Source organism: Cyprinus carpio, chromosome A9 (assembly GCF_018340385.1).
Source record: "Cyprinus carpio isolate SPL01 chromosome A9, ASM1834038v1, whole genome shotgun sequence".
Taxonomy (NCBI): Eukaryota; Metazoa; Chordata; class Actinopteri; order Cypriniformes; family Cyprinidae; genus Cyprinus; species Cyprinus carpio.
Genome location: NC_056580.1, coordinates 9467605 through 9539693, shown reverse-complemented (window position 1 = coordinate 9539693; position 72089 = coordinate 9467605). Strand labels below are relative to the sequence as shown.

Sequence of the window (72089 nt, the reverse complement as noted above, 5' to 3'; positions counted from 1 at the left end):
ACTGTACTTTCAATGATGAGTTAAGGCTACCTGTATGAACTTGAGGGGAACTGACTTCATATATCCACATATTTTATTCTGGGGCCATTGTATATAAACACACTTTCTTTGTCAGATAACTCTTGTGAAGATGTTTGCACAGTATCACAAAGACCTTCGAGAGTGGGAGGAGGAGACAGAGAGACAGAAATATGAGTTTACTATCAGTGAGAAAGACCTGATACAGACAAACCAACTGGATAAACACACTCAGGTTATGGATAAATGCACACATTTAAGTCTTTAACGCTGACAAATATTCTTTCACAATTTATTCACTGTATCAAAACATCATTTTAAAAAGATAATTGACCTCCTCAGGAAAGTGCAGTGTTTGAACAGAAAACTGGCACAAGAAAATATAAGGTAAACAACACCAGAAAAATGACAAATGAGTCTTATTTACAAGTTATGTAATGTGTTCAAATTTTGGGTTTAATTTACATGGTAGCAGTCAGCTGAAGCAGTGTATATGTGTACATTATATTTAAAAATGAGACACCAATATTTTGTTCCCCATGTGGCAGACTCTTCCACCCATCTGTAGCAGTGATCAAGCTGTGAGCGGTCACTCAGTGAGACCCAGTTGGGCTGAACACCGGGCTCCACAGCAGTCAGGTCAGGAAATGAGAAGAGGTCCCGAGCCTCCCCATCCCGCAATACTCCACTTGTACTCCACTTGTAACCCAATGGTGATGAAAATGTTGCAAAACCTAATGACAGAAGCTTTCTTGGGTGAGCTGGTGCTGATGACACAACCCCGAATCATTGCACCTCCACCATCTTCTTCCAGGTCACATCTTCATTTTATTTTGATCTCACTTTATCTTAGTCAGTTTTTTTTAATTACTTTTTTTCACCATAACCTTTTTTTTTAATAAGAAATGCACCCAAGTGGCATTGACACTTCGTTGAAGAGGTATTAGCCAGGACTTTACTTTTTAATTTTATGCATGTGTAGGAAAAACAGCCTTGGTTCCAACAGACAGTACAGGGCCGAATCAAATGAGAACAGGGAGCAGATGCACCCCCTAGTGACCACCCCAAGCCTCTACATGTCTACTCAAGCCATAGTCTCAAACCTGGAGCCTGAGCAGCAATAAACCGTACTGCACTATTAACTTAACACTCAGTATCTGTATGACATGCCTGAGACTGATTCGTATTAAACTGTTTTTAAAAATGACAAACCCTCCCATCACCAGCAGCTGGATCTTCTAGACTAAAGCTGACATAGCTCAACACATTGTCTTGGATCTAAACAAAGTGGAAAGTTAAAAGTCTGAGAGTTCCTTGAATTCTGAAGCAATCTATTAAGAATTTTATAGAACTACAGTAGTAATTTCTACATATAGACATAAATGTATGTATTTTAAATAAGGCAGCTCCAGATGTAGTGTTTTTGTTTTTGTTTGTGCTGACTGTCTTGAATTTGGTTAGTCCCAAGGGAATTTAAACAGTGCAGTCACATGGCCAGAGACGCCCATTATCAAGTTAAGGACACCGTCTGTGAGAAATAACTTCAGCACAAATTTCTGTCCTAGTGCATGGAGGATGGTGGCTCTGCTATAAGGAACAATAACTATGAGTATGACATACTGAATTTTAGCTCATTTTAGGGAAAAAAAAAAACTTTGTTGCTTTAAATGGGCATCTTTTATTCTGGTTGCTGTCCTATTCATGGAACTACTGAGGAGAAAGATTGCATATTAAGGTAAGTGGCAAAATGTTGGTGTTTTTTTCTAAACAATGTAAACATATACAACTTTTTTTCTTGTGCGTACAATTAATAAAAGATGGATTTATTATGAACAAAAAATATTACAACAAGAGAGTGGATTTTTTTTTAAGATAGAAAAGGTTAATACAGGTTTTGAGAATTTAAAAAGGAAATAATAATTGTTGAATATTCTACAGTATGTTTGTAAAAATAACAAATATCACCAATATTAAATTTGTTATTCATCACTAGAATCTTTAATAATATTATATCCAGATGTATTTGTGAAATATAGTTTAATAAAGTCTTTGAATATAGTGTTGCCTCCATCAGTGTGACAGCCGTGGCTCATGAGCTGCAGGAAAGCAGATCTGGACCTGAGAAGGAGGAGAGGGCCTGGAGCAGCACTCAAACCTCCATCTCCACTACTGAGGGGGAATCAGATGCTGAATTACACGCATTCATCAAGATGAGGAACAAAGTGGACAAAGATACTGAGGTGAGGAACAAATACGCATGCACTCGGAGATACAATTCTTAAATTGTTTGTGACTAGCTTTTGTTAATTTCATTGATTTCCTTCTGCTTCGTGCTTTAGAGAATATGTGACTTAGACTTTTTTGTATTGGACTTTGGCTATGAGTAAATACATCAGAATTTAGGCTGATGTAATTTGCCAATTTTCTCAAATTGAATTCAGCTCAACTGTAGCAGAAAGACAAGTGATGAAGAGTTCACTTCAGACACAAACCTAAGGTGATCTTGTCATTTTAACTGTAAACCACAGTCATATGATTAGAGCAGAAATTCTTGCCCTGTATTAATCTTAGGTCTTGTCTTTTAAATAAAATGCAATGTTTGTGATTTTAACAATCTCATCTTGTTCATGTTTCCCATATGTCATTGTCCCCTTCATACAGTAGCTTTAGCTTGTGGACAGATGGAAGAGCACATGGTCTCTAATGCACTTATGAACTTGTTAGAATCAACCGATGGTAACCCAGTAGTGATGTTTTGCCATCCAGAAAGCTCTTCAGAGGTTTCTTTGTGTCTTGCACTTCCACTATTTGTGTGTGTGTGTGTGTGTGGGTGTGTGTGTGTTAGGAATGGGAAAAACTGAATTATGATATCCACGCTCTGAGGTGTGCTCGTAGAGAAGTTTGTACACGTTGGAAGAAGATCTTGCTTCAGCTGGGTGAGGTGGACTATAATTATATTTAAATTATTTTATTAATGTATTATTTGTATATAGGTGTATGTTTTGTTTTTTATGTTCTTGAAAAACTGAAATGAATACTTGTTTTTTTAGCATGGATGCAATAAATGAACCAAAGTGATAGTAAATACATTTATAATGTTACAAAAGATTTCTGTTTCAAATAAATGCTGTTCTTTTTTATCTTTTATATTTTATTTTATATATCAAAGAATCCTGAACAAATATTAGTTTCCACAAAAATATTCAGCAGCACAGATTTCTGAAGGATCATGTGACACTGAAGACTGAAGAAATGGCTGCTGAAAATTTGGCTTGCCATCACAAGAATAAATTACATGAAAACTTGTAATAATATTTCGCAATATTGCCATTTTACTGTATTTTTGATCAAATAAATGCAAAATGGTGTTCATAAGAAACCTTACCAATCTTTCTGCCCCCAAATCTCTGAACGTGTTTTATTTATTTTTATTTTTAGATATTTTTCATTTATATCACATTTGTTTTCTGGCTGAGTTTTATTTTTTCTTATTTTTTTCAGCTCTTGTCTGGGCTTACAAGAACACTGTTCATTTTATCTTTAAAAATGTCAGTTATTTATGCTTAAATGTACAATGCACAATGCCAGTTGACATAATAGCAATAGCATACCAAGTCAAACGTGACCCTTATTTGCCCATATAAGTGGAGTGTGAACATGTCTTTGTGTCTGAAGAAGTGCAGTCATGTACGTAAATGTACATGTATGTTATTGATCCAGGTTACCAGAGGGAGGCAGACTCCTTACTGACAGTGAACAGACGGACCGTTCTGAATGACTGGGACAATGTGGAGAAGGCCAGAGAACTCCTGCGCATAGTATCTGAGGAGACGGGCCTCTTCCCCCGTGGACTCAGAAACAGTGAAAGATATGTCTTTGTCATGGTAAATTAATGTCTGCATGATAAATAACAGTCCTCAGTCCAACAGCCTCAATATTGTACTGTACTGTATGTGTACATTAAATGGATTCATCATGATAAATGTGTAATGTAAAAGGTAGAGTTTTCTACATGATTATATTTTACTCGATCAAGGATGCGCTGATTTTGGAATAATGAGCATTTTGATTGATATGATCATTTTCTAGGATCGACTGGTGTCTTTGGACAGTGCTGAAGACTTTATGCGGCTGGCCAAAGAGAAATATCCAAGAATTGAGTCTTGAGATGGAAAGAAACTTCTAAGTTTGGACTCGTTTGCTCTCTTTGATGCTTCTTCTGCAACTATTTTTATCAATAAAATTGATGTTTGGCGTTGCAGGAGCGGCACTGTTATAAAAGGAAGTTAAATTAGAATTAGAATAATGGGGTGATAACTTGTTGTTATGAGTGCAATAATTCCAAATGACTGTCCAATAAAATAAAAAATTAAATCTCTCCTTTTTGCCTAGTTTAGGGTGACCAAACATGCCATTTTCCCAGGACACGTCCTGGCCAGGATTTCTATATTGCCTAAAATAAAAAGTTTTGGCTTTGTTTGTGCTGCAAAGACCAGTTGTTGTATGACAAAGTACCGTGAGAGCTCTAGAGAGCAGGCAGCTTCTTGTGCTTCTGAATCACTCTCACGGTACTTTGATGTCATACGACGATCGGTATGCTCAGTGCTGCTTCAAGTCCAACACTAATATATACACATATTTGCATCGGTTTGACCGTTCTCTGTAGATCCCACCTTCTCACGCTCCACGATTGGTTGATTACGTACAATGTCTGCATGTTATTGAGCATTAAACCTTCATTAAGCATGAAACCAAAGCCAAAACCTGGAATATAGAAATCCTGGCCAGGACGTGTCCTGGGAAAATGGCACGTTTGGTCACCCTAGCCTAGTTCATCTAGGCACGCCTTCCCTGTACACAACATTTATAATTCATTGTAAAGGTCTATTTGTTTTAGTGTATATTTTGCAAACAGATCAGTGAAGAACGTTGTGCCTCATGTAGGGTTGGTTTGAAGCTTCCAGTGTGCACATATAAATAAAACAACAGCAAAACACATAATAATACAAATAAATAAAACAAAGACAGAATAAGACAGAATAGCCAAAGGTCCACTTTCCTGCAGGGTTTAGCTCAAACACTAAATCAGTCACACCTGAGCAAGATAATCAAGGTCTTCAGGATCACTACACATTTGCAGGTAGGGGCGTTTAATAAAGGTTGGAGCTAATTTCTGCAGGAAAGTGGATCTCGAGGTCCAGAGTTGAGGACCCCTGACGTAGGTAGATGGTAGTCTAAGCTAGGGGTGTCCAATCCTGTTCCTGGATGGCCGGTGTCCCGCAGGGTTCAGCTCTGACCCCAGTTAAACACATCTCAACCAGCTAATCAAGGTTCTAGGCATATTGGAAACCTCCAGGCAGGTGTGTTGAGGCAAGTTGGAGCTAAACTGTGCAGGACACTGGCCCTCTAGGATTGAGTTTGGACACCCCTGGTCTAAGCAAATTAAGAATTTCTAAATGAGAATTACTGAATGCACTTTTAAAATAACTTAATTCGAATAATTTATTTTAACTAAAACTACAAGTCTTACTTTATTATCAGTTACATGTTAATGTGAATAGAGTATCCCCTTTTGAGAGTTTATGTATTTGATTAGATTCGCCAGCAGAGGTCAGTATAACCAGTTTATTTGAAAATACTCTCTCTCTCTCTCTCTCTCTCTCTCTCTCTCTCTCAGGAGTAGTCCAGCATGAGCTCACTAAACATCTAAAGAGATGATATATCCCATGATGAAGATTGACTACAGTGTATTTCGTAACTCTCTCTACTTGATGCATGCATGTCTGTTTAATATCCTTCTATCAGATAATAAGTGAGTGTGGTCATAGTTTCGAGAAGGGTCTGGCTGCAGACTTGCACTTGCACTCTCAGACACTTGCGCTTCCGCTAGTGACATCACTAACAGTCTTTTTTTATTTTGTTCTATTTGTTGATTACTTTTTGTTTGAATCTCTCAACATTTTACAACAGCAGCCAGGTGTTGAAGACAAGAAAAAAGAAACTAAATTACGAAGTCACTTGCAATTGCCACTTGCACTCTCAGCTACCTGCGACGTCACTTGCAATCGACACAAATCATGTGTGTTGCCAATGGAGACAAGAAGCTGTGGTAATTAAACAATTAAAACTAATTTAGTACTATAACGTACAGCATCCTGCAAGAAAAAGACAAGACCCGCAAATCCGCGGCCACAGAACAGCAGAAAATGAACGGGATGCAAAAAGTCTCTCGTTAAGTGTTTAATTTCCTCCCGTAGAAAAAACAAACACTTAATATGGCTTAATGTATTAAGATAGGCCTACATAAAGTGAAATTAAAAGATCACATTCAATATATAGTTATTATTTAATTTACTACAAGGCAAGCAGATGGCCATAAACACAATGCCGCAAACTTTCACTTGTCCTCCAATACAGCAAATACGCTTAATGTGGCATAATAATGGACTATAAAGACAATTCAGGAGCCTATATGTCTTTCTGTTGACTTAAAGTATATACAGACCAACAAATATGCATTATGAAATGCATTAAGTGATATTAAAAGCATCAATGCGTTATGCATTGAAGTTAAACATTTTCCTCCCATAGAAAATCATTATAAATAAAACACGTAATGTAGCTTAATGGACAAAGACAGTGATATAAAAGAGTTGTAGACAGTTATTCTATATGGAAAAATGCTTAATGCGAAACTTTGCATATTGCATTTATTTTGGGCTCACCTGCTTGCCTGTACACATTAGTTATGCATATTTTAATTATTATAATTATTTTTTTTCACTTTTAGGATAATGAAGAGGAGCATATTGAGTTTGGTCTTTATCATCTTAGTCTATTATTACGCCACATTATGCTGTGTTTTGTGCATGTTTTGCCATGTTTTATAAATTATTCATTATATTAATAAACTATATTGAATTTGATATTTTAATAGCATCTTAATACATTAAGCCATATTATGTTTTCTACAGGAGGAAAACGGTTAATAAGAGACTGCGCACTGCATTCATATTCTGCTGTTTTGTGGCCGTGGATTTGTGGGCCTTATCTTTTTCTCGCAGGACCCCTGTATGTTACGGTACTAAATTAGTTTTAATCGTTTAATCACCACAGCATCTTGTCTCCATTGGCAAACACGCACGATTTGTGTCAACTGCAAGTGACGTCGCAGGTAGCTGAGAGTGCAAGTGGCGATTCCAAGCGACTTTGTAAATTTAGTTTATTTTTTCTTGTCTTCAACACCTGGCTGCTGTTGTAAAATGTTGAGAGATCCAAACAAAAAATAATAATTAAATAGAACAAAATATAAAATAAAGACTGCAAGTGATGTCACTAGCGGAAGCGCAAGTGTCTGAGAGTGCAAGTGCAAGTCTGCAGCCAGACCCTCTTGATAGTTTCAGCTGTGCACGTTGACCTATATATTGTTGTCTACTGGGCCTGATCTGAGGGGCCAGAAACAGATGTGGAGAAGAGGAAGAGAGAGATTGAGAAAGCAGTGTGATGAGGGGGCTTTATTATAAATCTTCTGAGTTTTCAGGCTTGCCTCTCTCTTATTGCTGAAGGCCAGCAGAAACACCTTTTTCTGATTTTACGTGTGTGTGTCTGTTCATGTCGGTGTGGATGTGTGTGATAGTCCTGGCTTTGTTTTCACATCCCTCTAGCAATTGCTGGAAATGTTCACCCATGACCAAAGAAAGGACAGGGTCCGACACTACAGTTTGCATCATCTCAGGGTCTGTCTAAGAAATATTCTCCAGCTGTGTTGCTTAAGTTTCTATGGCTGTATCCTTGAGCTGCACAAGAAATCTTATACTTTTTCCAGTTGCCTTGATCCTGTTGGATTTAATGCATGCCAACAGATAAAGTTTGTCCCACTATGGGACTGTGATGAAAAATTGGTGCTTTAGAGCAGTTGTAGTAGGTGTAGCGTAAGCTCCGGTGGGAATTTGCTAGTCTTGTGAGAACCAAGTTTTGTTTACAGCAAAGGAAAACCAGTCTCCTCTTGGCTTATATTGAAATCCTCTGATATTGACAAATCATCATTTTGTACTCTGCGCTTCCGTGCTCGTCACTTCTCACCGTAGCTTACGTTATGCCGACATCATTCGCTGGAACGCCACTCTCTCATGAACGCACGTATGACAGTTAGTGGAAGCTAGAGATTACAGTTTATGAAGTTTAAAATGTGGATATTTTTCTTACACAAACATCAATTCAATTTAAAAGGGCTTTAATAACCCCCCAGAGCTGTGTGGAGCACCTTTTATGATGGATGGATGTAGTTTTTAGGGCTTCAAAATCTTAACCCCCATTCACTGCCATTATAAAGCTTGGAAGACAGCCAAAATGGAATGTATGCAAATCTGGCCTTAGATTTTGACATTACCCTGCATCTCACACACCTCAGGGCATGACCAATGTGTTTAATTTGCTGAAGTGTAATTTTGCTTTACAATAATTAATGGCACTATATTTTTTCACACACAGGTTTACATTTGAAGGGTGTGATACTTAACAGTAATGCACTCTATGTAATAGCCCAGTCCATTGTCATCGCACAGACATTTGGTTAAATGTATTTTGTCTGGGCAGCACATAAATCATGTTAAATTTACAATATACTTTGCCGCTTCCTTGCTAAACAATGCAAGGGTCAGGTCACCAGACTGAGGTAGGATAACCAGCTTTAAATCAATGCAGTTGACTCCTGAGCTGTGTCCTTATCTATAGCCTTGCTCTACTCTGCTTTATTTCACTGCAAAACACTCCACAACCTAAACTGACCTCTTTGGCCAAGTCTGCATGCTCACACTACCCCCTCAAGAAAAGTTAGACTTATTTGGGTCAGTTGACGTAGTCCACAAATGAAACACATCATGCGCTGTTCGCTTGAGACTGGACCATACTGAATCTAAAATTTTGCACATAAGCATACTGGCATTGATTTGTCCAGTGTTTTTTTTTTTTCATTTCCGATGCCATTCACTGATTTAAACAGTTTGGTTAAAGCAGCTTTGAGGGGTAACAGTCTCTTTGGAGCAGAGCAGATTTCCAGATGTGCTTGGAGGGTGAAATGTGCAGTTATGTCATAAGCGCTCGGAGGGAGAGAGGTGAGCAGAGAGATTTGTTTAAGAGAGAGGCCCTCTGAATGGAAATAAACATTCAGAAGAGAAAGCTTTACTCCCGTTTGCATTCAGCATGGTATGTGCCTGAGACAAGTGTCAGGTCTGAGTTGTAATGTGTCTGTAGTGACTTTAATGTGTCTGCGGACCCCTGGAAAACCCGTCTTAAGAAGGCAAAGGTTGAGCAGAAAATTTCTGAATTAAAAACAGAAATATCATTACAAAACTGTGGTAAGCAATATTGTACTCAACAGTGATCTTTATAAAAAAAATAAAAGTAATAGTAATTGCATTTATAATGTAACAGAATATTTCTATTTCAAATAAATGCTGTTCTTTTGAATGCACTGTTCATCAAACATAGAAATGCATCACAAATTTAATTTTTTTTTAAAAAAATGTAAATTGTACTAAAATTTCACACTATCACTGTTTTTGCTTATACCTTGGTGAGCAAAAGAGAAACATTTTTACTGTCTTCCAACTTTTGGTGTAGTTTCCTCATTAATTGTCTCCAATTGGATTTTAAGCTTTGAACCAAACCAGTAAGCTCACCATAAATCACAACATTTTGTAAAAACAAAAAAAGGCAAGATACAATACAACATTCTATTACAATTTTAAAATGCACGTTATAGAGATATATTCCAAAATATTCAAATATGCAAGAAAACATTGCATATAGTATACTGTGGAAACTGGTTCCATTATGTAATTCACAATACTTTTTGAAGGTAAGGGAATTAATAAATAGTCTGGCCTTGGTTGAAAAAAGTTTGATAAATCCTGATCTATTCTATGTTTAATCTGACTGTGTCAGTTGCCCTGCAAAAATAATGCTCAGTTGATTGTGTGTATGTTCCCATGGAAAACTGGCTCTCACCAAAAATGACTCTGTGATCTTAAAATACCAAACCATCCGGTATAACAATAACATCATGCTGACAGCATAAGAAAAAGTGTGCAGAAAGAAAGACTGAAATTCAGACTTCCACGTAACAGGAAAAAAAGAAGAACGTCTAATTACCTATGAATGTAGACACACACAAAACAAAAGCATACATTTAACTTTGTGCCTTTTTTGTGTCAATGCTAAAGTTATTTTTATTTTTTACATTTTTTTTTTTTTGAAATGATGGTGATGATGATGTAAATTGCATTTTGGAATTTTGTAATGAATATTTATATTTGCCGTATGCCATTTCATTCATTCATTTATTCAATTATGTGGAAATGTTTGACAATTTGGACATTTATATGAATAAATTATGTGACCTAATTTCATAACATTTTTCATAGCATAGCATTTTATATATCCTAGGACCTAAATACACACAATTGAACAATATTTTCACACTAACATTAATAGGGTCAAAATTGTAGGTGGTGGTGGAAATGACATGCCAGTTGTTAATAAATGTTTTAATGCCATTTTTCTATATAAAGAAAATACATTTTAATGAAAAAAAAAATGAAACACTGAGAACACAAAAGTGCCCAAAATTGAAGAAACACCCAGATATCACAGACATATACACAGCTGAATTCACTTATGAGTGAACGCCCAGGGCTGGCAGGCTGGTGGAGGTCGGCCATAGAGGAGCTCAGTGTGGTGGATATAAGGCTATAATTGAGCAGGGATCTCCCTTTTCATGACATGATTTATTCACGCACATTAAAGCATTTGCATGGTGCAGTCAGATAATTACTGAACTCAGCAAGACACTTTAGTGCATCCTTAACAGGAACGCCCCACAGATTTCTGCTGCTATCAAAGGATAACAAACTTCTGTTTTATGATGAAGTGAACACATTTAATCGAATGAGTTATTGCCAGTATTTATTCTGTTAGAGTATCTATATAAATGATCTATGACTTTTTGCTTCACATTTCTAAAAGCAAGTATCATTACTTTGGTTTTGGACTTGATAGAGAATAATTATGGCTTCTGTATTTTACTGGAAGTGAAGATGGTTGCATCTTTCAGCGAGATCTAATCTGTTTGCTGTGTCCTTTCACCTGAGGGCATGTGTTGGGACAGACAGAAGCACCCATTGAGAAAGTTGCTCCATGACGGTTACCTGTTGATTTTTATCTTATAGACGACTCTATATTACCTTGAGCCGTCAGACAGTGACTCATTCACCCACATCACCATCCTGAGGCTCAAGAAAAAAAAAAAAAAACTCCATCGACCCCACAGAAAAAATCACTGAAAACATTCTCAAGAGTTGACCTGTGTCTGATATACACTATAGCCTATATCAAGGGTTCCCAAACTTTTAAGTCTAATAGTAAGCTATAGGAGGTATATAGGCAAAAGGATACACTTAAAAATATTTTAGACCCTGTTTCTGAGAATCTGAGAAGCAAAAAAAGTCTCAATTTACTCTCCATTTAATCTTGTTGTATTGGAGAAAGCATAATTGTCAATTATGATTCAAAAGATATCTTATTTGGGATTTTTCCTTCCTACCCTCCACATGTTCACATTCCACACTGTCCAGACATTCAAAGACCATTGGTTCTCTCCAAACTGTTGTATCCATCTTCTTAACTCTCACTTTATCCATTACTTAAAATGCCCGCTACACACATTACCATATAAACTCTTACCACTGGTTTGCTAAAATAGTCTTTGACTCAGGTCACAATGACATCAGGGGGAAAACACATAACTGTGACCGTCCTTGTAACCATGGCTACAGCCATACCCTTCCTTGGTCCTGTGAGAGACATTCTGGTCTAATGGGACCGGTGAGATGCTTAGAGAGCCTGCAGAGCTCTATGGTTAAAACGCAACCACATTTGAGGAGTATCTCAGACTTTAGCCAAGCAATGTACCCACAGCTAAACAAAGTTTGATCTATAAATATCAGTGGAAGTGAGACAAACATGCTGAGCCAAGATTCCCCATCAAGCAGCACTGAGTGTCTGTGGGTGTGTGTCAGTGTATTTTGTACAGACACACCCATGTTGCTAAGGCTTCAGTAGTTGATGAAGGGGTAGTATGTAGTCAAAAGGGCATGTGTAAAAAGAAGATTCCTAACATTCAAAATGTAATGGTATGATGGTGGCGGCAGTTTAATTTTATAGATTGGCTTCACTCTGTCTGGAGTCAGTCTACAAGATCTGAATTTTCCTTAATGGAATTGTTCACTAAAAAACAATTCTGTAATCACTTACTCACCCTCATGTCAATCCAAATTCATGGCTTTCTTTTCTTTTGTGGGACACAAGACTGATCCTCACTCTTTTCCATGCATTACAGTGAAGCTTGGAGCATCCAAACAATACCAAAATTTAAGTTTTTTTCTCTGAAAATCTTGACATTCACCCTAGCTCTTCTTGCCACATTTTTGAATATTCATGAGAGAAGTAGTGATGACTCAGATCTTTTCAATGAGCAACTTCACAAAACTTATCTGAATGATTTGTTCACAAATTGAGTTCAACCTAGTGATCTATTCCCAGTGGTTAATAGACTATTATCAGTGAATAATGGTGAAAAAAATGACAGATTTTGGGGCAACTATCCACTTTATTTGCAACATGGAAGCTGTTTTCTGTGAATGTGCTAAAATACATCAAGTATTAATAAATAGCTCATGTAGAAAATAATATAACAATGAAGAATGTGAAGCCAGAGAAATGAATAAGCTACTTTTACTCTAAATCTGACTCCACAGTCACTGAGCCAAAACTTTCCTCATAAAGTACAAACGTCTGTCTTTTGAATTTGTTTTTTTTTTTTTTTTTTTTTTTTTACATTTTGCAAAGAATTTCCCAAAGTCTGCAAAATGTCCATGACTAAAGTCAATAATCCCTGTACTAAGGTTTTTTTCCCCCTCCCACACACACATACACAGCTGCCATAGGATCATGATGAACTTCTCTTTATCTCGGAATTCATCTCTGCCATGCCTTTTTCTCCCACTATCCAAACTCCTTACTTTAACTTCAAGTTAAACCCTTTATAGTCCTCTGTTTGCTGCTGCTTCTCTAATTCCCACTTTCCTTTCAGTTTCCTTGTCTCTTTTCATTTGCCCTTCTCACACCTTTTTACTAGTTTATGTCTCTGTTTTTTTCTTTTTTTCGCCCCCGTCCCGCCCCCCTCTGTAGACGAGCAGGGCCTATACTTGCATTTCATTCATCACAGTAATCGATTAAAGAGACGAGGTCGCCCTCCTCTGTGCCAGCAATCAGGCCTTCATGTTTTATATTTCATCATTTGTTAGGCAAACCCGCTGCTTCCCTTTCTGGGTTTACAGACTACACTTACACTCTCCAAAAATATTTATGTGCATGACATCAGCTTTTTGCTCTCCAGCACACATTATGTGAGACGCTGTGGGGCAGAATACAGAATATCCTGTGTAGAGACACACAAACCTCAGAAGAGGCAAACCAGGGGTGGGAAATCATAGAAACTCTATAAATAATAAAGGCAGTCAGTGACGGCCATGTCTGCATACATGTGTAAGACATTTTGTATGGCTTTGTGTGTGTGTTGTACTTCATTAAGGGGGTCTGCATGGTTTAGGGAAATGTAAGACATTTTGTATGGCTTTGTGTGTGTGTTGTACTTCATTAAGGGGGTCTGCATGGTTTACTTCACACTCCACGGCTCTTTGGTCTGCCCCAGAATTCATGTGAGTGATGTAAACAGTTGTGATGTGCAACAAATTGAAGACATGGTCCTCCGTGGTGTAAAAACAGTTTGTTCTCCCAGGATCCCTTTTATGGAGAAACACCTCACATTCTTAGGGTCAGTGATATGCAATTAATCCTTAGTGGTGTTGCCAAGAAACTCAAACAGGTTTGGAACAACTTGAGGATGAGTAAATGATGATAATTGAACTTTTTGGGGGAAATATCTGTTTGAGTAAAGAATTAAAAATAATTAAGAATTAATTAGAGGAAACAAGACACTGTATGTATGAAATGCATTTATTTTGGATTAAATTAATAGACAAGACAAAAAATTTGTGTCATGCCATTGACGCAGGAGCCACAAAGTGTAGTTCAGCCTGATGGAAATTTAACAAAATAAAAAGAGAAACTTTTTTTTTCATAATATTATTTAACTTCCCATTGTAACTTTCCATGCATGCTATTTTGACAAAGTTGAAGGTCACAAGCTCCAAAGAGACAAATCCATGACCTTCCAGAGGTCCATGCTTTCCATGCTATAGGTCCTTTACAAAGGAAAAGTGTATGGTGATTGAGGGGGTGTTGAAGATGGACATGAGGGACTGTTAGTTTCCTGTCTGTTCACCATGGACTGAGTCACAAAGAGCTTGTTATCACTCTGCAGCTTATCCTCTTTCCCCCTCTGAAAGCAGCCACTACACAAATATGCTTCAGCATCAGCTAATATTACCCATATCAGGCCAGTAAATGTTCAAGTGGTCTTCTTACAGTACTGTATATTATTTTTTAGCCGGTCACCAGATAACACCAAGTGCTTACGTTTTGCCAAATGTGGAAAAGCCACAGAGGTTACAGAGGTCTGGTGGACTTCCTGTCCTAATCTCCCATGGTGAATCTTGTTCTTGAAGATGCAGTGTGTGCACTATGTCAAAGATGTCTTTTTATTTATGTTCTTGTTTTGGATGTAATGTAACTCCCAGACTTTGCTTATTGCTTTGTAGCCCCAAAAATATACAAAACGTTGTATCACGTCCCATTTAAAAAATGATAAATTGCATTGGAGAGTCTTTGCACAGTCTCAATTGAGCCTTTTCTGAATCCCAAAGACAAACCACTGGATTAAAAATTCTACATATCCTTGTTTTTAGAGGAGACGAGCCATACTATCCAGCATAAATCACAGCCTCCCTCATCTCTATAGTCCATTGCACATAAATCTCATACATTACTGCGGAAAGTTACCTGGGGTCATATGATGAAGTTCTGTTGCATGTCACATCACTAACTAGCTCTAACAATGGCTCTATTGACTGGTGCAGATTTCATGTAGGACTCTTAAATGCTAAAGCGCGAACAGGTTGGCTTTAAAGGAGTGTCCAGATGCTAATTTATCACATAAGTGTGTTGACCTTTGTTCTTTGCTCAACTTCCCATTGGGGGTGGAAACAACATGGCTTTGTCAGGCAAGTCAAGGTCAGAGGACATACTAAGGAGAGAAAGAACCTGAGAGAAAGAGAGAGAGAGCGATTCCTGCTTCTCAGTAGGGTCACTTATGTCTTAACATGTAGCAACTTGTCCCAAGTTGAATTGACTTTAAACATCTGTAATTACAGCGTTCTCCAGGAAGGATATATGTGTGTTTCCGCTCTTTACATCACTCCCCTGAGAACCTCCTCATAGCTCATCTTACATAATTATGTATCTCTTTCAGCTTATACATCTGTTTTTTCTTTTCTTTTCTTTTTTAATTCTTCACTCTTTGCACAACCTTCTACATTTGTAATCCAATAGCTTATCATAGCAGTTTACAGTAAAGACTTTTTGATTTATCCCAGTGTTCCCTAAAAGGGCTTTAGCATTCTCCTAAATCAGCCGTGGGGAACTCCACAGCCTGAGGATGATCAGTTGAGTTCCTTCCCACACTGAGTTCAAACTTTAGGTAATGCAAAGTTATTGTTTAAAGTAGACATTAAATTGATAATTTTGATCTTCTTCGTGAAGGGCGGACAGCAGGAAATGTCCTCTGACTGGGGAGAATACACTAACTGCGCCATTACACATTGCAGTTGACTGATCCTAGTAGATTATCTTGTGAGAAAGTGCTTATTTCTTTTAATAAAATACATGTGCTCATTTACCTCTCCATGGGAAAAGCACAGGGCAAATAATTACAATCTAAAGTGAAATTTTCCATGAACTAAAGCAAGTGGAAAACCCTGATTAGCTTTCTTTTGAAGACTGAATAAAAGCCACAAACTCTCAAAGCAACTAAAAGGGGCAATTCACCCAAAACATATTTTACTCACCATTGTGTAGTTCCAAACTTGTATGACCTCCTTATTTCTGTGGAAAACAAAATAAAATATTTTGATAATGCCTCACACAGTGAAAGTCAATAAGTTCCAACACAAAACATGCCTACTGTATGGACAACAACAGTCTTCAAAATATCTTCATTTATATCACACACACACACAAAAACAAAGAAAGTCATACAAGTTTGGAATGATATTAAGGTCAGTGAATGATGGCAGAACTTTAATTTTGAAAAATTAACTAAAATTCACTGAAAATGTTTTTTTTATCATGATGTTATAGATGTTGTTGATTTTTTTTTTTGTCCAGAACAGATTCAGAGAAATTCAGCATTAGATCCCCAATGGATCCTCTACTTTGAATGGGTGCCATCAGAATAAGAGTTCAAATTCAAAAAAGAGTTTCATTTTTGGGTAAACTTTTCCTTAAATGCATGATTGAAAATATGTCCTAAACTGCTTTAAGATTAGATTTTTATACAAATGTAAAATCTAATTTGCACTGTAGCTTTTCTAAGTTTGTTTATCACTGGAAATGCCTCTGTAGCAGACGTCGGACAGGAACTTGATAAAGGTGGGGGCCCTGTTGAGCATGCCTTGCATTTTCATCCCCTGGGTAGCAGCAATTGCAGACAGCTTATCTAGATGTGCCCGAACCGGCCCTTGAAGTTTGCAGTAAATGCTGATGTGCCAGAAAAGTTTTTTTTTTATTCCCCCGGGGGAGCAGGACTCACATAACCTACCCCAGCTTTTTCTGCAGCAGTCTATGAGATTTGCATGTCAGAACGTGACAGACAGTGTCAGAATGCTCCCTCCCCTTCCTTTGGTGTTTATAACAAGCTAAAAGAACAGATAGTCAAAGCGGATGCTTTCCTCTCTGTTGGGATTCACTTGCATCTGTGAGTAAATAGACTCAGTGGGTTGTTTCCTGGGAAGAAAGAAAAAGCAGCAAATGGGTGAAAATGTGAGCCGATGACAAAAAAGGGCCTTTTTAGAAAACACAGTATGTCCCTTTTCACATAACACATAATTTACAGAATTTTTGTCTGAAGGCTAAGCATCTCTGACCAATTTCTATACTTACCTTACTAACTAAATGATGGTGAAGCATTGAGGTAATGTTTCATGAAATGTTTAATTCCTGAAACGTAGTGTGAAGCTACACAGTATCAGCCCAAACATTAAAATATAATTATTACTGAATTCAAACATAAGCAAACGCATGGCAGTGGAGCAACCATTGTTAATCCATGCACAAATATTGTGGAAACTGCTTTAGTGTTGTATTGCAGTCATTGCATTGTGGTCATGTAGATGTGTGTTCTCTGGCTCCTATAGGGGCTTCTAGTTACAATTCCCAAATTTGTTTTATAAAACCTTCTGTCTGAGATTCTTTATTTCCGTTTTTATTTAATTTGGATTTTAAACCCTCACAAGAGAGTTTTGAAGTTCCTGACCATAGAATTGCTTATGTTAACTGCACATTTGCTTGCTTGCTTTTGAAATGGGACACCCTCACCAAAAACTGAGCAGGACTGGTTTCATTCACTCCAAGTAATGAGCTCTTATCACAAGAACAGTACCCCTGGAGCAAGTGCTTGCTCAAGGGACATTGGTAATAGGTTATCTGTGTTGTTGTAGTGCCTGATTTACTAAAGGAATTAGGTTAATCAGGTAATGCAAACACGCCCACAAAATCTGTGATAAATGCAATTAGCGTTTGTTTTAAGCCATTTGATGGGTGTGATTTTTGTCATCAGAATTTAGAGGCTATAGACACTCAGTCTTCATCATAATGAAAGATTATAGTAATAGAATTCATGTAGCTGACTTTTCCAAATAAACTCACTTATGACAGTGAGAATCTAAAGTAACCAACTGGGTTATGCTAACGAGAATCCCTTTAAGGCAAGACACCCCAGGTCAAAAGGGTAAAACATTCAAACATTCATCCAGTATCAAAGCCTCTTAAAATACATACAGAAAATAAATAAATAAATGAACATAACCTTTTTTTTCATGCTTTGGACAATTTTAAGATTTGGGCTGTGTGACTTTTCATAAAGTGTTGTTTCAAACTAGTGGAAAAACATTAAAAAAAAACACTTTTAACTGTTAATTATATTCTATATTTTTGTATTTCACTAAAAATATGTCTCAGTAAAAGAAATCTCAACTTCAGCAGCACTTACATACAACAAACTTGACAGTTTTATTCCTTTCTATATTCTGAAGGTTTTTACCAACAGGTTTGTTCATATATCATTGCCTTGATTTTTTACATTTAATTCATTGTTATTTTGTTCATTCTTGTGTTTATTCTCTCTCTCTGCTGACAGTATTTTCAGATTCAGAAAAAAAGTGCTATTCTCAAAATTGAACAATGTATGAAAAAACTTGCTTGTAGCATCTTGCCTGTAGAGTATGATGGTGATAGTTATTGGTTGCCACTGAAGAATTCAAGCCTAAAAACTTGAGGGCAGAATTTTAACCGCTTCAATCACACTACCACCCCTGATCCCTCGGCACCCTTGGCGCACTGTCTGTTTTCAGCATCTCTCAGTATTACACACACACACACACACACACACACACACACACACAACAAAACACATGGTGATAAAACATAGCGGAGCCTTTCATCTCCAGGCATCTTACGAAATATGTAATAAATTAAACAGGAAGAAGGTTTAAATAAGGCCTATCTTACAGGCAGGTGGGTGAGGCTGCTTTGTTGACTTGGTGGGCCGGTTAGCCTCAGGCCCTGTGTACACCTGGTATTAACAACCACCCTGGGTGATCCGATGGTCAGAAGAGACAGATCGCCATATACGCCAATGCTGATCTGACAGATGTGGTATTTAAAAACACAAAAAACTCAAATTCATATGAATTCTAAAAGTTAATAACATATAACAGCATTTCAAATAATAAGGATTCATAGAATGTACAAGTGAATGTGTTTATAGGTGGTTGGGTTATTTTTGCTGCAATGACATGTAATTTATACCAATGACAATAATTTTGACATCAGTTTGTGCAGACAAATGAGAAACACACTCATTTTCAAGGCTAAACCTGAAACTGTCAAATATTTACAACAGATATAGGAAGACGTGGGCAGATATAAATGCAAGCTGTCGACTTTCAGAAATAAGGGGCAGGGTTTAAGAAAAAGAAGACAAAACATTTAAAATGAAACAATTGCATAGAGGAATTGTTTGTTTGTTTATAATAAGATCAATAACATGCATTTAGTATTCACTTTACTTTAAAAGTCAAATTTTACACTCCTGGGAAACCACTGAGAATGTGTCCAGAATTTGTTGGTGAATGTACTTTAGATGTTTTTGTATGGTTTATTTCCCATGCACCACAAGTCTTTACAACATGATGTCATTTCTTTATTGTACAATGACACAGAGAGATTCATTGACAAGATAAATATGTTTTTGTCATTTTGTATTAAATGCCTTCTGGGAGCTTCATCCAGCTCTCCAACCCTAGTGGGTGGTGAAAGAATCATTTTAAAGATGGAAATGCCATGATTCAGATTGTCATAAAGAACCCCACAAATTTTCCTCTCAATGCCTGTCACTCTACACTATTGGCTTTCCAACGCAAGGAAATTATCTCGTTATTAAGCAGTTCCGCAGCACCATCTGGAATGACATGCAGGTGTTTATCCATGTCTCAGGGTTTCCACTCAAACTGGCCACAGACGCTGTTCTATGACATAACATTGGTTAAATTATGGCACTGAGTAATAGTTCCACTCATGCACATCCTTCATTTCAATGGTTTGTGTAGCTTATAGGGTTTCAGTGTGCTTGAGTCTGTCCTGACTTATTGTTATCAGTCTCAAAAACTCATTGTTTTTGTTCTAAACTATTTGCCAGGTTTCCTAAAATGCATCTTACTCACTATCCTGTAAAATCAACCCGGAGGAATATTAAGCAGTATTCTTCTGGGAAACATCTGAGAAACAATAAAAATTTAATACACTTTCCATACTGCATGCCAGGAACTAAGAAGATTAGATTTTCCTTAAAGGTCCAAGAACTCATAAATCTAAAGCAAACAAGCACTTACGCACCTATTAGGACACATTTTAACACAGCTTTAATACGTAGTTGCCATTGATCAATTTGCACCAGCAGCTCACAAAACACGCAGCACATGGTGGCTGAGAGCCTGTCCTTTGTCAACATGAGTTAAACTATACATCTAACAGTTTAAAAGAGGCGTTATTTATTGCTGTATGTAATATCAAATTCTATGTTGAGTGTGTGTTACTTTTTTTGTGTGCACTTATTCTAAAATGTTTTCCTCTAAACCAGGTTACATTTAACACATGACTGAATAAGGAGAAGATGTTCTTGTAAATGTGATAGATATTAAAGTTAATCTAAGAAGAAAATAAAAAGAAAAGAAAAAAGTCTTCATCAGTGTGATTTATGACAAACATTACTCTGAGGACTGTCTCCCATGCTGTTATCTGTGGATGATTTAGTTTCATTAAACAGGAAAGGAGAGGCCACAGCCAGCGATGTTTCCCTCTCTCTCTAAAACTGCTGGAACGGTGACTGAGTGCAGCTGGAGGCAGGTAGATGTAGACCCAGGTAACTGTGACCTGCCCATATCAGATCATCTCTCTGGACAAAAATAATCGGCCATTGTTTTGTGGAAGAGGGCTGTCTGGGATGAGATTGCAATCAGTGAAGGCGCCTCTCATCACGGATAAAGGGTCACCTTATCATCTCAGCAGGGGCTGGATTCACTCTGGCCTCATTTGAGGAGTTTTCCCCTCCGCCCATTCCTCTTTCCACAAAACATTTCCATTGTTGCAAAACACTGTGGTTTGTTCACTTCACCCCTATAGACAGAAGAGTTATGTTAGGTAACATTTCTTAAGTAAGAAGACATGCATAATATATATTTGAAGCTTCTGTTTATTGACTCATATCCTCTGTTTGAGAGACCCTGAAATTATCATTTCTGATGAATCTGATACTCCAAAGTATCACACTGAGAATTTTTGACTCTCCTTAGTTAAATGAAAACTGATCATCCGCAAATTTCTTGTTGTTTCTGTACTCTTAGGTCTTAAAGTTCCCAGATAAATATAAAGAAACATAACAAATTTGTATTACTAATCTTTTTAGTACAAATAATATATCATATTTGATTAGTATTATTTTTTTTATTTACAATTAATATTGAATTCTTATTCTTTATAATTAGCTGGTCTGCAGTAAGCATTGTAATCCTAGTTGTTTATTTTGATGTCTGATTCTGAGGTTTTGAACTTGATTTTTATCTTAAAGTTCTATTGTATTCTGCTACATTATACAGTTTCTATGGTGACCACCGCAACACACTGTGGCAAAATTAAAAAGTTTACTCTTATATACATATACTGGATATACATGACTATTTAGTGATTACAGCAAAGGGGTTAAAGCTATATATATATATATATATATATATATATATATATATATATATATATATATATATATATGTATATATATATGTATGTACATATATACATATATATATATATATATATATATATATATATATATATATGTATATATGTATGTATGTAAATGCAAAGTTGTATTTGGAAATCCATTGGGGTCTCTGAGGCCCCAGACATAATACAGTGAAGTCAATCCAAACAGAACATGAGGGTTAATGAAGGAAAAGTTGGACCAAAGCTCAATCATAAATCACTACCAGATTGTGTTCTGACTCACAAATCTCAGGGGTGTAAAACAGTGTTGCCTTAAAGCAAAGCTTTGGAAAAAAAAAATATATATATATATGTGTGAACCTCCGCACTCAAACTCCAGCTTTCTTTTCTGTAGGAGTTTTCCTCTGAAATGACAGAAACAAATGTATTCTGTGACTCAACAACTTAGTAAGCATTCCTGTCGCTGAAGTTCTCTGTGTGTTTTGCTGTAACTGGATAACCTCTTTCCTCCTTGCAGCGTTTCAGACTATGGAAAGGAAATTCTGAGACATCACTGACTAAACGCAAATCAGGGTTGTCATGGTGATGAAAGTAAAGAAAGTATATGTGTCTGAGACGTGACGAGATCTTTACCCTTTATTCTCGGACCTTTCGCCAGCTCAGTAATAAACTGCAAAAAATCACATGTGCACAGAGACATACAGACAACTATGACATCAGAGCAGAAGCCGCTTTGGCATGATGGACAATTTATACAAATAAACAAACACCCCTCTAACCAACTAGAAACTTCCTCTAATTCCTCTGGCAAGTCATTTTATAAATCTGTGGCTTCCTTTCCCCATTGCCATTGAAAGCACTTCTGACAGATCCATAGATGATAACTATACCACACAAATATTGTACTATGATTAGCATTTTTATTTAGAAGAAAACTGCACACATTTAAGGATCAAACAAAAACATTAATTTTAGTGTGCATAATACATGTGCATCCCTCTTCAGTCCACAACACATACTTACTAGAACTAAAACTATACTTTAGATGGTATTACAAACATAGTGTGTTGGGAGGCAGAAAATGGCTGTTAGATGTGATCTTGTGGATTCGGTGGAGGCTGGGTAAACTGATGGGGGTTGCAGCTGTCCCCGCCCCATGTCCTCTGGGAGAATGATGTCATATACTGCAGCAGAGATGTAGAGATTAAAAAGGGCTTAGACTAGACATCACCAAAGTCCTGTCCCATTAAGGTACATCATTTTGTTTGGTGGCCAACTTGGAAATTGCACCTGGCAGCTATTTTCTGTTTGAGTATGAACATTTTATATATATATATATATATCTAAGCAAATGTGATGTGTTTATAGGTTCTTCTGGTAATGTCCTTTTCAAGTGTGTCACTATAAATGAGAGGGCTTATTTACTTACAAAAAATGACCATTTTTACATGTTTACATGATTCTACAATGAAATTCCAGCAATACTTTTAATACTTTTATTCAGCAAGGTTGTATTAAATTCATCAAAAGTGACAGTAAAGACATTTTATATTGTTACTCATTTTTATTTCAAATAAATGCTGTTCTCCTAAAGTAAACATCAAAGTTTCCACAAAAATATAACTTTTTAGCAACAAATCAGCATATAAGAATGATATCTGAAGAGTCATGTGACACTGAAGACTGAAATAATGGCTGCTGAAAATTCTAAAATCTATTCAAATAGAAAACACTTTTTGTGTTTGTAATAGTAAAAAATATTTCATAATATTATCATTTTGTTCTGTATTTTTGATTGAAAATATGCAGTTTTGGTGAGTGTAAGCCTTATTTCAAAAATATGACAAAATCTTACTGAACCCAACCTTTTGAATGGTAGTGTACTTTTTGACCATATAGGTAACTTGCACTTTTAATTTAATTATCAAATTATAATATTAGATTTGTTTTTTTATTTAATTTTATTTTTTTTTTTCATTAAAATGACTTTTATCAGTAAACTTTTATTTTGTTTTGTAAACTGTGTCTTAGAAACAGAACCATTATCTCTCTATCCACAACTCCTGGTTAGTTTTATTTGAAAACTTAACCTTCCTGAACACATCTGTCAACTGTCTGTCAACTGTCAGCATTTTCATGGACTATGGTTGTTTCTGGAATATTGGAATATTGAAAAAAACACTGGCTTCAAGTCAGCCATTAAGTCATCGCAAATGCAGCCAGATGTGCTCACATATCCAGACCATTGTAAGAGCAGTCATATGTCCTGGATTCACTCTTAGTGCGTTCACCTCCATGATGCAGCAGCTTTAGGTTCAATCTCTGAAACCTCTCCATTTTCCACAAAAATCCCCCAACAAGAAGAAACATTTGCCACCCACTACTGCCAGTGGTTTCAGAGAGAAACCAGAGCACAGGAAGACCAACATATGTTCATAAACAGACAAATTTTGGGAAAATCAGAACTGATTCACACAGACCATGTACCTCATTGATGACAAGATGGGCTGCTTTGAGAAACCACAAATCAAGTGTCATCCGAATTCAAAGCAGAAAACTGGATTAACTGAGATGTTTAAAGAGCAAAATGTTGTTAAAACTTTGTGGAAAGAAGTCTTTATAAGCCCATTAAGAGAGATATTTTGCATATCAGGTCATAAGCATAGATTACACTCATCTTGGTGGAGGGTAAAGAACGACTGCGGAGGGAGCAGTGTGGAGACATGTAGAATAAAGAATGAGTCAAACCAAACATCTGCCATGGAAATCACAGAATCATCTGTTAAGCGACAATGTTGTATCTTTTCATCATATGAAGTATTGGACTACATGGTGGTATGATTATTACAAACACAGAAAGCTCAGAAAGCAGTTTTTTAAAAGTCTGATGATGTTTAAATGGGAGTTCTGTCAGCACAGCGGCCTCCATTCATAGAGAGAGGAGCAGAGGTTTAAAATGAGAGGGTGCTGACATTTCTATGAATAACCTTCAAGATGGTCTTAAAGATAAGGCATACAGACAGAAAAAGATCCATCAAGCTGTAAGTAACAGAAAAAAAAAAAAAAAAAAAAAAAAACAGTTTCACAGTATGGGTAAACACAACACATGCCAGTAGCTGAGGCTATGAACTAAATTTGCAGCAACAGTTTTGACTTGGAAAAAAAAATTAAATATGAAATCACAGCAAGGTCACTGCTTACTGACACCATTTTTATCACGTTTTATATATATTTAACAATACAATCTGTATTCTTTTTTTTAACAATGCGTTTAGCTATTAAAATGATTATATTGACTTCAGCTTACAAACATTTAAAACATTTTCTTTAAAGTGTTGCAAAAATAAAACAATGAGCCTAATGTTTTTTTTTTCCCTATATTACTGACGACATATTGAAGATACAGTCTTGCTGGGAAGATATTTATAAAAGTCAAAGTGGCTGCACTTTTTAGGCCCCTATATGCATTTGCAGGTATTTTACAAGTGGTCCATGAGATGTAGGAATATCCCAGGGTCTTGAAACTTTAGAGAGTGTCATATGGTTGCCTTGTGATGATATCTAAATTTCAGCCTCTTGGCTTGCTTGAAAGACTACTAAACTAAGATAAAGCCAAGAAAGTCATAGCAACTTATTTGTCTTTTATTTCCTACTTACATCTGTCTTATGAGTCCTCTTTCAATCTTTTCTTTCTGAGGGTGACAGTAAACTGAGAATGACTTTATTTTACCACCAGGGAAGTGTTATTAAAGTTAAGAGTTTGTCTAATTGGTTTCAGATGGGTGCAGCGCCCTGAACCATCTGTGAATGGGACATGGGACATTTTTTGCACTCCAAATATAGCATGATCTGTATTAGAGTAGTACAGTCACAGGCTTTCTTAAACTGACAAATTTGGGTCATTACTGAACAATGGCGTATTGGATTAGAGGCACAATAATATTTATAAAACAAAAGTTGACTGCACTGGAAGTGGTTGTTTGCAAGTGTTAGCTTTGAATGAATTGTTATCCGACACTTTGAACGCAAAAGGCGAGCTTCAGGTTGGGTGTCTGTCTGTGTGGCTCTCCCACGCGTGTGCGGGAGTAGTTCCTCCTCCAGGGCGGAATGTGGAGGTCAAATAAAAGCGCTCCGCACGTCTGAGCTCTCCGCAGAGGTGCGCGCGAGAGCAGGAGGGGCAGGACGCACAGGGAGAGAAACGCACAGAGAGGGAACTTGGAGACTTGAAGAGGATTACCTCAGCCACTGGACTGCTGCGTCTTCTCGAGCCTCCATTGCTAAGAAAGGAAGGTTTAACCATCGGTATACTTGTGTTTCATCTCATCTGTAAAAATGACCGGTGGCCCGTTGGGCACGGCGTTGGCAGTGGCTTTGCTCGCCTGCACTGTGCAGTGTATGCCGAAAGGAACGGGGAAACATAGGAGACAAGCTCAGGAACACTCGGTGTCATCCGTGTCCCAAGGTATGCGATTCATTGTCCATGTGTTCGTTTTTGTTTTGATCCATTGAAATTGTAAATTTAGTAGCGTATTTTGGGTTTTACGCACGCAGATAGTTAATTAAATGCTGGAAAATACACATTAGGGATCCTCTTTTTCTTCTTGATGTGATCGTGGTTTATTGTTGAGAAAGTTAAAACATTGTTGAGAAGGGTTCTAAAATATTGCTCAGAAGGGTTCTGTTGTGTGCTCTGCAGATGGATGTGTTGAGGGAGGTCAGCTTTATGGAGTTGGAGAGCAGTGGGAGCGCAGTTATCTGGGCAGCACACTGCTCTGCACTTGTCATGGAGTTTCTGGTATAAAGTGTAAATCAAAGCCTGATGGTGAGTCCTCTTACATTGCGTTTGTCCATTGGGACACTGTAATGGATGAATATTTCCTAACTTGGTTAAATGAATAACCATTTATATGCATGCAAAAATATATTGCATTTGATAAGTTTAAGTTTGAAGTGTTAACTCTGAATAGTATGAAGAACAAAGTCCATGTCTGTTCCCAGCTGAGGAAACCTGCTATGATAAAGTAAATGCTCGCTCCTATCGGGTTGGAGAGACTTATGAGAGGCCCAAGGATGGGATGATCTGGGACTGCACTTGCATTGGCTCTGGCCGAGGGAAAATCAGCTGCACCATTGGGAGTGGGTAGACTGGAACTTTCCTTCACTGTACCTTATGGCACTTTGGAAATTACGCTTTTTGGAATTGCGCTGCTGTTTACCTACTTGGCCTCTGTTGTAGACCGCTGTCATGAGGGAGGGCACTCCTACAAGATTGGAGACACATGGAAGAGACCCCATGACACTGGAGACTACATGCTGGAGTGCGTCTGTTTGGGAAATGGGAAAGGAGAGTGGACCTGCAAACCTGTTGGTGAGTTTGAGCATTTAAAGAATTGGGAATTTTGTGGCTTTTTGTCTGTGTGTTTGCTATGATATATATGATAGTATACTTAGCAAAACATTAGCAAAATTCATTTTTAGCCAATATATGCCATTTAAAACAGAACAATACTATTGATGACTCATCATGCACTACAGATTTATGTCCAGTCAAATGCTTTCTAGAATAAGACTGTCCCTCCCCTTACTACCACATGTAACCTACTAGTAAGTATCAAGTCATGGTTCATGGCTGTGTCACAAACAGTCAGCTAATTTGTTTTTAATGGGGTTGATCCCTCCAGTATGTCGCACCCCAATTTCCTGTTTCAATATGAAATATGTTGACACAGGCAAGAAACTGTAATCATCAAGTAATTTAATGGGCTTTTAAAATGAAATATAGTGGTTTTGGACATGATGGAAAGGAACTGAGATACATTATATAAGTAATAGTATTAACGTCATCATATTATTAAACAATTTTTTTTCTTAATAGCCGAGCGCTGTTATGACAATGCAGCCGGCATATCCTACATGGTTGGTGAGACCTGGGAGAAACCCTACCAAGACTGGATGATCGTGGACTGCACCTGCCTAGGAGAAGGAAGTGGACGTATTACATGCACATCCAGAAGTAAGAACTCCACCCTTTTTAGAATAGTGGAACAGTCCAAACCATGCAAAACTCCCTTTACCATTCTCCCATCTGTCCAACTGGATTCACTTTAATTATCCACTCAAAATGCAGTTAAACCCTCTGGCTTCAGCGCAAGGACTTTTTAAACTGGCTAAAAGAGGGAAAATGTTTTACCTTACTGTGTTTTTCAAAAAATGTTTATTTAGAGGAGCTTAACCGCAATATATTTCTGCTGAGAAACATCTGCTTTGTATGTTTGTGTGTGCATCACAGATCGCTGTAACGACCAGGACACACGCACTTCTTACCGGATTGGAGACACGTGGAGCAAGACGGATTCTCGCGGGCACGTGCTACAGTGTTTGTGTACTGGAAATGGACGTGGAGAGTGGAAATGCGAGAGACATGCGTCACTGCACACCACTAGCCTGGGTAAGAACCTCACATTTTTGTTAATTGAAATAAATCTAAATACTATATATATATATATATATATATATATATATATATATATATATATATATATATATATATATATATATATATATATATATATATATATATATATATATATATATATATATTAGATGGAAACCTTAAAACAAAATCTGGCAAATAATAATAAAAACAAATTCAGTTAAAAGTTAAAAATTAAAAGTTAACTCAAAATACTGCAGTATTATATAAAAATACAAAAGTATCTCTGACCTAAAGATAAAAAATTCTGCAATTATTTGTTTACTCTCATGTATGTTTACTCTCATGTATTTCCAACCCCATGTTGTTATTTTTGGAGAATCATCACAGCTATTTTTCATGTGACTGTTCATAGTGACCACATCTGTCAAGCGCCAAAAACACTAAAAACAAGTCTATATTAATGTGAATGGTGCCCTTTATAACAAGTGTTTTGAAATAATACAATTGCTTTGTGCAAAAGACAGAAATCACTATTAATTTTTATGATCTTCCCCTTCACAGAATATGAGTGGCTCAGATTAGCGTCATCATCTCATGACTGAATATCATGATGTCCAATCTATTTCATTTGGTGTATATATTTATTACTGTATATATTTATTTTTAGTGCATTTTATCTAAAATTATGTTGATATTAAATAATTTTAAGACTATTTTGGGTGCGCCTGGATGTTTGTAGAGGCCCCCTAGTGGACCCTGGTGGCCTGGTTGAGGCAAAACATGTATCCTCATGTGTTATTTTGTGCACTAGGTACTGGGTCTCGTGTGGTGACCAATGTCCAGCCTGCAGTGATTCAGCCACAGACGGTGCCTGAACACCCCACGGAGGGATCCTGTCTGACAGACGCAGGTGTTTCCTACACCCTGGGCATGCGCTGGATCAAGACCCAGGGCAACAAACAGATGTTATGTACCTGCTTGGGGAACGGTGTCAGCTGTGAAGAGTCAGGTTAGTGTCTTGATTAATCACATTTATGTCATTGTCGATATAATGACCAGTGTTCATTTAGATCGAATGCTTTGCTTGTATCTCATTTTTTTATTTTCATGTGTGATGTGTGTGTGTGTGTGTATGCAGAGAGCCAGTCCCAGGTTTATGGTGGGAGCTCAGGTGGCCAGCCGTGTGTGTTTCCTTTTATGTTCATGGGGAAGACATTCTACTCCTGCACGTCTGAGGGACGCAGTGATGGGCAGCTCTGGTGCAGCACCTCATCCGATTTTGAGAAGGACTACAAGTACTCCTTCTGTACCAGCAACAATGGTAAGTTTATATACATTCCTGAAAAAGTTAGTGGTCAGTAAAACTTTTTTAATGCTGTTTTTAGTTGATCAAAAATACAGTATAAGCAGTTAAATAATAATAATTAAAAAAAAAATTCTGTGATGGCAAAACAGAATTTTCAGCATCATTACTCCAGTCTTCAGTCTCTCATGATCCTTCAAAAAGCATTATAATATGCTGATTTTGTACTCAAGAAACATTTCTTATTATTATCAGTGTTGAAAACAGTTTAATATTTTTAATTTAATAATAATCAGGATTTTTTGTTGAAAAGAAAGTTTAAAAGAACAGCATTTATAATGCACATTTTCACAACATTATAAATGATTTTGCTGTCATTTTAATGCATCCTGAATAAAGTATTCATTTAAAAAAAATAAAATAAAATCTTATCCCAAACTTTTCATACAGTAATGTAATTCTAAAATATCTGATTCAAAATAGATATTTAGTGTGTTTTTTTTTATTTTTTTCTTATAAATCCATGCATAGCATAAAAATCTTCAGATATCTTTATTTTTGTATCACTTTTTTTTTTTTTTTAAATATTGCTCTTTAGTGGTTAAAGCTCAAGGCTGGTTATTGAAATATTGTTGATTTGAGCCCGGAAAGATTTATACTCTCATCACAGTTATACTCTTGAGCATGGCACTTTACTCCTAACCCTTGGGTGACTGTTGCTGTCATAAATTTATTTCCTTGAAACTGCTACTGTTTTTCACTGGTAAATATCTTCACTTTTAGTTATTGTCACAACCAGAGGGGGAAACTCCAATGGTGCACTCTGTCACTTCCCATTCCTTTACAATGGCCGTAACTACACTGACTGCACCGCTGAAGGCAGGAGAGATGGCATGAAATGGTGCGGCACAACTTATAACTATGACCGAGAGCAGCGGTTTGGCTTCTGTCCCATGGCAGGTAAGCGCCAGTTTTACACTAGCAATAAATGTTGGATCCAGAGAGAAAGAGAGGGTGACAGGTTAGGACTTGACAGGAGCTTGGAACATAGGAAGATGGAGAATTCTAATGTTATGAAAGCATTTTTGCCCTCTAAAGGTCCTGGATCTTAATAACGTGCCTTGAGCACATCATTTTATCTTAAACTTCTCTTAAACATCGCATTCCAGGCCCCATTCTTTTCCTTACTTCGGGCATATTAGCAAAAAGACTGAATAGATAAATGAAGTGTCATTACATACGTCTCACAGCTTTTTCAATCACCTTGTGCTCTGTATGGGAGGAGATCTGATAACAGTTAAGATGAAGATGTAAACTATGTAAAACAAAAGATCACTCCACACCTATTCAGCCATATTTACATAAACACCCCCCTTCTGACTGAGCTTTGAAGGGTGTCTCTTTCACCAGGGTGCCAGTTAGAGCCAAGCGAGTGCTGGAGTTTATTGATAGTGGATAGATTTAGTGATCTGACATAGATTGAAACCAGAGCTGCTCTTTGTGTTGTCCCATAGTGTTTGTTTTGTAGGGTGCAGAGATACTTGTCTCGACACAGGAACCATTATCAAAAACAGTTTTGGTTTTCAGTACAAGCAATATCTTGATTTGTAGGTTTTACTTACTGTACTGAATGTGCAAAATGTGGAAAAGAACTGGTACTTTCGAAGCTTGCCGTGGCCCCTCGGCTGTGCGGGACTGCAGACGGAGGGGAGCTTGGCTTTGGACCAGAGTCTGGTTGGCAGTGGAGCATATACATCTGGCCAGTCTCCAGGGCAGCTGTGTAACCTCCTCCACTCTAAACCTTGGAGAGATTTCCTCGCTCTCATCCCCTTTTATTAACCAGATACACCAATCAGAGATATCCCAGTTAAAACAATAAGGCTGATAATGAGGAACTGCCTTGAGCTTTATGGATCTATGGTCATTAGGATTGAGTTGTAGCCATTTGACCCCAATTGAGCCCCAAATGACTTAACTGATTAATTATACTAATCTCTTTAGGCCATTGAAAACAATTCAGCTAACTGGCTTGGGTTTTTGTGCTCAAACTAAATTTGAACTCTGATGTTGTAGAACTACTTTTTGCTGAATTAAGTTTGTTTCCTAGTTTGAGCTTTCACTATTATTGAACTCAGCTGAATCAACACTGAACTGATTGACTTAATGAAACTTCTTCAGAGCCGCTTCAAGTTAAATTGATTTAATGAACTTTGCAATGTTGATACTGTCACTGAACTCGCCTGAATCAACATTGAGCTGAATAATGACACAATTGCCTTTTAAGATCTGCTTCATTGTTGAAATTGTAGTTGTTTCATAATTCAAAAACTTTGCATCATTAATACTATTATTCCCTTGTTTATTTCTGTGAAGCTGCTTTGAAACAATCTGTATTGTATAAAGCACTATATTAATATATATATATTTGCCATGTTCCCATTGATCCATTTTTGCTCCTCCTGTACTTCATGCTTATTCTTGTTCTTTGAAGGACTTAGAGGGTTGTAATTTGGAAGTTCTCAAGTGCTTCCAAAACAGAAATATGCTCATCTCATTGGTTGAACCGCCTTGAAGTTTGGTTATATTTTTAGAACAGTTGAGGAGAATTTAGAAGTTTGTGAACAATGTCAGCATCGCAGGGGCTACAAGTGTATGATTAAATGTATTTCTGCTGTTTACTGATGTAAGTGTTAATGTTGATGGGTTTTCATCAGCCCATGAGGAGGTGTGTACCACTGTTGAGGGTGTGATGTATCGTGTGGGAGATCAATGGGACAGACGCCATGATGTTCTGGGTCACATGATGCGCTGTACATGTGTGGGCAATGGCCGTGGAGAATGGAGCTGCATCGCTTACTCACAACTCCAAGGTGAGAGTTGTCAATTCTCTCTCCCATTTGTAATGGATGAACTTATGTATCCATGTGTGAGTTAACATATGCATTTTCATCTTCAGACCAGTGCATTGTGGATAATTTGACCTATGAAGTAAATCAGACTTTTACTAAACAACATGACGAAGGCTACATGATGAACTGCACCTGTTTCGGTCAAGGCCGTGGACGCTGGAAGTGTGACGCTATCGGTGAGCCAGCCACTTCTAGGATTTCATCAATTAGAAGTGAAATTAGACATTTGTCTTCATTTGCTTAAATGAAATTTTTTTGAAGCAATTAGATTGTCTTTTCCTTCAAATTGGAGCCTTAGGATCAGCAGTTTTAGCCTTGTTCCCTTTAAATGACAGAACTAATGATTGGATAATAACCATGTTACTCTGATTTCCATTTCCAGATCAGTGCCAGGAGCCAGAGACTAGAGTGTTTTATCAGATTGGAGAGTCCTGGGACAAATTCATTCAGGGAATCCACTACAGATGTTACTGCTATGGAAATGGCATCGGAGAGTTGAGCTGCGAGCCTCAGCAGTCTTTCTCTAGTGAGTAAACTTCATCTTTTTTGGGGTACATGTTCCCTCTCTCGTGCACGCATACGCACAAACACAAACACAGTATGTGGGTCTCAATGTGCACTGTTATAAGTAGTCTTGTGGGCGTGGCTGGGGAGAGGTTTGGAAGTCAAAGGCTTCCAGATGTTTACTGAGAGCAAGAGTGCTGTTTGCCGTCTCTTCCAGGTGTTTTGTTGGAGTGGCGATTAGGGTTCGCTCTTCCTTGTGATCTTTTCTTTTACAGCTTTCAACAAATGCTCGTCCTCTAGGAGCATTTGAAATCAAGGATGTTGGTTTTAAGATGCACTCATCCACACCTTGATTTGGTGCTGTCCATGTGTTTGCCGTCTGTTCTTTTGAAGTTCTGTGGATGGAGAAAAGCACACACCCAATCAACACAGCTGTCTCAATCACCCCCTACGGCCCTTTTGGCACTGTTTGTTTGTGTTTGAGTTTCTTTCGTCCTGTGCTAGGAATAAGTTTGAAATTCAACCAAACCTGTTACTTTTTCTGCTTGCACAGCATCTGTAAAGTCATTTAGTGATTATGTAGTTTCCACTGTTAATGGTTGCCTCAAGTCTCCAAACTTTTGTAGAGGAAAACTGACAAGCAGGGCTGGACAGTATGATGGTAGAAATGTCAATTGGCAATTCTACTAATTAAAAAAAAATAAAAATTCAAGATTAAATGGAAAATAGCATAGTTTTACAATGGAGACTGATTTGTTGATTACAATAAGAGTGATTTAATTTTGATGTGTCTGTGCCATGCTAAGCCTGGTGTTTATTAAGGACTTCAAATATTGGTTCATCCTGTTCTATTTATAATACGTTAATGTTTACATTTTTTTTATCCAATCCCTTTTAGCCCAAAAATAAATTTGTGAATTACTTGTATTTTTTGAATACTCCTTTTTGTAAGAGCTTGTTGGGGTCAGAAGTGATCCCTTTGCTCAGTGAGTGGAAGCAACCCCAGAGCAATATCCCTCAGTAATGGCGGCCAGCTGCGAGAACGTAATGCAGACTAAGTGAACTTTAAGTGCTGTGTACAGACTACCCTCGTGGCAGTAACTGGGAAAAATGAGGGCCAGATTGAAATCAGAAGCAAATTGGGGATATTGCCTTATGAGACTGCAAGACACTTAATAAGTTTTAAATAGTGTTGTGAAATTTGTTGGGTAAATAATAGATATTTACCACTTCAGAAAAGTTGCTGGGGATTTGAAACTGTTGTGATTGTTAAAGCAGTTTGTCTGCTGGGTTTAAAGGTTTATAAGTCTGAGACGGTGGTGGTCCTCATGTCTGTGGTAAGAATCTCACAGGCTAGTGCAACGTTTCCCATTTCTGCGTTTACCAAAAGGAACAGAACACAGTAACGCTACAAACATTTTTTTCTCTTTCCTAGAACACTTAATGTATTTTGTTCTCAAAATGCCAGTTGTGGAAACCCTGTTCAAATACTCTTTTTGTTTTGTTACAGTATTAGCATGATGAGCTTACTACTGTAGCATGTTATTCTAAAGACAGATTTTTAAATATTACATTTTGCATGTACAGGTGCTCTTGGCTGTAAATATGATTTTAAATATTGAATATCATTTATATATCTCCATCAGGTGGTCATCGTCCAGTCCAGGTGATTATATCAGAATCTGGCAACCAGCCTAACTCCCACCCCATCCAATGGAACGCGCCGGCTTCTGCACACATCACACAGTACATACTCAGGTGGAGACCGGTGAGTCTCTTTTGTGACGCTGCATGTCCCCAAATTTATTTCAGATTGTATCAGAGAGGTTATTTATCTAATAAAATTGATCAACCTACTCGTTTTTGAACAGAAAAATACCCATACCCAGTGGATGGAGGTAACTATTCCAGGCCATCTGAACTCTTACACCATTGCTGGACTAAAGCCAGGAGTCACCTACGAGGGTCACCTCATCAGCATCTTGCGTTTTGGACGTAGAGAAACCACTCGCTTTGATTTCTCCACTGTGCATGGCTCATGTAGGTCATCCAACAGTGCAAATGGGTTTCATTCACTAAATGTGCATGTATTTGTGCATAAAACCACACAATTTCCAAGCATAATTCATGCTTGAATTCATCAGTAAGTTTGTGAATGGGATTAATTGTATCCAAATGTTTGGAAGTTATGTCTGCTAATGTTCCCCTTTCCATCTCTTCCCAAGTGGCAACCTCTGAGGGAGAGACCACCCCGCCTCCTCCGATGGTGGACACCTCTGAGTCTGTGACTGAGATCACTTCCAGCAGTTTCGTCATCTCTTGGGTGTCTGCGTCCGACACGGTGTCTGGATTCAGGGTGGAATATGAGCTGAGTGAGGAGGGAGGGCAGACTGGACAGCCCATGGTCTTGGGTCAGTATGTGCATCACAAGTGTGGCATTTTTGGAGGGAGGGCAGACTGGACAGCCCATGGTCTTGGGTGGGTTTGTGCATCACAAGTGTGGCATTTTTGTTCTAGTCAGCTTTCCAGACCTTCCTCATACGGCCACATCCGTGAACATCAGTGAACTTCTCCCAGGAAGGAAGTACACTGTAAATGTGTATGAAGTGACAGGAGAAGGAGAACCTTACCTGATCCTTACTACTTCCCAGACCACAGGTGAAGTCTTTTTTGCTTTTTCTTGGTCTCTCTGCTTCACCTGTCCTGTTTCTAATTCTACAAAAAACTAATGGATGAACCATATATGAATTTGTGTATTTCTGGGCGCACTGAATATTCATTAGATAAGATGTAGCCTTGTATATTTAAATGAATCTTAATTAAAAATATAAAAAATAAAGATTAAATAAAGTCTTCCTACTTATAACTAAAGTGTGTTTATGTGAGAAATTTCACTGCTGTAAAAAGTCTAAATTTCTTGTTGACGTTCAATTGCCACGGACATATATTCTCATATGCAGTATTTCACACAATAATAATGTGATGTTTTTGGCTTGTGCTTCTGCAGCTCCGGATGCTCCTTCTGATCATGAAGTGAAGGAGGTGGGGGAGACCTCCATCCTCATCAGCTGGTCTAAACCTGTGGCTCCCATCACAGGTAAACACAGGCTTTTAGCCTGTTGTAAAGCAAACCATTATGTGTGACCTATACACAAACTGTACACAAAATATAGATGCTAACAAGTGTATGTTTTGCTTATTTAGGTTACCGTGTGGTTTACACACCATCTGAAGAGGGAAGTTCTGGAAGCACTGAGCTGAACCTGCCTAGCACATCCACATCACTGACCCTGGGTAACCTTCGCCCTGGACTGCTCTATAACATCAGCATCTACTCAGTGGAAGAGAATCTGGAGAGTGAACCTATTTTTGTCCAGGTCACCACTGCTGGAGAACCACTGGCAGGTATGAAATCACTATATTGGTGAATCTAGAAAAAGGGAAATTAGTAATATAATACCTAATAATAATACATTTCCCCCCAAAATTATCGTTGGTGTAAAGTGTTTGAAATAATTTGTCAAATTAAATATTAATACATATGATTAACTATCATGAGGTGACAACACAAAAAACTGTAATGTTCCAAAAATAGGCTTCTGTTTTATTAAATATAACTTTATATTCATTTTGGTTTTAGGAGTGAATTACGATATAGATCTGTTCTTGAATTATTTTATGAGATTCACCCTCATTTTTAGAGAAGACGTGTTACTTGAACTCAGATGTGTGTCAGGATATGTCTGAAGATAATAACTTCTGTTTAACAAATGGTCTGATCTCTGTAGTGCAGTGGAAACATAACATGATGTCATCAAGCCATAAATGTCTTTTATTGTTTTCTTTCGACCAGATTTAGGTGTTTTGTCTGGCAGCCCAAAGATAAGATCACATTTGAGTTGAGTCAGCTAGTCGGCGTCCAAACGCCTGTGAATCCCTTAAAGGGTAATATGGCGAAAGATCTGCAGAATTTGATTTTTATGGGGACTGGCTGGGAGAAAATTTCAGAGGGCTGACTGTTTCATACTGATCTGGCAAATCAGCAAACATTGCAACTTTCTAAAACTGACATTTGTCTGGTTTTTACCCGCATTGACTTTTATAGTATTCTTCTATGTAATCTTGATGATGCAAATGCTACAAAATTGGTTCCACAAACATTTTAGCTTCACATGCAATCAGGTTGTGAAGGTGAAACATTATGGCTGGTTCTAAAACAAACAGTCCAGAAAGCCTATTATTCTTTTCCTGTCAGGCCGGCTGGTCTGTCGGTAGGGTGTCTAAATTCCTTTGCTCAGATGAGCAAGCTTTACAGAATAAACACATGGATTGCCATGTTTAAATCAGAGGCTATGATAAAGGTAAGCACGTCAAAGGAAGGTCAGAAATGAGGTTTTATGACTCAAGAGACAGAAAAAGATTTTGTCTAGGAGCAAGTGTTATGATAGAATGAAACTTTATCAATGTAGTCTGAAAGAAAAAAACTATTGTTTTCTGCTCACAGAGGAAGTCCCCTCTCCAACCGATCTGCAGTTCTTTGAAGTGTCTGACTCTAAGATCACAATCACTTGGACCGGACCATCCACAGTGGTGTCAGGGTATCGTGTGTCTGTGGGCGAGGTGGGTCCAGACGGGTTGGTCGAGAGAGAACTCCCGTTCCCAGTGACACAGAACGCTTACGCTGAGATCACACACCTCCAGCCTGGAACCCTCTACCGGTTCTTCATCTTTGCTCTCAAATCAGGAGAAGAGAGTGAGCCGCTGGTTGGAGAGCAAGCTACAAGTGAGAAAATAAAGATTATTTCTATACTGCAAAAAATAGGCTTCTAAATCAACTTTGCATAGTATATTTATAAAAAATGATACATAACAATATAACATAATCAGTTTGATAATTGCACAGTATACTAAACATCTTGCCTAACTGTTTCTATTATTTTTGGCAGTATGATGCATACTAACCCTGTACATCTTTCTCTTCACAGAGCCCGACCCACCCACCGATATTCATTTCACTAATGTTACTGAAGACAGTGCTGTAATCATCTGGTCAGCTCCTAGAGCTCAAATCACAGGTTACAGACTGTTCCTGACTGTCGAGGGCTCAAACCCCAAACAGCTGCGTATTCCTGCCCGCCTCTCGCAGTACACACTCCTCAACTTGCAGCCTGATACTGAATACACTGCCACTTTGCATGCAGAAAGAGGCAATGTGCTTAGTGAGGGATCCCTCGCCACCTTCACTACAAGTGAGTTTCTTTTTTTTCTAAAAATTCCAAATATATTTGCTTGTTCTAAACAAATCCTATAAATAAAGAGTGCTAAAGCAAAAGTCCTGTACTTTCTGTCTTTCAGTTCAGCCCATGAGAAATGCTCCTTTCTTCAGCACGGATGTCACAGACACCTCCATCATTGTCTCCTGGACCCCTGCGCCTAAAATTGGATACAAGGTACTGAAAACTGAAACATACCAGAGCACAGCTGTAGGCGATCACTCTTTATTTTAATGGCTGGTGTGAGACACATGTGAAAGTACTCTTGAGAAACTGACTTTTGACAGACTTCTCTCTCACGTTTACACACATTTCAGTCATGATCACTCAATACACAGTGTTTAATCTCTAATTCTGCTCTGCAGTTGACCGTGAGGCCCAGCCAAGGTGGAGAAGCTCCGAGGGACATGATCTCAGAGTCTGGTAGTGTCCTCATCTCAGGTCTAACTCCTGGAGTTGAGTACACCTACAGCGTCCAGCCGGTCTTTGACGGTCATGAGCATGGCAACCCCATCACTCGACGCGTGGTCACTCGTAAGTGTGAAGAAACAGCATTTCTGTGTCCTTATTATACTGAGCTCACTGAAGATGTGGGAGTGTTGGTGGAGTTGTGCAGCTGTCTCATGACTGTCTGTCTCTCTGTCTACAGCTCTTTCTCCTCCCACGGATCTGAACCTGAAGTCCAACCCGAACACTGGAGAGCTGACCGTTCAGTGGAGCGATGCTAAGATCCCAGGTTAGTACAGAGATATCCCTCATAATAAAACAAATTCTGTTTTATATGTGCTTGTTAAACTTCAAACAAATATACACTTCGGTTTTTCTGAAAACCAAAAGTGACAGTAAAGACATTTATAATATTACTATGTACTAAATATTATTATATTTTAAATAAATGCTGACCTTTTGAACAATATTAATATTGAGAAATGTTTCTTGAGCAGAAAATCAGCAAATTAGAATGATTTCTGAAGGGTCATGTGACACTGAAGACTGGAGCAATGATGCTGAGAATTCAGCTTTGCCGTCACAGGAATAAATTACATATTAAAATAGAATTCGGTTATTTTAAATTGTAATACTATTTCACAATATTAAAATATTTACTCTATTTTTGATTTTTTGGATGTAGATTTTGTGAGGATTTTGTGATTGTTTTTTAATTGTTTTTTTTGAACGATTTTAGTGTTTGTGTGTTTATGATATTGTCTTTATTATAATTATAAATAATATATATTAAATATACCATATATTTTATTATATACAATAATTTAAATGAATAAAAGTAATGGAAATTTCTACAGTGAAAATACATATTTTCTAGTTCAACTTAATTTCTGGTTTTTTAATTCATCAACAAGAAATTTATTTCTGAGTGAATCATTCTCTTTAGTTGATAGTTTTCAATAAAATCGCTCAAACCAGTTCATAATGTTCCAAATACATTAATCCCAATGTTCCAGTAATTGCATACAAATAACTAATAAGTTCACTGAAAAGTCATGGAAATTCATTTGGTCTAAAAAAAAAAAAAAAAAAAAAAAAGCAGGAACACTTCGTAATGAAAGTATGTTCTGTCCTTTCTCAAATGAGCTCATCTGATCACTACTCAAATGTACTGCTTGGTCTTCCCTTGGTAACCCTTGTTCTGTCCCCGCAGACATCACTGGTTACAGAGTGACCTGCACTCCCACCAAAAGGCAACAAGAGAACTCAATAGAGGAGTTTGTGAAGGCAGGACAGAACTCATGCACGCTAGAGAATCTGAGTCCAGGAGTGGAGTACAATGTCAGCGTGTTTACTGTGAAGGATGACATGGAGAGTGTTCCTGTCTCCACAACTGTGACTCCGGGTAGGTATTAGAGCTTTTTGAAACACAAATCACCTCTCACCTCAATTATTTTGAGTAACTATGCATAAACTGGGAAAGCATATGGATTGTAATCCGTGCAGTACTTGCTTTTAATGTCTACTGAGACATTAAATAGTGAGAACAGAGAGATTACTGAATACACATTGCTTTCTGAGTAATTTTTAATAAAGCATATGTTTCTGTTGTCAGCATTAATCCTAGTCAGTTGATTTTGGCAAACAGAACATAAGAGCTCAATTTCATTTCACATTTTTGGTCAGTTTTATGAAAAAATTGCATATATGAATTTGTGATTGTTCTATCCTCATAACACAAATTCCTAACACTCATCTCCATGGTTCAAAATTCACAATATGAACCATGAAGGATCTGTTTTCCAGTCAGATGACTTACCTCTGTCTTTCTGTGTTGTGTCTATGTTGGGCCTCTGGTACCTTCTCTCCTCCAGATGTGCCCAAAATAACTGACCTTAGCTTCATCAACATCACTGACTCCACTATCGGCCTCAGCTGGAGTCCTCTTAACTCCACCACCGTTACCGGCTACCGTATTACGGTGTTGGCTGCTGGGGAGAGTGTCCCGATCTTTGTTGAATTTGTGGAGCCCACGACAGGCTTTTATACTGTGCACGGTCTGGAGCCTGGTATTGATTATGACATAACCGTCACCACAGTCACAGAAAACGGAGAGAGTGAACCCATTATCATCACCCAGCAAACAGGTAAGAGTGTGTGTGTGTGTGTGTGTGTGTGTGTGTGTGTGTGTGTGTGTCTAACTATACTTGTAGGGACAAAATTGCTGAACAAGGTCTCCAAGACATTAGAGACAAGTAAATCAACTTGTTCACTATTAACTAAAGAGATTTCCCTCAATAAACTGCTAATTTGCTGCATATTAATAGTTAGTTAGGTAGTTGTTAAGTTTAGGTATGGGGTGGATTAAGGGATCTAAAATATGGTGATGCAGAATAAGGCTTCAATATGTGCTTTATAAGTACTAATAAACAGCCAGTATTCTAGTAATATGCATGCTAATAAGCAACTAGTTAGTAGTGGGAATTTGTCCTTATAATAAAGTGTTAGCAGTAAATCTGACTGAGGACAGATTGTCTTTGTTGAGGACTTCTTAAGAGGAAAAAAGGTTTGTTGACAATTTAAAATAATGGTTTTCTATTTTAGTCTGTTTTGAAATGTAATGTATGTCTATAATGGCTAAGCTTCAGTGTCACATGTGATTTGCTGCTCTGGAAAGAGTTATGCTGCTTAATATTTTTGTGACAATCAATATTCTTTTGTATTATAAATGTCTTTACTGTCACTTTGGATCAATTTAATGCATTATTGGTGAATAAAAACATTAATTTCTTTAAAAACATTCTTACTGACTGCAAACTTTGAATGGCAGGGTATATAAAAAATATGGGTTAGAGTTGGATGTTAATGGGAAATCAAGATAACGAAGATAAAAAAACAACAACAACGAAGTGCTCCTTTAATTGGTGGTCAGTACTTCAATACTTTAAAGTACTATTATTTCAGCTATCCATGGACTAGAAGTGGAAACAAACCTGTAAAAAATGCAATGACCTGTTGGCCTAGATGAATGTGCAGTAAATCTGTTCCTTCATACTTGTTTAACATTCTTGTTTAAGAAAATTCTTACTTCTTATTTAAGTATATATAGCATCCATATCCCTCTCTGAAAGCAGATTGAGGAAAGACTAGCAGCTGTGTCTTGTTTCAGCACTTTACTGTTCTTTTTCATACTCTTCCCCGTCTCCTTTTATGTCTCTTTCTTCCTCACTCTCTTTTTGCTGAAGAAAACTGATGTGTAGACACACATGGCATCAGTCTGTGTGAAGTCTGCTTTCACATAAACAGATTCTCAGTCACACCTCTAAAGATGGTGCTCATTTTCTCACTCTTTCCTCTACCAGTGGCCTTTAAAAGCAAGCCATAAAACTAGAGGTTCAGTATGTAGTTCAGTAGTATAATTTATCAAAATAGTATGTAAATAATACTAAAATAACACTGTTTGAGAGCCCTCCAAAATGTGACACTGGTAAAACACCTGTAATAATATAATGAAATATATCAGAGAAATCTTTCATCAAAAAATAAAAAATAAAAGTTGTAAAACTTGTAAAAAGTTGTAAAAATTGTTGTAAAAAAATTTGACTGTTGTTAAAATTTTATTAAGTTGTTTAATTTGTTGTAAAAAAATTTGACTCCCATCTGGCCTGTCATTTGGAGAAGTGACCGCAGACACTATGCTGGTGACCTGGAAAACCCCTCAGGTGCCCAAATCCTCTGATATCAACCACTACATCATCCGCTATCATCCAGTCGATGACGACGATGACACCACTGAGCACACTGTGGATGGAAACACAAACTATGTCGTTCTTCGCCGTAAGTTTCTTATGGAAGAATTGATTGTTTTTAGTTTCTGTATTGAACACACATTAGTAATAAGTCTCTCCGTGTGCTTTCAGATCTTGTGCCAAACACTGAGTACATGGTGAGTGTGATTTGTGTCTATGAAGAGAGAGAGAGCTCACCTGCCATTGGCACTCAGAGAACAAGTGAGTTTGTTGGCTAAAACTGTAGAAATCTTAAGATTTGCGTTAAGATCTGTTTCATTGGCTGCATCCTTTTACTTCACAGTCCTCGATGCACCTGTCGGCCTGCAGTTCTCTGATGTTGGCACCAACTCCTTCACCGTACGCTGGCAGGCTCCTCAGGCCGTTATCTCAGGATACCGTATCCGCTACCAAATGACCAGTGGTGGACGTGCTAAAGAGGAGAGACTGCCCCCATCGAGGAGCCATTTCACCCTCACAGGCCTGACCCCGGAGACCGAATACAGCATTAGCGTCTACGCCGTCAGCGGATCCCGCGAGAGTCTGCCTCTAACTGGAACTCAGTCTACCAGTATGCTGTTACTTCCTGCCTTTTGACTTCTCACTGCAGCTCATATTAGATGTTCTTAGTACTAATTGTCTCTCATTACTTTTTTCTGTTAGTCTCTGATGCTCCCACTGACCTGGAAGTTATCTCCTCAACGCCAACCAGCATTACCGTTCGCTGGGACGCCCCCTCTGTCACTGTGAGGTACTACAGGATCACACATGGAGAGTCGGGTAGGTGAATGGATCCTATTGAAATAGTGTTGATAAGTTTGTCACTTAAGGCCTGTTCACACCAACACAAATATTCAGCATGAAAATTTAGTCTGATTTTCACATGCGATGTGTCTGTTCAAAACAATGCATAAAAAAACAGCAGATGGATTGAAAGAAAATGTAGATTGACTCTAGATTGACAGTAGATGATTCTTTTAGAAAAGCAGAAATTGCCCTGGTCTCTCCAAGACACACATACTGCGCAAGTTTATGTCTCTGACCTCTGCTTGTCACAAAGAAAGGAAGTCAAGCAGTATTAAAATTTTTCTATCAGCTGTTCGGTTTTTTGTTTATGCTATGATGTTAATCAAATAATACAAAATACAGAGACAAGAGAGCTGGTGTCATGATAAATCAGGTCTCTATTAAGACCCCAAGCAATACTATTGGCTCATCTAGCTTATACACCCCACATTTGCTCTTACCTTACATGTATTCACAATAATCTTTTAAGGTAATTATGTTTCAAATACACATTTTAAATTAATATTATGTATGTTTGGTATAACTAGTTTTATGTAACAACAACCGCTCTGGTCAAAGTGTAAATTCTGTTGACTGAATTGTTCTGATTTTTCACATCCAGGAGGTTTTGACGCCCCTCAGGAATTTACTGTCCCCGGCTCCCAGTCTACTGCTACTATTGATGGCCTCCGTCCAGGCACCGATTACACAATCACTGTTTATGCTGTGACCGGCAGAGGGGACAGCCCTGCGTCCAGCACCCCCATCCATGTTATACACAGAACAGGTATGTCGAAGCATGTCTGTCAGGTCTTTGTTGGTTGGTTTGACAGACTTTTTAAGGATTTAGGAAGACAGGATAGTGTAAAATTACTGTAATTCACTCAGTTGAGAGCAAAAAGTTATAAATAATGGACTTTGTTTCTTTAAACATAGATATTGAGTCTCCATCAAAGATGGAGGTGACTGACGTGAAGGACAACACTATTACTGTACGCTGGAGCCCAGCAGTGGGGCCCATCTCAGGATATCGTGTCACAGGAACTCCACTTAATGGACAGGGTCCTACTTTCTCTGAAGTGGTTGCTCCAGGTAATGTATATCACTCTCAATAAAAATATTGTGTTGTGCCTACTTTTGAAATAAAGGAGGTAACACTGTCAAAGTGAGAGTTACATAGGTGTGTTTTTCACATGTACTTGCAGACCAGACTGAAATGACATTCTCTGGCCTGATGCCGACAGCGGAGTACACTGTCAGTGTGTATGCTTTGGGACAGGACGGAGAGAGCCCCCCTGTGGTTGAAACTGTAGTCACAAGTAGGTGCACAAACTTGTGACAGTTTTTCTCATAAAGTGTGTAAAAGTGATTGGATCCCTTGTGAAACAGAAGTACGCTTTAGCATATTTTTAAAAAGAATACTTATTACAAAAATAATGTACTTTAAGTAAAATTTTTAAATGTTAAATGCAATTAAATAAAAAGTCATAGATTCAGTTTATATTAAATGCAATTAGCTGAACATTAGAATGCTTTTAGACCCACTTCATTTTAAATGTAATATCAAATAACACATTACAGTTAAAATTATAATCAAGTACTTTGCATGTACTTTAATGTCAACACATCAAAAAGTACTTCTTTAAAGCATAAACAATGATTTAAAATGTACTTTAAATTTGTAATTTGACATCATCACAAAGTGTACATTTTAAATGTGTACTTAAGTGTGTTAAGTCATAAAAGTGTAAGTACACTTAAGTGGCCTTTTATTTTTATTAATATCATTATTAATTTACTATATATAATATATTCTTCAGTTAGTACAACAAGTGCATATTCAGTACAGTTAAGTTCACTTTTTCACAAGAGGTGTTAAGGACATACGAAAGTATCACTGTTAATTTATCAATTGGTAAATATTCTACAATATTTCAGATGTAATGACATCAGGTTTAATTGAAACCGATTCATTCATAGATTCAAATGTTTCTTTCTCTAGTGGTGGATAAACCCAAAGATCTGTCCTTCACTGACGTGGACTCAACGTCCATGCGCATCTCCTGGGAGGGTCCTGATGGAGTGGTCTCCTCTTACAGAGTGTTGTACTACAGTCCAGAGGAGGGAGAGAGAGAGCTGTTCCCTGCCCCACGTGGAGATGATGAGTCTGCAGTGTTGCATGGCCTCAGACCGGGCACAGAGTACACTGTTAAAGTCATCGCACTGCATGACCGGACCCCCAGCACTCCACTGGTGGGCACTCAGACAACAGGTATTACTTTAAACAGCTGCTCTTCTACTATTTAAATTAGATCTACCAAAATTCTGTTTTTCTAACTATAATAATTCTTTAAATGTATAATAGTAATTTAAATTATTTTATTATTATACTATAAATCAAATAGTATAAACTGTATTATTAAACTATAAATCAAATAGTAATCACCAAATCTTGATGTTAGAATGATTTTTGATGGAAAATGTGACTGGAGTAATGATGCTGAAAATTCAGCTTTGCCATCATATATATCCTGGCAACCATTACAACATCCCAGTATTGTGGCAGTGAGTCTTGAGTCCTTTAGAAAATGTTCAAATCTGGTAATATACTTAATGTTTCATAAATGTTCTCTTTTCCCCCTGTAGCTATTCCTGGGCCCACAAGTCTGCACTTCTCCCAAGTGGGTCCAACATCCTTCACTGTCTCCTGGTCTTCTTCGGACGTCAGGCTGACAGGTTACCGTGTGGCCATCACCCCCAAGAGCAAGAATGGACCCACTAAAGAGGACAACATCTCCCCTGACTCGACTGAGTTCCACGTCACTGGACTCATGGTGAATAACCATCTCACGTTTGCAGAAGTTCATTCTCTCAAAATGTTAACCTTATTGATATTAGACGTAATGTGGAACAAATTACTTTTTTCTATGTTACATGCTATGCTTTCATGCTTTTTATGCCAAAAAGTCCTTAAAAACACCACTGAAAGCTTTCATGGAAAAATCTAAACAGCTGTTCCTCTGGTTTTGAGGCATTTATTTCTTGACTTTAGCTGTGGTTGTGGGTTACTGGTAGTCAGAGAGCAATGCTAATCTCCATCAGGCAAACCTCACATTGTACATCTACCTTGTCATTTTGGTCAGTGGGTAGATCAAAGAGTAAAGCCTGTGCCAGATTGTTTCAGAAAATTATATGGTATTTTGTGAAGCACATTTTAAAGGCTTTGCTTCATTTTCTTTTCCCTTGTATGTGTGTTTATAGCCTGGCACTGATTATGAAGTGGAGGTTTATGGTGTGAAGAACTCTCTCACCAGCCGTCGTGTCAAGGGAGAAATCACTACACCCGACAGTAAGCCACCTTCCATAAAACGGCTCTGAATTACACCCGCATTCTCCACCAATTTGCTGTGTGCTGGCCAAAACTCAATCTAGATCTCATTTTCCCAGACATCAGTCCACCTCGACGTGTCCGTATATCAAATGTGAAGGACTCCTCCATCACTCTCACCTGGCGCTCTAAGACTGAGGCCATCTCTGGCTTTCTGGTAGAAGCCACACCCACCACGGGCGGCCATAACCCTATCCAGAGAACCTTTGAACCTGATTCACGCACCTACACCATTACTGGTACAACACAGCACAGCGATAGCTTGTATTACAGGCTGTAACATATGCTTTGTAAATATTAGTTTTGAAAACTGAGATTGATTTGATTATACGAATTGCTTTCTATAGGTCTGGAGCCAGGAACCACTTATAAGATCAATATCTATACTCTGAATGGAAGCGCACGTAGTGAGCCTTTCAGCCTTACAGCTACTACAGGTACCTTATAACATATAACATAACATAAATATAACATTATTATTTTTATTAAAATATTTAATATTTTTTCAGCAAGACCAGTTATCAGCCCACCCACAAACCTCCATTTCACTTCTCTGACTCCTACTTCAATCTCCTTTACCTGGGAGCCTCCACGAAGCACTATCACAGGATACTATGTGACCTATGAAGAGCCTGGAGACAATCCTACAGAGCTGACCCCTCGACCTCAGGCTGGCAGGACCTTCGCTTCCATCTCTGGTACTGTTCTTTCCCAGTTTATGGCTTTCATAATATTGTACCTTTTTGTCTCCCATTATTTATACTGATAGTTTTTTATTAACCTTTTTGTGGTCTATACGTGCAGGTTTGAAACCAGGCACTGAATATGTTATCAAGATTGTGGCATTAAATAACGCTCAGAGAAGCATTCCACTGATTGGAAAGGCAAAAACTCGTAAGTACTTTGTTTGTGGTTAGTAAGATTATTTGTAACATGATCCATCAGAAATCATTTTAATATACTGAGTTGCTGCTCAAGAAACATTTATTATTATCAGTGTTGAAAACAATGCTTATTATTATTTTTGTGGAAATTGTGATAGTTTTTCAGGATTCTTTAAATCCTTCATAAGAACAGCATTTGTTTGAAATCTTTTGTAACATTATATGTTTAGTGACACTTTGGATCAATTTAATGTGTGCTTGCCAAGTAAAAGTTTTTTTTTTTTTTTTTTTTACCCCCAAACTTTGGAGCTGTAGTGTACTTCAACATCTACATTAATATTTTAAATAGTTTGGTGGTACTATTTGCACACCGTTATTATAATACATTTTATTATGATATTTAATGAAGCTATTAATACAAATAGCAAGGTTGGTGATGTGTATTATATGATATGTGCTGCTCTTTTTTTAAATGACTTTAATTGAAAAGAAATAAATGCAAGGCTAATCTAAGCAAAGCACAATGAATTAAATGCACTGTACATTGCCCTCTGCTGGCAACATTTGCTATTGCATTATTTTGCTAATTTGCGTGCTCCAACACAATTTTCCTGCTAGAACTGGAAAGTCACCAGCTGCCCTCCCAGCTGCCTGACCCCAGCCGGCCCAGCCATGACATCCTGGATGTGCCAGAGGACGACCACTTCAACAACCATGTGCATATGCTGGGGCCAAACAGACAAAAAACACTGGGGCAGCAGGGCCAGCACATCTACACTGAATATCAGAGCTTCAACCTGGGCAATAACGGCCAGCAGCCTCATGCCCCTAGCCACCGCGAGCCCTTGGTCTACATCCCCCTGCCAGGAGCAGATGGCCAGAGAGTGCCGGTGGTGCAGGTGAGCGAGGGACCTGAACCTGGCTTCCCCTTCAGTGGGCTTTTCAATGAGACAAACCTGCCCCAGGAAGCTCAGACTCAGACCACAATCATGTGGCAGCCTGTGCCACACACCTCAGAGTATGTGGTGTCATGCAGTCCCATTACAGAGATCAATGAGAAGACCTTCCAGGTGAGTAAACAATCATATCTAATATCAAAACTTCTGTAATTAAAGTATTTTATCTAAACACTACAGTTTAAATGTTAAGGGATGGTAAAAGTTTTTAATGTTTAAATGCTTACTGCATTTACTTGTTCAAAAATACAGTAAAACAGTAATATTGTGACATGCTATTACAATTAGTTTTTTTACATTTTATTTTAAAATTTAATATGCTGATGTGGTACTCAAGAAATGTTCTTTGGAAACCATAATCCATTTTTCATGTTTCTTTGATAAATAGGAAATTCAAATGAACAGCTTTTATTTGAAATAGAAATTTTTGTAACATTATAAATGTCACTTTTGATCAGTTTAATGCATCCTTGCTAAAAAAAAAATATATATTGATTTTTAAAAAAAAATCAAAGTTATCCCAAACTTACACCGAAACAGTTGTGTACTGTATATTAATATTTGCTGATGCAAGCCTCTAAATGAAGAGAATTTAATGTTTTACTGTATGTTATTGTAGTAGAAAGTAAATTACTGAATGGTCATTAAAGAGTTGGTTTGATGAAGGTCCAGATAGACATTTCAGGGTGTAAAATTAAATGCAAAAATATATAATGAAACAAATAAACGGGAAAAAGAAATAATACTTTTAAGTATAAAAAAATAAGTAAAGTGCAAATTTACCTGTTTGGTTCTGTATATTGCAGCTTCTAGCTATTGATGATGATGATGATGATCAGTGATTATTAATTAATACACTCTCCCTCTCTCTCTCCTTCAGATGCGTCTGCCAGGCACGTCCACCAGCGCTACACTGATAGGTCTCACCTCTGGTGCCTCCTATCATGTTCTTGTGGAGTCTGTCAATGGAGACCAAAAACAGAAAGTCCTGGAAGATGTTGTGACTGTCGAAAACAGTGGTAAATGATCCCTAACCCAAACAAATTTGTAACCATATTTCAGAAGTTTACATGCTTGTCCCTGACTCCTCATATTCTGTAGTTCCAGGGGCTGGAGTGATTCCCACAGGCAGGGATGTGTGCTACGACACATTCACCGCCACCTACCATGAGGTGGGCGCAGAATGGGAGCGCATGTCCGAGACAGGCTTTAAACTCTGGTGCAAGTGCCTTGGCCTCGGCAGTGGGCATTTCAGATGTGATTCATCCAGTGAGTGAATGAGCAGTGCTGCTACATGCTAAACACCACACCTGACTCTAGCATGGGTGTCCGGTTGCCAGTTAAAGACATGTCATGTTTCATATTTTTGCTACACTTGAGATTTTTTGTGAAGTTAAACACAAATGTAGAGTTCATTTTCATACTGTTGCCCATGCTAGCTTTTCCTGACATGTTTGTAGAGGTTATCAAACATGGCAGGCAGAGATGAGGTGGCTCATGTCTCAGATTTGTATTGTCAGCCTTTAACCAGACGATATTAAACTCTGGGATTAGCTTATTATGTGCAATAACCACTGTATGAATGTGTGTGAAGGATGAATTCACTGGAAACCTCAAATGTTTTTCTCTAGACACTTTTGAGGGTTTATGTACTAACCAATACGCATCTTTGAATCTACAGAGTGGTGCCATGATAATGGGCACAACTACCGAATTGGCGAGAAGTGGGACCGTCATGCTGAGAACGGTCACATGATGAGCTGCACTTGTCTGGGCAACGGGAAAGGAGAGTTCAAGTGTGAACCCCGTAAGCAGAGTTTTTCAACAGTTGAGTCTATGCAACTTTGAGCATTTAAGGTTTGGTCGGTTGATTGATGTTCATCGTCTGCTGTAGATGAATCTACCTGTTATGATGATGGGAAGCTGTACCAGGTGGGTAACCAGTGGCAGAAGGAGTATCTCGGAGCAATTTGCACATGTACCTGCTATGGAGGACAACAGGTAACACTAGGTTTTATGTCTTCTCTATATTTCCGTTTGTTTTCTACACATATATATTCCCATGTTTAAAACCATGCTGTCTCTCCAGGGCTGGCGCTGTGAGAACTGTCGTCGTCCTGGTGCTGAAGTTGACGTGGACCTCATTCAGCCTCCAGTGCGCACTGATGCTTACGACCGCTACAGAGAGAACGCCCTACGCAAACTGGTGAGTCTTTTATATATGTAAAAGACAAAGGCGTGGAAAAAAAGAAAAGAAGAACCAGACAAATCTTTGATGAAGGTCAGATTTTAGTATAATTATAGAAGATATTGTGTAGCATCGTGCACTATACACATTCAAAAGAGTCGTTAAGATTTTTAATATATTTAAAATGTCTCTTATGCTCATTGAGACTGACTTTTCATAGAAATAAAACTGTAATATTGTGAAATATTATTTCAATTTAAAATAATAATTTTCTAGAATTTATTCCTGTGATGCAAGGCTGAATTTTCAGCATCATAACTTCAGTCTTTAGTCACATGATCCTTCAGAAATCATTCTAATATACTGATTTGCTGCTTAAGAAACATTTCTGCATTATTAGAAATAAAAAGTTCAAAAGATAAGTAGCATTTATTAGAAACAGTAAAAACATTCATAATGTTACAAAAGATTTGTCACATTTGATCAGTTTAATGCATCCTTGCTGAATAAAGCTATTCATTTCTTTTAAAAATAAATCTTACCGACCTGAAACCTTAGAATGGCAGCATATATATTGTATTTCAAGGACTGTATATATTGCATATTATTATATTTATAATTATAGTGGATACTGTAATGAGGTTAAAGTAAGAGGGATATGTGATGTCATTCGAAAAGAAAAATTATTTTAGACATGGAGATAGTTTTTATATTTTTATTAAATTATGAACCCAAACTTTTTTTTTAATTATGTGCACTGCTTAATCGTACACAATCAGATAAATAACACGCATTTAATAAAGTAGTAAGAACGATTTAGAAAATGTTTGGATTTTGCCATAATTTTTTTTTTTCTTTTCCCCAACAGAACATTCAATGTCCAATCGAATGCCTGAGACCAGAGCTCTTGGCAGATGCTCAGAGCCCACTAGAATAAATGTGTCTATCAGTTTTGCCCAGTAATGGAGAGGACATGGCCCCCAGAGACTGTATCTAGCTCCTTTAGTGCCTCTCTGTCCTTATCTTCGCTCACACTGCAAACTCTGTCCTGCTGCTTCCACCTGTGACATCACGCCCAGAGACTAAACTTCTCACTCTTTTGATTGGTTGAGTCTGCAACCAGTCTTCCTCTGCGCAGTGGATGGAAGGACACCATCTATCTACACCGAGATTCCACTGATTTGAAGCTTGGCTGTTGACATCATTTCCACATCTTCTGGAAACTCAAATCAGTGGAACATCAGCAGAGAATCAACACATTTTGCCTTTGTGATTATTTTAAGTATTATTGCATATTGTCTGATTGTGTTTTTTTAATGATTTTGTGACTTTTTGTGTATTTTTGCCAGTGATCAAAACATTTATTGGTGTTCTTTTCTAAAACAAGCACTGTCTTACAATGAAAACCCTTGTGCCTTGTAGGCATTTTTTTTTTGTATGATGTTATATTCACCCCTCCCTAATCTGATTGGTTGGTTGATCTGTGGCCTTTGTGTTCATCTGAAGACAAAGGAAAGCACTGTTAATGAAGAAGTGAACTTTTTTTCTTTTATTTATCCCTTTTATGTGTTTTGATGGAATGCAGATTATGGGTGTATACTGTTTTATGTTTGTGTTTTAGGTGCCAAAGTCTTAACTACTGTGGACAAAAATACTTTTTAATAAAACTTTTTTTTTTTTTTTTTTTGTTTCAAAGTGTTTTTGTCAGAAGCTTCCAAGACAGTAAAGCACAATTGGCTTGTTTTTTTTTGTATTTTCTTGTGGTTTTTGATGGTGCTAGCATCAGGCATGCACAAAAATGTAAAATGTTTTAACCAGAAAATTCTGCTTTGTATATCAATCAAGTGGCATTAAAGAAATATAACACATGCAATGATTATCGTGCCACTATATTTAAAATACTTTTAGTTGTGTATGCATATTGAAGCTATGATATGTCACTTGGATGATTCCCTTATTACTTCTTTGAGCATCTAGAACCCAGTAAATGTTGACAGCCATTAGCAATGGTTGGAGCATGATTTTGTGGTATGTGTTTTTTTTTTATATGAGAGATTTTTTAGGTTGTTTGTTTGAAAAGAAACCCTGCAGAGATTACGTTTTATATTCATAATATAAACAGAAGTTGGGCTATCTGTTTATCTGACCAATGAGAGATTGTTTAGTTGTTAGTTGTGTATTCAGTGGTTAGTTTTTTGTTATGATTTGATGGATAGGTTTGGTTTATTTTAGTTTTTGTTATTTTGATTTAATGAATAGTTTGTTTTTATTTTTTTATATTTATTTTATTTAATTTTGTTCATATTTTTTTCCTAATTGGAAATTATGAATATATATGCTTGTGAATGTTTATATGTAGTCAACCAATGGGATGCTACATTTTTATTCTTTCCGACAAAAAAAGAAAACACTTGAATACGACAAGCTTATATCATTACTTCACAAGTTACGACAAGCTCATAATCACGACTTCACAAGTGGGAAATAGGAAATAGCACATGAAGGCAGCAAAAATTCCGCAAAAAGTGTGGTTTGCTTTTTTGCATAAACTATTTTTCTTGAAGAGTTTTTTTATTTTTTTTGTTTTTTATTAATATTATGATATTGTTGTGATTAATTATTATATTTTTTTAGTTGTTTTTTTTTTTTTGGATGTTTTTTTTTACATAGGCTACTTACCTTCAGTGATTTCTCTGGAATGAACAGATGGAGGTTGGCTTGGCTGCAGCTGAAGGAGCATGAAGCAGGAGCTGCTCCAGATAGTCTTTGTGAGTGAAATCCCTCTTTGTTTGTTTCTTCTTGGAGATGATACTAATTCGTGTTCCCATGTTAAAGAAGATTGTTGGTTACCACCAATGTAGCCAGGACCTTCTGCCACTATATTTTTTCAGACAGATCCATTCTCTGGCTTCCTAGATTGGAATTCCCTTTTCATTTACATTTGAGCTTCGGGACAGAGGGGAATTTGCCTTTGAGCTTCCAGAGGAGCAGATCTAGGCTATATGTGAAAAGGCTTATGTACACATCATCAAATATCTCTGTCACAAAACATTTCATAGTAACACGGATGCAGCAGCAGATTCATACAGCTTGTTACTCTGGACTGTCTACTGCACTGGTTCTCAACTAGGGCGACTTTTAATGTAAGACAAATCATGTTTTTTTTTAAATAATCTAAAACAACTAAAAGATGAAAACTGATTATATTTCTTTATTCAGTTTATTTAAGAACCAGGTTTCTCACAGCTTTTAAAACCATTGATAGCTTATAATATGATATTTTTTTAAAGTGATATTTCTAGACTTGAAAAATGTAAAAGAAATACAATATAATCTTAAAAACTCTGTACTTTCTATAATGAATATACATTTTTCTAGTTATCACAAGCTCTAAAATATTTGACTTAATTATTTTTATTATTTTTTGTTTACTTAATTAGTTTAATATATTGAAACTATTGGTTTCAGTAAATCAAAAAGCCTATTTGTCATTACAGCAGAAATACAAGAAATATGTTACCCTACATGTGAATATTGTCTTGGATAATGTGGGGCCTTGGAGTCAAAAGATTGAGAAACACTGATCTACTTCTGGGTGGCTATGTTTAATTTGATCCAGTCCCAGTTACCAGCACAAATTAAGAAAATTATGCCCAAATATGATACAGGACAGATTAATGATTATTTAGTCATTTATATAATCACTCATAATCATTTTTTATGCTATTTTACATGTAATATAATCATCACATAATCAAATGTACCATTAATTAAACCTATCTGACCCTTTGCCTCTACATCCTGACTCTTTTTGAGAACTGCACATTTTTAGGATTCCAGTTTTATTTTGAGCAGGAAGCACAGGAGAGGTTGAATCCTGATTGACACAAAATGATGTTGTTTTTAGTTTTCCACAGCAGAGGGCAGTATTGCTCTTTACTCAGTTTAAGACTGTCATCTCATACTACATCCTGTCATGGTTCTCCAGTGTGTTTGTATTGGACATATTCAATGAACCTGCTGCATTCACTTTTGTTGTTCTCTTCCGACACCTATTTCATAATTGCTTCATTCAGTCCATGGATTGCAGAATGCAATGTATTTGGATCATAGTTATTATGCCAGTTCACTGAGACACTACTACCTTATTGCCCAAGGTTATTTTTTTTATTGTTACTGAAGTCTGTTTTGGTTTAGCCCTATCTTATTGGATCCAGTCCAGATCATTTGGAAATCCAAACATAACGTAGTAAGTTTGCTTGAGGTTCAGCCAAAGGAAATCACAGCAGTGTCAACCACTTACGATTGTCTTAAACGTGATTACTTTAGCCACCATTAAAACCTGCATTGATAATCAAATATTTCTTTACAAGGTTTCAGTGATTGATTAAACACCACATTTGGACTTAGTATTTTCATTTGTTTGAAATAATGTCAACCATTCGTTCTGAATTAATTTGACTTGAAAGTAGTCTACAATCTTGGGCTGTAATGAGGGATCTGCAGGTTCACTTATAATTCAATGAATTTTAAGAGTGTTGTTTGAAGCCACAGAGTGTTTGTCATACTTGAAATGCTTGTTAAAGAAGTGAAATGATAATTTCCATTGTGTTGTTGGAGATTACATCTCTCCATCGCCAATACTCTCATCCATCTCTAGGAATGTGATTGATTAGTCTGCATATCCCAGCTTGTCCATCAATTAATTTATATGCCATTTGTGTGTATGACCAACACATCTCTATTAATCTTTCCTAGCACTCTCACTGTTTTCCTGGACTCTTGCTTTCAAGTATGGAAGTGATCAATGGTCCATGGTTTTGTGTAAAAGCTGTTGAGATTTATGAGTCTGCAGTGGTCGAAGTGATGAATGCTCCGGCTCTGCTCTATGCGTAGGGTTTTGTGGGTCCTCATTACATGTGATTGGTACACAAATGATTCTAATCAATATTAGCTCTAAAAATAACCTAATGATTAGTAGAAGCTTTTGAGTGTGTCTCTGTTAGTGTGATTTAACCATCTGATTTTTAAAAAACTGTACTTGCATATGATATAATGAAATAAAAGACATCCTAAGTATACTTTCATGACACTTTCATGTTTCTTAAAACACACTTAAGTACACTTATAAAAAAGTGCACTTTGTAATAGTTAAATTATTTTTTTTATTATTTTTTTTTTACTAAAATGTACATTTTAAATCATTGTTCTAATAATCATTTGTTGTGCTTTTGAACTTAAGTACACTTATTTTTTATTGACTAACGTACTAAAGCACATGTAAGGTACTTGATTATATTTGTTTACTGTATTGTTTGATAGTTAATATTTGCAACTTCATAATTACAAATAAAATTTAATACATGACATAGAAGTTTCAACAGAAATGACATTAAAATATGTTAGTTTACTTGTCATTTCAAAAACAATATAAGTAATGTTTAAATGACATAAAAATGTACTTAAGTCCTACTTACGTGGCTCAAAAAACACTCTGAAGTTTAACTATTTGAATTAGATATAAATGTGTCCAAAAACATTACTTTCAGTTTGCACTTAAGTATATTCTTTTAAAGTATACAATTCCTGTAAAAAGTACTCTTTTTAAAAGAAAAATATATTTCTTTTTCACAATGGGGATACATGTCCATCAGCTTTTTTCATTTGTCATTGTGCAAATGATCAGTTTGTTCAGTTGTTATTCACTCTTGTTTATTTCCTGGAATTGTGTAATCAGTGCAGTGCATTACAGTGGCTGAGGATCGGCAGTGTCCAGAGGAACTGGAACTTTTATCCATGCACTAATTAAATTCTCTCATTCATTTCCATTCTGCCTGCATGCTTTTTCAAATCTTAACTTACGAACATGTTTATGAGAGCTGTTAGGTCAATTTAATTTGATCTATAGCTTCTTAAGCAAGCAAGTGATTACCTTTTTACAAATTTACCTCACATACATGTTGGAGTTGGTAAATTTCATCTATATCCCAAGTTTAGTATTGCATAGCTTGACAGTTTAACTCCTTCTATACTTCAGCCAAAGAATATAACTGTTCAGGCCTTGTTCCTCGATTCTAAGTGAAAGTTCAGAATTCCACCTGGTCTTAAAAGATGTTCATTCTCTCAATGATAAAAAGGGTTACATGGTCTGTGATGGGAGCTGGTCTCTGTACATCAATGTGACAACAGCATTGGTGTTTCAAGGACACAACTGAGGTTGTAGATCCCCCATACCCCCTTGTGTCTGACTGTAACAGGTCTTAATAGATTACTCACATGACTCTTTGGCTGCTGGCCTGTTATTTGAGCCCTGTGAGGCGGTCTCTCCCTCTGGCTGGTGATTTACTGCCTTATGTCTCTGTAAATCAATCTGTGGCGAGTCTGGGGGCCTTTCTCTCTACCCTGCCGTGACGCACTGAGCTACTTAATGTCAGATGCTCTATGATGTATGGAGGGCCAAATATTTGATTTGGCAAAGCGCTCAGAAGAAGGAAATTCCTTTACTGTCTTTGGAAGGAGTTTAACAAATTGGTTATTATTCTGTGTAGTTGATCAAAGAAGGATAGTCTGAAGTGCTAAAGGTGTAGATTCTCATTGCTATCAAAATCTTGTTCAAAATGTTGAAAAACTAGACCAAGTGCAAATATTAAATGCAACTATATAATCATGTTTAATTAGTATCTATAACAACAACAGCAATACTATCATCTGGAAAATAATTTTACTTTTATTATTTCTTAAAAACTTTTTTAAAAGTATTGAATATAAATAATTTGTAAAAAAAAAAAAAAAAATTCTGTTCACCAAATTAAAGTCATGTTGTGTGACCAATAAAATCCATGTTGATTTTAAACTAGATTTAAAAGGTTTGAAAACTCTTATTTGCCACAGACCCATATTTCACTAAGCTAAATGCAAATAATAAAAAGCAACTAACTATATAATCATGTTCAATTAGGATTTATAAATAAACAAACAAACAAAAAAACAGTATATTATTATCTTGAAAACATTTTTACTTTTATTATTATTTCTTAGGAAAAATATTTGAACAGTATTGTTTATTAACAGTTATTAAAGTCATGTGGTGCAAACAAAAAAAAAAAATGGATTTTAAACCAGATTAAACTATATATATATATATACACACATTTTGAACAGTTGACACAGACCTATATTTAATCATAATTATATAATCATGTTTAATTAGATTTATAACAACAACAACATACAACAACAGCATCTATATTTGAATCTTTTAATAATCCAATTGTTTTTCATTTAAATATTCAGATCACACACACACACACACCTACAGTTAAGGTGGTGATTAACATTTTAGTTGACTGGTCCTTTCTTAAATGGCTGTATAGCATTTACTTTATGGCTCTACTATTATATTCTGAGATTTATGCAGCAAAATATGGACTGATAACCCTTCATCTGTTCACCGTGTGAATTATTCTCTGCTCTCACTATCTGTCTCACCCTACACAGCCAGGATTCATATGGCTGCATGGCAAAATTTGTGTCCTTCACAGCAACATGGCCAGCAGCTAAGATTGTGTGTGTATGTGTGTATGTGTGTGGCCTGCCTGCCTAAATGTGTCAGTTGGTCTCTCTCGACTTTCCATTCTCCCCAGATTGCAGCACAGACTGTGAGACGTTAACGTATTCACGCCACATTTTCATTCCTCCCTTCAGAAGTGTCGTGAAACAGGGTATTAAGACGTTATCTGAAGGAGTTTCATCTCTGCAATGAAACAAAATCAAGAAAATGGATCTTTTGGCTCGTAACGGATTACTTTGTACATTTTGCGCTTTGAATGACCTGTCATGAAAAGGAAAATATCTTCTCTCTGTCTCTTTCTCTCTGGGTTTGGTTGTTGTGCTGATTTGGTGGATTAACCCACTGACTCAATCTTCCCTTAGGAGACAGGCAGGAAATTAAAACAGAATCATGTCTTTTCTAAACTTTCTACTTTAGCTGACCCCAGATCAGTAGCGCTGCCCTCGGACTGTGAACTCTAGAGTACAGCACAGAGTCAGAAACCTTTCCTTTTCCCTAGTGTCCACCCAAAGCCTTAATGTGAAACCTAACATCAAAGACACACAAGGACTCATGTCCTCCCTCAATAAAACAGCAAACTCAAAAGAAAACCCCTCTGTATAACATTCATTTATACTTTAAAGGAGTCATCGGATGCGACATGCACTTTTACAAGTTGTTTGAACATAAATGTGTGCTGGAAGTGTGTGTACACACAACCACCCTATAATGATAAAAATCAGCCCAGTGTTTTTTTTTTAATCTACTACAAATCAAGCTATTCTCAGCTTCTTGTCTGTGTGACGTAATACGGACGAAGGCCACTCCCACGATAGTTGATTGACACTGCCGTCTTACCTTAGACCCGCCCTGAGTGAGCTGTCATCACTCCGCCATTGTTTTGACGCCGGAGCAGGAATAGATGATAGTTGATTGTAAGTGATTTATTTGTTTTGTTGTTGGATGTGTTAGTTGTCATAGCAGTCGTCATTTACTCCCGACATCTGAGCTGCTGAAGACGCAGTGGATTACGTTTGTTTTTGAAGGGAATGCCTCCCTGATCTACCTAAATGCATCTATGTTCACGCAAATCATTTGTGATCTAAACATAGCCTACCTACAGAAGAAGTGAGTATAAGGTTCTTTTATGAATCTTTCAAATCGCCTTTCCTAACAACGGCTAGTTAGCAAGTTTCAGGATGAATGTGGCTAAAGTTTACCGTCTCTCAGAGTGCAGCTTGGAAGAGAGGGGCAGAGCGAGCAAAGCTCATTTGCATTTAAAGCCGCATGCAACAATAAGGCTTGTTCTGAAAAGAGCTGTTTTTGACTAGGTAAATGGGTGTTCTTTTATGCTAACACTGAAAAATTTTAATCAAAGTATGTTATCGACATTTTTTATTAAGACCCTAAAGAATCATATCAACTTGTGGAAAATGGGCATCCGATGACCAGTTCATTCTCTCCCCATGCGACATAATAGTTTTTTCCATGTCATTTATTTTGTTACCGTTAGGTTTTCAGACACATTTTTGGTTCCACGTGATTCATGCAGTATTTGTTTAATTTGGGATGACAAATGGCAAGTTACTTTTTAATTACACTTATGAATCGCTGTGTAATAAAAAACAAAAAACAAATTAGTTCCCAGATTAAGGGTATTATGAGCATTATTAGCCGGTTTCATTACTGAATTCCAATTTTGCTTTGGCTAGTGGGGGAAAATAACCTTCCAGCAGAGAATAACAAACTCAGTCTGAAAGCATTTTGATGTCTCTGCTGCAATCTTTCTGCCTCTACACACAATGCCTTTGGAATATCAAGCTCTTTTTGAACATAAATTAGCATTAAGACAAACCATCAGCCCCAAACAGAGCAGTTTCACTTGTTAACCTGCATCTAAATGGCTGTTTGGCTCCATTGTGGACTCTGGTATAAGGCAGACTGTTAGTTGATGAATACGGGTTTAATTCAGTGCGGGGACGGTGCACAGGCTTGTGGGCGCCATTTGTTTTTCCAGTGCTGACATTCATCTCCCTCCTACCTCCACTCCTCTCCACCTCCTCGCCGCATACTGACATCAGTCTCCTTTATGTACGAGGCATCTGACATTTCTATTGTCATGCATAATCTTGACAAACAATCTTTTTCGATGCATGGAAATAACCCGCTGAAACAAATGGGAGGGCTCGCTGTTTCTTCAACTGTGGCATATTAGTTCAAACTGAGACGGCTAAGATGATAATAATGTCACTAAATGGTTCAACTTCACAGGGATGAATGATTATGCCGTGTTTTCCGCCCCCGCTCGCACCCATCTGAAGGAAACGTGCTGTACTGTCTGCTGTTTGGGTTTCATTTCATTACGAATTTTTAATTTTGCTCGGCTCATTCCTTAAACTCACAGAGGAACGAACAAAGACAAGTAATTAAAGCTAACAGGGCGGATCTAGTCACTATTCAGCTCAACTTTAATACACCTGAAGAGTAAATAATTAGAGCATGGTATTAAAAATGGAAAGATAAAAGTGTCTGTCATGCTCAGAGATGTGTTGAAAGAAAAAAAAGAATGGAGGAGGGGTACAGGTTAGCTTGACGAGGCTGTGTAACTATTAGCCGATAAGATGTAATTGTTTTCTTGGCTTATTGTCTATGGCTAAATATAGCTATACTTGTAAGAGTGACTTTCTTCAGAATATTGTACTTGACATTGAGGGGGGAAAACAAGGAAACAGCCCACTGCATAATTCTCTTTTATAAGGAAGGGGTGGGGGGGGTGGAGTCTATCAGATCCGTCATGTGGTGCAACCAACATGCAGAAAAAAACATAAACAGGAAAATTATGTATAAGAGATACCACTTGTTTCTTAAAATATCAGATAATTTAATAATAGTGCATTTTATGACAAGGCAATGTTAGTTTAGGACCTGAACTTCCGTTTGGCTACTATAACTCTACTAAACTCTTTTGCACGGTCTAAATCTATGCTGAAGGTGATCCATACAAATTTAATGGCGGCTGTATCCTGTAATGACTGCATGGTCGACCATCTGTGCGATCCATTTCAGACTTTCATATTGGACTGGTGAGGTTGGGGTCTCTAATGGGGTTTGAGATGACTGTGAAGGCTTCAATAAACAACCACTCTCGAACCCAAACACCTCTCACACTCTGTCACTGATGTTAGGAACTCCAGACAGGGGTCAAGGCTCCAGACACACTTGAACTTTAACAGAGAACTCTCAATATCCCATAGGAGGGTGGGAAGTTTCTCTGTGAAATAGCTGAAAGTAAAACAGCAGCAATTCAGGGTTTTGTTAAACTTAGACTTTAAATAAAATAGTCTTTTAAATATTTTCATGTGAAAAAAAGAAAATGTAGAAGCTTATTTAACTGTCCATGTGTTGGTGCAGCAATCACCTCGGAAAACCTTACATATGCACTTTCCATACTTTTTTTACATGGGTAAATTAGCATAGGTTAAGTTTATTGAGACCATGCATGCTGTGATTGAAATGGGTTTTAACTATATTAGCTATATAGTTTATTAATCTGTCAGATGTCTCACCTCCCTGATTGCTTTTTAATGCTGGTTTCTTATTCAAGAATTCAGTACACCATGTTTTTGATAGAGGCTTTTGATCTAAAAATAATGGATATGGATAAATGAAGTAGACACAGCATCACGCTTCATTAAGAATTGACATTCACATTGAAGGGTCAGTGAAGCTAATTTTTTTTATCATATCTAATAATTAAAAACACATTAAAAATGCAGTTCATACAAACAATACCTTGAATACATCTTTTCTATGAGGAGTATGCTTTTAATTTCTGAATAAAAATGTATTTTTAATTTTTTTTTTTTTTTTTTTTTTTTTGGTGCTTAATGTTAAAAATACAACTGCCCTGATATCATAACAAGGAAAAAGTCTTATTAGTAGTTTACCAAATTCATTTAATATTATAGTATTTTAACAAAATCAAAGTCATCTGGTGCGACCAACACAATCGTTTGGTGCAATCAACATACAGAAGAAACATAAAGCAGGAAATGATGTCAGAGAGATAATCAAAATATCAAATATATGCTGATTTGAAAGATAAATGCATGTGATACACCTTATAGAGTCTTAACTTGCTCCATGGATTTCATCAAGGCTTTGATGAAGCCTTTCTTGTGGGAGAGATGAACCTTCACTCAGAAGTCTGGCTATCACTCATTCTTATCTAAAGAGCAGCGTGTTTAACCTTTTGTGCTGCCACAGTTACTCAACCCTGCACCCTGATTTCCCCATACTCTTCTTTACTAAGGAGAGAGCCATATTTAAGTGGTTTTATTTTGAGTGAGTAAATGAATGAGTTAGCTCTTCTCCTTGAATGGGATTAGTTTGGGTTAGTCTGTTTTTTATTTGCATGTGTGTGGAGGGATGTATGTATGCGCAGTGGTTGAAACAGTCTGCCTTAAAGCCTCTAGCTCAGCTTGTCACTCACTCTGATGCTTTGCACAGGCCAATAATTACTTTTCCAATCATAGCAGCCCAGCATCAGACTAGAGGGACCCTCAGTCAGAAACACAGCACTCAACACATCTCTTTTACTCTTTACTTCCTCTCTCTCTCTCTCTCTCTCTCTCGTATCACTATGCTTGTCCATGTTTGTTCTAGACCAGAGGTGTATAGTAATTACACATCCTTTGTTAGGATACTTAAGTACAGTTTTTGAACATACTTTAGTCAAGTATGAATGATTTTGTTGACTTAAAGAGACAATTTATATTTTTACTCCAATCCATTTTTTTCAGACCTTTTCGCTACATTTGCAAAGTGCAAAAAATTATGGGAAGAAAAGCTTTGCAGATTGGTCATAACAATTATCATGAATGGATCTTTTGATCTACTTGGTTACTTTAAATCTGTCAAAATGGTTTACAGAGAGGTCTGGATGATTAATTTTGTAAATCACGAATCTAAATCTTGAGAAGAACACCAAACAATGGGTTGGGGCCATTCCCACCAAACACGGTTTTGTGTTTAAAATGTAAGACACATGGTAGCTAAAAGGAAAAAAAGAAGAAGAAGACAATGGGTTGGGGCCATTCCCACAAAGGGAATGTCTTAATTTGAACACCGCATAATGCTGTGTGCAGGAAATACTGCTAAAGACGGCGACAGTCAAACATGTCAATGGAATGAAAAAATGCGAGACGCAGGGCAGTAGAATAATACATATATATATATATATATATATATATATATATATATATATATATACAGGTCCTTCTCAAAAAATATATATATGTGATATAAGTTCATTATTTTCCATAATGTAATGATATAAACTTTCATATATTTTAGATTCATTGCACACCAACTGAAATATTTCAGGTCTTTTATTGTTTTAATACTGATGATTTTGGCATACAGCTCATGAAAACCCAAAATTCCTATCTATAGCATATTTCATCCGACCAATAAAAGAAAAAGTGTTTTTTAATACAAAAAAAATCAACCTTCAAATATTAAGGTTCAGTTATGCACTCAATACTTGGTCGGGAATCCTTTTTGCAGAAATGACTGCTTCAATGCGGCGTGGCATGGAGGCAATCCGCCTGTGGCACTGCTGAGGTGTTATGGAGGCCCAGGATGCTTCGATAGCGGCCTTAAGCTCATCCAAGAGTGTCAGGTCTTGCGTCTCTCAACTTTCTCTTCACAATATCCCACAGATTCTCTATGGGGTTCAGGTCAGGAGAGTTGGGCAGGGCCAATTGAGTCACAGTAATACCATACCATCAGTCAGTAACAATTTTACCAGTGGTTTTCCACTGCGAGCAGGTGCCAGTCGTGCTGAAAAACGAAATCTTCATCTCCATAAAGCTTTTCAGCAGATGGAAGCATGAAGTGCTCCAAAATCTCCTGATAGCTAGCTGATTAACCCTGCCCTTGATAAAACACACAGGACCAAACACCAGCAGCTGACATGGCACCCCAGACCATCACTGACTGGGGGTTTGACACTGGACTTCAGGAATTTTGGCATTTCCTTCTCCCCAGTCTTACTCCAGACTCTGGCACCTTTGATTTCCCAAATGACATGCAAAATTTGGGTCCGAAAAAAAAAAGTACTTTGGACATGAGCAACAGTCCAGTGCTGCTTCTCTGTAGCCCAGGTCAGGCGCTTCTGCCACTGTTTCTGGTTCAAAAGCACACACCTGTGCACGGTGGCTCTGGATGTTTCTACTCCAGACTCAGTCCACTGCTTCCGCAGGTCCCCCAAGGTCTGGAATCGGTCCTTCTCCACAATCTTCCTCAGGGTCCGGTCACCTCTTCTCGTGTGGCAGCGTTTTTTGCCAACTTTTTTTCCTTCCCACAGACTTCCCACTGAGGTGACTTGATACAGCACTCTGGGAACAGCCTATTCGTTCAGAAATTTCTTTCTGTGTCGTATTACCCTCTCGCTTGAGGGTGTCAATGATGGCCTTTCGGACAGCAGTCAGGTCGGCAGTCTTACCCATGATTGCAGTTTTGAGTAATGAACCAGGCTGGGAGTTTTTAAAAGCCTCAGGAATCTTTTGCAGGTTTTTAGAGTTAATTAGTTGATTCAGATGATTAGGTTAATAGCTCGTTTAGAGAACCTGTTTCATGATATGCTAATTTTTTGAGATTTTGAAGAATTTTGGGTTTTCATGAGCTGTATGCCAAAATCATCAGTATTAAAACAATTTAAAAGACCTGAAATATTTCAGTTGGTGTGCAATGAATCTAAAATATATGAAAGTTTAATTTTATCCATTACATTATGGAAAATAATGAACTTTTATCACAATATGCTAATTTTGGAGAAGGACCTGTATATATATATATATATATATATATATATTATATATATATTATATATATATATATATTAAAAAAAGCAGTTCCTAGAGATGTGTTTTTTTTTTAAATGTTACTTATTTTGACTGGAATGTATGAGTCAGATCCCAATTAACAATTTTTGTTTCCATAATGTTCTTATTTGGTTTTGTTTTTATATTAATAAAAATAACCAAAAGGGTTACTTGCAGGGTTGTTGGGGGGTGGTGTTTTTTTTGGGATGCTGCAAAAGACTAGGGGTGCAAACACATGGGTCAAACATACGGCATACGGCCCACAGTGTCTTTAGGTATGGCCTACTGGATCATATTATACTCGGATGATCATTTTAAAACATTTGAAAAGTAAGCAACGGAAAGATTGCTTTCAGTTTATGATGTTAACCCAACCAGGTGAGGTCGCTATTATATTAATTACAGAGTAGTAGGATGTTCATTCTAATATGAACATTCACTAGCATTAGCAAAAATAAATGAAAATTGACAATGAAAGTCGTTTTTTTCCAGTCAAGATGGTAAACAGATTATCTTTGTACTGAGTTCAAGGGGATACCCATATGTTTGGATTGATTGGAAAATTAATCTGAAATGAAAGATTTTATCTTTACACCATTACACCACTGCTCACAATGTATGAAAGATACACCGGTAAGATACGCCTCAGATTTCAAAGGTAAAATGCATAGTCAACAAAACCTTTTTGCCAAATGCATGACAGAAATGTTTGCACTGAATTTTGTTCTTAGGGTTTCCGTGGGTCCTTAAAATCTTCAATTTAATTGTATCACATAAAAAATCATAAAAACTCTTAAATGGTACAAGAAATTCTTAATAATGATTTAGAGAGGTCTAATAAATTTGTGGACTGAAAAACAAGTAACCAAAAACTTTCAAAAACTAAGCAAAAACTTTAGCTAGCAAGCAAAAACTTTTAAAAAATAAGTTTAAAATTTTGATAGAAAGCTTTAGTTTGTTGTCATCATTCTATGTTCTGGATGAGCACAACTATTCCTGCTGTTGTTTTTTTTCATTGAGATTATCTTTTTTTTTTTTAAAAAAAATGATGAAGACCTTTTTGATGAAATCTGAGAGCTTTCTGACCCTCCGTAGGCAGCAACGCAACTTACACATTCAAAGCCTAGAACGGCTGGAAAGACATTGTTATGTGACTGCAGTGGTTTAACGTCAGTTTTATTATCAAAGCGATTGCTTTGTTTGTGCACACACATAAAAAAAACGTATAAAAAATTGTACAACTTTATTTATGAAAATATTGATCTGCATTGTGCTTTCATCAACACAAGACTCACGCATCAACACAACGCACATGAGTGTTCATGAGAGTACCACAACGCATGTGTTTGGATAATATTTTTTTAAATAAAGTGGTAAATTATGTTTTTTGCACAAACAAAGCACTCACGTCACTTCATAAAATTGAGGTTAAACCACTGGAGTCACATGGATTACCTGATGTCTTTCCCGTTCTGGACCTTGAATCTGTAAGTTGCATGGCTAACTGTAGAGCAACAGAAAGCTCTCGGATTTCATCAAAAATATCTTCACTGATGTTTTCCAAAGATGAACAAAGGTCTTACAGGAATGGAACGACAATAGGGTGAGTGATGCTGCATTCAAGTCTTCCTGGGAAGTTCGTACCTAAGAGTTGACAAGTCGTAATTACGATGTGTGGTACGTTCAAGTCACTTTCATTTGCACAAGACGGTGGTGTACCTTTTTTTAATAAATGACAAGAAAACACAGCATGGTTTGTTAACTCTGCTTATGGAAAATGAGCAAAGAATTTGCATCAGGCGTGTTTTGCATTTTTATTATTATTTTTTTTTAAATGTAATTTATGAAGACACATTAAGATGGACCATACAAAAATTGGTGTTGGTAGACCAGGATCTCAGTGTAACTGGTTTTCAGCATTAACCAACGCTATAAAAATACAGAGATTTAAAAAAAAAAAAAAAACCTGTTAACCACTGCAACATCTCACCTATAGGTGCAGAAATTATAGAATGTTTTTTTTCTTGTATTTCATTATCTTGCTGCATATAACAGACGTTGCATCCATCGATTCTGCCATGTTTCTCACTGACACACCCCCAACTCAGTAACTCTGGGCTTAAAGAAAATTCAGAGTTTCCCACTTGTAATAACGACTTTGTGGTGGCATTCATGTGCTTTCAACTCGTGAATATGATCTATCCAACATTGACTTGAACGCACCATGAGTAACAACAGAATTTTAATTTTTGGCCAAAATATCCCTTTAAGACTCCACCTATGGATCCAACGGGATGTCATATAATTCACTTGCATCTAGCCAAAAACTGTGATAGGCTATAGCTGACAGTACTATTAAAACAGGTAAAGAACGATATTGTATTATCCGAGAACAAATTGACCTACTTGTTTAAGTATTTTAAGTATTTCAAATACAAAATACCGTCTCTCAAATGATGGCTATGGTGTTTTGACATGAAGAATAAGCTATGTCATGGTAGGTCTACCTGAATTCCAGTGTCATGCTATTACCATATATCACCTATATGGCACCTATGGCACTCAATTTGTCATTATATAATGCAGTTATATTTTTTTATATATACATTTTGCAACTTATACTATTGCCAAAGATTTATAGTGATACCTCAGTTTTTGTACCTTTACTTTTACTGAAGACTGACAATTATATTGTTTATACAACACTGTTCCAGACAGACTCTCATTCTGTGCATTGGTGCTTGGGATTTTTCATTGATTCTTAACATATTCCAGTAGGAATACTTAAGTCTTTATTATAGTGCATCATTCACTCTCAACCGATTCGTTCAAAACACTGATTCATTCAGGAACATATCACTAATGCTGTCTATTGCACGGAGATGCAATGCCGACAGTTGATTATGCATTGGTTTTATTTGGGACTATTATAGTTAGCAGGGCAAAATATACGATGTAACTGACATACTTGTGTCCAAATTGTAAGTTACTCAATATTAACTTGTTTATTGACAGCATATTTATAATCAACATCACTCGCAATCTTGCTGCTGGTCAGCATGTCAGTGTTTCAGCTATACATTGCTTATTTAGCTTGTCTATATATACAGCATACAGCAAAATAAGATGTACCTCAGTGAGGATTCTGAGATTGTATTCATATTTTCTCTAGGTCTCAGATACAAAATATATTAGATATATAGATACATGACACGTAGTTTCTCACTAAAGCCTATTCCTTTGTTGCTGACTACGTGTGTGTAAATGTGTTTACCACCATGCTACGCATATATTATTGTTCAATTTTAGCACATATTGATTTGTTGCTGCTGACACAGGCTGGCTTGTGGAAGTGAAAATAGAATTGTGTCAGAAACTAAAAGGTAGAAGCCAGACGTGTGAATATGTCTCTAAATTTAAGCTACTGTGCCAGCAGAAAATGACGTGTGTGTGTGTGTGTCTGAAGATTACTTTTTGCTGATGTGCTGCATTTCAAAAGCGAGGCTTGTGTATGACATAAATTTCAGCTTACTGTGGTATAGAAGAGATTAGAGGAGCAAACTGTCCTGAAAATACTCTGTCTGAAGAGAACTTACAATTTTCCCACTATTCTGTTCCTCACACACACATGTAGTTTTCTCAGCAGCTGGAAAAAAGGTTTAGCGCCATAAAATGTGACACTGTTTTACTTGTGTTTATTGCTGGTCACCAGCGAAGAAATGCTGTGAGCTAGGGAGACCTCCCGTATGCCTCTGAAATGTCTTTAATGACTTCAGCAGCTCGCTGAACTCAGGTTAAAGGTTCACTGTTACTGAATCATGCTTTATATATGATACTTCAGCTCAGAGATATTTTGCATAAGAATTCAGCTTACAAGATGTAGAGCCTAGCATTTATTTTCATTGTAATTGACTCATAGGAGGTTTGGAGTGGGTTGACTAGGTACAATCCATTCCCTGGGGTTTCCTCGGTTTGTCACTGTTTATTGTTTCATCTTTCTCTCAGAGAATCAATTTAAGGGGCTGAGATGGGAATTCTACTCTTTGGGGAAAAGAATCCTCAGGTGCCAAGACAAAATCAAAAGCAGATATCTTCTTCAGGCCTGTGGAAGCTTTCGAGGAGGTTCGATCAATATTCAGACCCCAGTCTCTAACAGCTATGCTGAAACATCTCACTTAGAAACGTCTGACACAAGCTATTAAGTAAAAAAAAAAAATTTATTTTTTGGTCACGTATGCACACTTGCACTCTTTCCTGTAGACATTTAAAGCTAATCAAAGCTTCATGTAACTGCCATTTGTTCCCCAACCACATGAGAAAGAATTGCAGTGTTTGTTTACCTCTGTGATTATGTTTGCATAGAATTTAAGATCTGAGAGTGATGTGTTTATCAGGTTGCAGAGATTCCATTTCCCTGAAAAATAATCCGCTTTATATCTACAAAAGAGCATGTTGGAAGGAAATCAAAGTAAGCAAGTGTTTTTCATTTCACTGTCCACTTTACAGTAGGGTGGATTTCTTGGATTGCTCTGCACTTATGCAGACAATATCATGTTCACCCTCTTCTTTAGTGCCATCTGGGTATGTTAAGTGTCTATTAAGATCACTCCATAAATGTCTGTATATATTTGTTTAAAGGGGAAGCTCTCAGAAGCTCCCAGACAAATTAGATTTATGGATTTATACAGGACAAAAATTCAATTTGTAAAAATTTTTTTAACATCTCTGTTGATCTTTTTTTTGAATATTATGATTTATTAAAGATTATTGTTGTGTTTTGTGTGTGGGTAATTTTTTTTTTTTTGTTTTCTGTTCTCGGTGGAGGTAGTTCAGGTTGTTGAGATTCTTGCTTGCCCTGTCAACATTTTCATTGGCCCCAACACAAAAAAAGTAACTTATTACTATAGCAATATATTTTTATAGATACTAGAATTATTTATTTTCTTCATTACATGTTAGGTTTTTCGTGCACTTAAATTTTAGTTTTTCATAATTCAAAAATTGCTACAAGCTATAGTGTTTTTATCTTATATTGCACTCTTTTTAATATCCATCACACCCTGCTCTTTGTTTTCTAATTCATGCATTATATCACTCTAAAGTGTTAACTTCAAGCAGTCTTGCAGTGCATGCATATATTAGTATACTGTGATGTATAAGATATAGCAAACATTTCTATTGTCACTTCATATTGTCGTTGTGATATATTTTTCATATTTATACAGCATACTGTATATGTTGCCCAGATTTAGTGCAAACTATATTTGGCCTGATTTAAAACCTGTAACCTGTGATTAAGAGCTGTTAATCAACTGAAATATAAAGAGGGCATTTATATATACATCCGCTAAACAAAGAAACACACAAATAAAAAACAAATGTAAGAGTCAGAAAATGTTCATGTAAATTATCACTGTTTTTGGTGCAAGAAACCTTGACTTGCATTGTAAGTGGACCTCAGTTAAAATGATGCATGATATGACTTCTTCAAAGATTTAAATAAAAAATGACACATCTGTGATATCACATCATAAATCTTAAATATTGTAACACACCCAACTGAACATCTTGTCCAATCAAAATAACTTCCTCCTTTTTTTTTTTTTGTATTTATGCTTAATGAAAGGTTAAACATGAAATGCTAATTAACCTTCTTATGGTTATGATGATAGTCTCAGGAGAGTGATTGTGGTTTAAACGGTTCTTAGCACAAAGTGTGATCAGACTGGTAATGTCCTGGATTAACTAAAGTTCATTAGCATGGCCATCACCTCTCTGACAGCTCCAGGATCAGTTCTCACGCACATACTGTATGAGGCCCTTCTTCTCTACCATTTAACCCTTTAAGGGCTCGAGAGAGAGGATAAAAGCAAAAGAGCTAAATTTTCTGACTGTGGTTGTTCAATGCAAATGTCAGACCATGGGTTCCAAGTTATCGATGGTGGTTCATTAGTAATTTGGTGAGAGTGCCTGTAATTGCTGATTGTACAAGGACAACTCCCTTTGGACATATCCATAATGATAGAGAGATTGCTGTTGGACCTCATGGTTCTTGTGATTGACAGACCATAGCTTGTCTTGCACAGGACATGCAGACAATTTGTAGTAAAGCCATGCACTAACCAGAGAGATTTTTTAGCTTAATGGCAAAGTGTGTAACTTCTCAGCTGTTTAAAACCCCCTGTTTTAAATCTCAGCTAAATATTCAGATGCTAAGTAAACCACTGGTAGGTTGTTTACTGTAGTGTTAAGACTGCAAGTTCATTTACATGCACAATTATAATTGAGCTGTAGTCTTCATTACTCTTTCCAAGTGTACTTGACACAATCCATAATTGAGTATTTTGTCACCTTTGCCATTGAGAAAAAAAGTGTGCAAGGTTGAGGCCAATTATAGTTGATTAATATGTATATGCGTTAAAGGAATATTCCTGATTCAATACGAGTCAAGATCAGTCAACAGCATTTACAGTATAATGTTAAGCAATTTTTTTTTTCTTTCTTTTTTCAAAAAAAGATAATTTATTTAGAAAAAAAAATGCTAGCATACATGAAGTCAACTGATGAATAGAACCAAATCCCCGCCCTACATTTTTTTTCTTTTTATTTATTTTTACTCTGATGTTCACCACAATACAGAAGAAAAGACATTTTGCTACTTCCATTTCATTGTGACTTTAAGAGAAAGAGGGGCAAGTTGATTGAGTTGAAAAGGTATTGAACTCAAAATATTCCTTATAGTGTATATATATTTTAAAATGTTTTAATTGCAGTTTGAACCTTAAAATTTCATGTTAACATATTTGCTTATTGTTTCCAGCCCAGCACTGCAACACTTTCTCAATCATTGGTGTCATTTTGGTTGCTGGGCTGTCTGTTTGTGCAACCAGTTATAGATGGGGGTAGTGTCAATGAAACATGTTTGAAAACAGTCATTATTTTTAATAATTCCATTTGTTTTTATCTGAAATCAAGATATCCTGTGCACAGTAAATGTGTGTGTGAGAGAGATAATTGTAAAATATTTAGAACCCAGTAAAATATTTAAGTGATTTACTTTTACAAAAAAACATGTTGAGAGACACCCAGACACATCTGTTCACTGCCGCAGGAGCTCCCAGTAGAAACTTCAGCGCAGAACGTCTGAAAAATGTGCCAGCCAAGGTTAATGCATAGCACATGACTAACGTGCCCCTCAAG

General features: G+C 37.0%; 2 protein-coding genes across 2 annotated transcripts; both read left to right on the top strand.

Moving 5' to 3' along the window:
* Window positions 1-1606: 1606 nt before the first annotated feature.
* On the top strand, window positions 1607-4354 carry LOC109070079 (melanoregulin-like). The gene is made up of 5 exons (XM_042764522.1): window positions 1607-1753; window positions 2093-2258; window positions 2864-2954; window positions 3739-3902; window positions 4108-4354. The coding sequence occupies exons 1-5, from the start codon at window positions 1686-1688 to the stop codon at window positions 4183-4185; spliced, it is 567 nt and encodes a 188-aa protein (XP_042620456.1). The 5' UTR covers window positions 1607-1685; the 3' UTR covers window positions 4186-4354.
* A 21231-nt stretch (window positions 4355-25585) lies between these two features.
* fn1a (fibronectin 1a) lies at window positions 25586-52134 on the top strand. The gene is given in 46 exon segments (XM_042763405.1): window positions 25586-26053; window positions 26288-26413; window positions 26590-26727; window positions 26828-26959; window positions 27467-27604; window positions 27881-28039; window positions 28839-29036; window positions 29166-29348; window positions 30114-30290; window positions 32045-32200; window positions 32287-32415; window positions 32622-32765; window positions 34390-34511; window positions 34615-34783; window positions 34969-35154; window positions 35273-35401; window positions 35751-35840; window positions 35948-36148; window positions 37248-37526; window positions 37729-37992; window positions 38099-38193; window positions 38382-38550; window positions 38666-38752; window positions 39677-39868; window positions 40338-40611; window positions 42110-42300; window positions 42384-42473; window positions 42556-42822; window positions 42915-43031; window positions 43660-43824; window positions 43974-44129; window positions 44243-44356; window positions 45040-45309; window positions 45684-45871; window positions 46299-46386; window positions 46485-46664; window positions 46773-46862; window positions 46935-47123; window positions 47230-47319; window positions 47928-48379; window positions 49146-49284; window positions 49367-49534; window positions 49947-50072; window positions 50160-50266; window positions 50355-50471; window positions 51322-52134. Coding segments are annotated over 46 exon segments (7440 nt in total). The 5' UTR covers window positions 25586-25923; the 3' UTR covers window positions 51391-52134.
* The last annotated feature ends 19955 nt before the right edge of the window (window positions 52135-72089 follow it).

Bases quoted from the DNA above. Each gene is read 5' to 3' on its own strand.
- LOC109070079 (XM_042764522.1), top strand. From the start codon at position 1,686: ATGGGCATCTTTTATTCTGGTTGCTGTCCTATTCATGGAACTACTGAG. The intron at 1,754-2,092 runs GTAAGTGGCAAA...TGCCTCCATCAG, and splicing joins GAGAAAGATTGCATATTAAG to TGTGACAGCCGTGGCTCATG. The intron at 3,903-4,107 runs GTAAATTAATGT...ATCATTTTCTAG, and splicing joins AAAGATATGTCTTTGTCATG to GATCGACTGGTGTCTTTGGA.